At 38.5% G+C, this 72,089-nt stretch overlaps 1 protein-coding gene across 4 annotated transcripts; it reads right to left on the bottom strand.

Moving 5' to 3' along the window:
- Window positions 1–27,684: 27,684 nt before the first annotated feature.
- mecom (MDS1 and EVI1 complex locus) lies at window positions 27,685–67,413 on the bottom strand. Of its 4 annotated transcripts, none has more exons than XM_031902275.1 (16): window positions 65,971–67,413; window positions 63,054–63,188; window positions 51,148–51,250; window positions 50,579–50,795; window positions 49,788–49,935; window positions 49,294–49,447; window positions 44,594–45,956; window positions 42,930–43,017; window positions 41,173–41,199; window positions 37,169–37,335; window positions 36,385–36,462; window positions 34,557–34,726; window positions 33,730–33,874; window positions 31,605–31,832; window positions 30,375–30,576; window positions 27,685–29,420 (listed from the first exon to the last, which is right to left on the bottom strand). In XM_031902275.1, exons 3-16 carry the CDS (start codon window positions 51,194–51,196, stop codon window positions 29,286–29,288), a joined length of 3,171 nt encoding a protein of 1,056 aa, XP_031758135.1. In that variant the 5' UTR covers window positions 51,197–51,250; window positions 63,054–63,188; window positions 65,971–67,413; the 3' UTR covers window positions 27,685–29,285. The 4 variants fall into 4 exon arrangements, with proteins under 4 accessions (XP_031758135.1, XP_031758134.1, XP_031758137.1 ...); XM_031902274.1 differs by having other exon boundaries at window positions 49,294–49,450; window positions 65,971–67,412; XM_031902277.1 differs by having other exon boundaries at window positions 44,600–45,956; window positions 65,971–67,411.
- Window positions 67,414–72,089: the final 4,676 nt, after the last annotated feature.

Raw genomic sequence — 72,089 nt, 5'->3', positions numbered from 1 at the left:
CATTTCTGAGAACGTCAGGCAAATCACTGTGACTGAGTACTGTCAGCAAACTAATTTGATTAGACCTGATTTGATGTTTCAAAGAGCATTCCATTGCAGTTTGCTCCATCCATGTAATATTCTGTGACCTCTCAAATGATTAAAGTTGGACCCCTTCAACGCAGAGGAAGTCTGGGTTCACATAAACAAAAGATGGATGGATTTAAACTAAGGTATTTAGTTATGTGGAATGCAGTTAGGAGCCAGTATGTAAAAAGATCACTTAAATGAATTATCAATCAGAGGCAAAGGTAATACAGGAGGAGAGAAAAGTTACACTGGTTATAACATAAGTCATGAGCAGAGCAGTATCAAACATTTGTATCACTTTACTTATTCCCCAAATGGGTAATAGAGCAAACAATATCATATTCCATTGTTTTTAAATTAGTCAGTGTAATATTGTGTTTTTATTCTCTGTAGACTAAGGAACGATTGGCCCATGACAGCATTAGGAATAAGGACAGTTTAAAGGATAGGGATTGTGAGGGTTGTAGTTTTAGGAAGTTGGCAGTAGAGGAGGAGATACAAGGGGTTATAAGAGTCCTCTTATATCTCAAGCAGCCCCCCATGTACTGTATGAGCTAAGAGTAAAGGGGGGGGGGAACAATCACTATGAGGTTAGTACTGGTAATACTAGTTGCAGCAGCAGGAGGGTGAGAGGGACAACAAAGTTTGGGGTGTGGCTGGGATCAGAGTGAGTTATAGGGCAGAGTCAGACCTAGGAGTGACTGCACCCTCACTTTTGTTTGCAGCCTTAAGCAGCCAATGGGGGTTATCAGGAACTTATCAGTTTTTATACTATGGGGGCATATACTAACATTTGGGGGTCTCACGATTCATATTTATTTGCTCAAAAATAAGATTTTTTTGTGGGAAAAAGCTGAAATTTTTTCACCATTTATTATGTGTCAAAACTGAGACAAATTTGAAAGTAAAAATACGCTATGTAAAAGCTGTCAGAGTCATGCAGAAGTCAGTGGCCACTGTCCTTCAGTTGGCTAATCTTTCTTTGCTTTGTAGTTTTAGAAGCTTTTGGGGGCTTTCTTGATGCTTTCATTTGTGTGAAAAGCAAAAAATTTGCATTTTTCCATGTTTTTTTTTTTCATTCATGCTTTTATAAAAGGCTGTTTTAATAAATCACTTGGCAATCATGGTTTTAGAGAAAATTCTGTTTTTGTGCTTTCAAAAACCTCTAAAATCATGAAAATGAGAATGTTCCTTAATGGGCCTCCCCATGTATGGTATATTTTGTTATTACACTTTATGGCTGCTGCAAGTTCAAATGTTTGATCTTTAGTTATGTAATTTGTAATAAACAAAGGTAATAAGTGATACAGTGGAAAGGAGGCGTTGGTTTGTAGGGATAGAAGCCTGTCATTTAACTTTGCCCCTGTAATGGTGGTCATAGCAATGTTCTGCTGGGAAAATAGATCCAGTTCTTTGGGCTCTTGAGTACATGATATGCATTAGCTTCAGTTCAATTCCCTCCTTATACAGTTATCTTAAAGATGGATACAAACAGAGTGATATTACTGGCCACGGTTCTTCTTTTAAGTGCTGTGCAAACTTTGCCTACCTTACTGCAGGATCAAAAATATATTTTAAAAAGGATATTTCACTATGATTAATTTTGTCATTTATAAAATTTGTACCATAAAGCTCCTTTGACCTGCTGGGGTGTTCTTTTAACAGGAAGAAAGTAACTTCCCACATGAAAACCAGGAAATACGCTTCTGGGTGCAAATAGAAATACTACACCTCTGGGAGGCATATGTATAAAGGTGAGTAAAAAACATGTAGGAATTGGTATAAATTAATTGGTGCATTAATTAAGTTTGCTGTCCTTATGTTTAAATGAATGTAATGCATCAAGATTTGAAAATGTTAGTCTCACATTTGCCTAAATACTTACACAGCTTGTATGTAAGTATGTGTATGTTAGTATGAATGGTTTCACACAGTGTAAAATGGCTCTCCCCCCCCCCCACCATACACACATACCCAGACACTATGGACTACTTGGGCCCCCACAGAGGAAGTTGCCCCACAATTTGGGAAGTTGTGCTTTATGGTAACTGATTGCTGCTTCTATGGTTGAGTGGAGATCTTTCTTTCTCTTTGCTGTTGTTATGTGTCGGGAATGTGGAAGCTTTGCGTCGGGTAGCTACCAACCTGATTATCATTAAATGGGTGAATGAAATGATCATTCATCTCATAAATGTTTACAGTTGTGCACAGACCATTACAATGGCAGAAAGTGAATTTGTGTAACGTTTTGCACACAGGCTGGTTCTTCTCCCCCAGCCGTGGCAGCTTCCCTTCCGTGCCTTGTTGTCCACTGACCCTTATATTTCTGTTATTATGCTCTTTCATCCCCCTTGAGCTGCTGTTTTGAGTAAAGTGTTTAGCTCATTTTGATTAATTTTGCCACAAATTAGTTTGAATTGCTAAGGAGGTAACCTGAGAACAATTGCATTTCTACAGCACTTTGCAGCAGATGTCTCCTATTTACTTTTTATTTCATTGCATAATAACCGAATCTCAAGTAATTGTGTGATTTGACAGATATTTATTTTTAAGGCATGAATCATCCGCTGAACTTGCATGATGATTTTGATACCACTGTTTGGAGAGAGATGGACTTTGCTGCTGGCTTCCAAAAATATTTCTCACCGCAGATCTAAAATTAAACTCCAATTAATTGAATTTTTATTTTTTTATCCCAAGTGCCAGCTGTTGAAATGCTTCTCAGGAATTTTTCCACGTGAAATAAAAATATCAATTTTTCATCATGTTTTGTTTTCTCTATATACATACACTGTGGCAAACCACCTCCTCGCTTTACGCTTCTATAAAATGTTTCTCTGCATACAGTTAGTACAGACCTAAGCAGTCACGTCAGCCTATAAAAAGAACATTAAGTTCATAAAAGTAAACAGTTCAAATGTCCTAGCTTAATGCTATTTAATTCAGGGAAATACCTATGTACGAGACAGTTTGTGCAGTCTCACGGTACAAGCTATGGCCTGACAGAGAATTGTGCTTGCTGCAGTATGCAATAGGATCTGCGGATTCAGGCAAATACCAGGGGGTGGCTGTAAGATGACAGACAATCACTATTTAGTGGGCTGATGGGGGGCCTATTTATACTTGAAAGTCCAGGGTCTATTTTGGATTCCAGTCCAGGACTGTGCTTCTGTGCCGGGTGTTTGCCTTTTCAGCCCCTATCTGCTGCTCCCACCCTCTGTGTGACCAAACCCTTCCCTACTCATCAACACTGAGGACTTTGGGGCAGATATACTACTGCCCTGCCCCAAAATGTAAACATTTTGTGAGTAGAGTACTGAGTCACAGACACTATGGAGCTGATTTACTAATCCACGAATCCGAATCCCGAATGGGAAAAAATCGGATTGGAAACGAACATTTTGCGACTTTTTCATATTTTTTGCGATTTTTTCGTCGCCGTCAGGGTCGGACTGGGCCGCCGGGACACCGGGAAAAATCCCGGTGGGCCCCGGCCCTAGTGGGCCCCAGCGGGCCCCAGCGGCCCAGTCCGACCTTTGCCGGCGCTCCCCGCTACTGACTGTTCCTCCCCGACGCGTTCAATTTATACGCGCTCGGGGAGGACGTCAGGCGGGGGCCCTTCGGGGGGGTTAGGGGGGCCCTTGGGGGGGTTAGGGGACGCGGCTGGGGCACCTGCAGGGCCCCTGGGGCGGGAGCCCCGGTGGGCCCTGCACCCCCCAGTCAGACCCTGGTCGCCGTCATGACTTTTTCGTAAATTGTTGCGACTTTTTCGTAGCCGTTACGACTTGCTCGTATATTGTTGTGACTTTTTCGTACTGAGCGCTCGTAAACGGCGGGCAAACCTTTCAGACTTTGCATGATTTTGGAAGCCTCCCATAGGACTCAATGGCACTCTGCAGCTCCAACCTGGCCCAAGGAAAGTCTCCCATAGGGCTCAATGGCACTCTGCAGCTCCAACCTGGCCCAAGGAAAGTCTCCCATAGGGCTCAATGGCACTCTGCAGCTCCAACCTGGCCCAAGGAAAGTCTCCCATAGGGCTCAATGACACTCTGCAGCTCCAACCTGGCCCAAGGAAAGTCTCCCATAGGGCTCAATGGCACTCTGCAGCTCCAACCTGGCCCAAGGAAAGTCACGATACTGAAGCTTGAATGAATCCGAAACTTTTGTACTCGGCGCGACGGCTACGAAAAAGTCGTGACAATTCGCACAAGTCGTAATGGCTACGAAAAAGTCGCGTCAGTTTACTAAAAAGTCGTAACGGCTACGAAAAAGTCGCAACAATTTACGAAAAAAATCGCAAAATACAGATCATTAGGAAAAAAACGCATTCGGGCGCTTTTTGGACGTTCGTGGATTAGTAAATGTGCCCCTATATCTTTGTAATTTGTATTAAAGTGCACACAGTGCTTCAATATTACTGCTCAGCTATAATATCAGCAGTTCAGTTCATTTCTCACCAATAACTATCATGAAAAGATCCCATATGTCCACTCCTTAATTTCTATTCTCTATTCTTTATTGGGGCACTGGTCTCAGAAACAGGCCCACTCTGCTTACACCTTCATGCTGTTTGAGAGGGGCCCTTTTAATACAACATATTAGATCTTTTAACATTTACATTTATAAAAAAAAGTGCACAAAGTGCCTACATTTCAGCATTTTGTTAAAAAAATGAACTGCTTAAATGTTGGCACTTTGTGCACTTTTTTTTAATAAATGTAAATGTTAAAAAATCTAATATGTTGTATTTCTTGTTACTTAAAAAGGGCCCCTCTCAAACCTGTTCAAAGATTGGGTCTCTAGAACTAGTTTAAAAAATAAATTAGTTCTAGAGACCCAATCTTTGAACAGGTTAATTCAATGCGAAACCCACTTACTTTTCTGCAGCATTAAACCATGGCTGGTATGTGACACTATTATTATTAAAAAAAATGTGTTTGTCCGGGGGTCAATACCACTTTGACGCCTATGCCCACTGATGTAACTGATCCTTTTCAAACCATTTCCCCACAAGTTCAAGGGGGTGAATAGTGTAAATAAATTTGGAACCCCCTACCTAAGGGAATCTGTCTCCTTTTTTGGGGTTGAATGCTATTAAGTAAATAAATAAACTGTGCTTTTCTCCCTGAATGTGGCCCCTTAACTCCTACTTGCCAGTGGGTTAGGTGAGAGAAGACTGAACATTAATTACTAGGTACAGGGTCTTTAGGTTAATTGTTTTAACTATTACTGTGCCTCCCACATAGTTAAATGATGCTCTCAGTCTTCTGTCCATCCGGAAAACAAAGAGGAGATTATGAACAACCAATAGCAATGTTGTGCTTTATACAATACTTTTCTGAAAACAAATTGTTGTATTTGTATTGGAAAGCAGATAGTAGGCATTGCAGTTTGCTGAAAAAAAAAACAGGGGCTTGCACTCATCATTCAAAAAACAATTAGGCTTGGCTATTGTGGGGGCTATAGCTGGTCTGGGATCAGTCAGCAACATTCTATATGAATACATTACAAATTCTCAATGGTTTTAAAGTTATTTTTTAAAGGCGTTAAGCAGTATCCATCTGGTTGTTGGCATTCTTTGCACTCCTGGCCTTGACTCCTGAAACATTGTTGCAAGCCGGCTGAGAAAAGCTCATTGAAACAGCTAGGGGAGACCCGAGCTTTTCCATTGACAGACCCAGAGAACATAAAGGAATATTTTATTCATGTTATTCATGTTACATTTTTTAAAAGAAACATTGAAAAGTTTTAATGACTATATATTGGAGAGTCGCTTAGTACTGTATTTTCTTTCATTATACAAACATAACATTTGTTTTGGGGTGGAGAACCCCTTTAACAAATTATTGATGGATTTTATTTCTGATTCATTTCAGTCTTGTTATATTGGCTTCAATATTAAACAGTGTACTGTGCCTCTATCTATTTTATCCTTATTAAATATGAAGCATTATAAACAGTATGCATGCATCTGGATGTCTGCTGCATCACAAAAACATGTATAAGCTTTCAATGAAAAAGAATTAATACCAAACTATCCACAAGGAGGCGCTAACAATTTAAAGTTCAATTTATCCATAGAATAATAATTTTTTTTTTAATCCAGTTTTTATATTCTTATTTATTTACTTCCAAGTTAAGCTTTAAAATTCCTTCCACTGTAAAATAAATCTAAAGTCTTTCTCAAACAAATACAGCTGTAGCTTTTATATGCAAGGTAGGATATCTTTTATCATATTAGAGCAGTTCCTATATTATTATTTAAACCATATTTTGAAATAAGTAATTACTTGCAAAAACCATATTTTTACATTATGTTGAAATATCACAGAAAATAAAATCTCAAACTGTATTAGACTTGTTCAGTTACCTCAGTAAGAATATATTATTTAGCTTTAATAATCCATTTTAAAACATAAAAAATATCAACTTTGAAACTGTTCAAATATCCATTACAGTATGGAAACTAACTAAAGAGTGAATAGGGTTTGGGGACCCTAAAATCCTTTTGACAATATTATGGGGGTAGCCTAATGTTCAACCAGGATTCAGAAATCTCTATTGCATCTTTTTATTTTTTGTGGCTTTTCAGTTGTTTTGTAATGAAAACTGGCAATAACAATAAAATTGTAGCCTTACAGAACAATACTTATGGCCTGCAGGGGTAAGTGACCCCCCCTCTCCCTTTGAAAGCTAGATAGAGGCAGAAGACGAAGGGGAATAATTAATCAACTATAAATAATAAAGACTGCTTGCAAAGTTGCTAGGAATACAACATTCTACACATACTGAAAGTTTACTTTAATTTGAACCACCCCCTTAAGGTGGCCAAAATGGGCAGATAAAAGCTGCCATGGGCAGAGTCGGCAGCTTTTCAGCCGTGTATGGGGCCCTCAGATGTGCCTACCAGACCGATATCTGATTGAGAATCAACCAGAAGTCGATCCAGTAGGTTTAGGTATTAGTCAGGGCAAGGAGCACACCAGCCTGTTCATCCAGCCCTTGTCCCGACAGCCTGCATTCTATCAATGTGGCTCAATAGTTTGGCTCTTTTCCCAAATCATTTGATCAATCTGATTTCCTCTACCTCAGCATATGGCCACCTTGACTCTCTGTATTAGTTGCAGAAAAGATTATATTTAAACCATCTACATTTTGTTGATTATTTAAAAGATCACAATATTTCTGTTGATTTGTTTATATTACAGGGAAAAAACCTTTTCCTGTTAGTGATGTGTGTACAGAAAAGTGTCTGCACCCAGAGAGTGCAGACAAAGGGAGTGTATCCATGTGTCTATACCAGGCTGAAGCAGTGACTCTGGGTCCAAATAAAGTAGGTGCCCAGGGACTCACTAGTTCTCAGCCTGCGTATAAACCAGTGGTCCTTTGTGGCATTAGCATTAAACTATGTTGTGTAGTTATTCAGTTATAATACTGTATATGTCTCCATTAAAGTAGCAATACATGTTAAGATTCGGTCATGTGGCAGAACTGCACTCCAGCCAAACAATTAGTCACAATCAATCACACTAATAAGCCAATGTGGTCCTGAGTCAGTAGCCTTTATTGGCCTGTGTATGGCCACCTTTAGTCTAACTGAAATGCATCATAATCATAATGAAGTCTGTAGAGTGAATGAGACCCTAAGTTCAGTTATGCAAGACATTTAAGAGGTTTATATATCTGCCATAAAAAGCAGTTTAAGTTGTGATGTACCTCTAAAGCTACTCCAAAATAAATCATAAGTACATGTCGACATGTTGAGTGTAATATAACTATACAAGATGATTTTATGTTAGGACTTGTTGGTTCATGATTGGTGTGGGGTAGTGATGAGCGAATCTATCCCTTTTGGCTTCGCTGAAAAATTAGCAAAAAGGGCGAAAATCAGCAAAACATGTTTGACGCGCGTCTGGTTTTGTCTCGACCGTACCCATTTTGCTGTGACTGCACCTATTTTCGCTGGAGTTTTGTGAAACAATTCGCCAATGGCGAAATGCAGAAATTTGCTGCAAATCCACGCCTAGAAAAAATTAGCTCATCACTAGTGGGGGGCTGTGTCTACTGAACAACCCAACAACATATTTCATTGTCACTCTTTGCTACTTCTTGTTATTAACTGCCTGTAGGATGGTTTTTCATCATATACACATATATGGCAGTTGGCCTCTTTTGGGGGGAGGTTATGACTTCCTATGTATAGCAGTGGTTCCCAAACTGTGGAGCCGACCTACATTGCCCATGCATTGGATTGAACAGTTTGAAGGTTAGTTAGATTAACAGTGTTTATTTACTGTCTTGGATTTACCAGCACTTAAAATAAGATGACTGTTATGGGCCATGTTTTACATATCTGGAAAGTTCTTGTGATCTAAGAGGGGACAAACCAAATTATGGACAACAAAATGTGGGGCCCAGAAAAACATAAAGACCTCTGCCCTTTGTCTTCATTAATCTTCACCTATGCAAACAAAAGCAAGTAAAGCAAAGCAACAGAAGACAGAAAACATCATGAACATGTTACATGTTATTAAGCAGAACACCAAGACTGAACAAAAGGACAGAATGATCATTCAAAAATGATTAGCAGTGAGCACGGCAGTTCTCTGGTACATGAGAAGCCCACAAGAATACCGAGTACCCTTCAGTGGCCAGTTTGCTTATCTCACGTCCCAGAATGAGCCCTAATGGGGAGGTGAGCAAAGCCATTTGTGCAAATGGATAATTGCATTTTCCTGCTGATTACTATTCACCATGAATCACCTTTCAGTGACCTGGTCCAGGTTCATATAATTAAAACACTGATTGCCTGGCTTGCTTTCATTTTGGTAATGCAAGAGAAAGGCAGCAGATCTCATGTACATGTAGGGAGAATAAAGGGAGAAACCCAGCTGCCCAGGACTGTAATTCAAGTCTTTCCTTGATTAGGGGGTATTCCTTACACTGATATCTAATCAGGGAGAATTTACAGCAAACTCAGGCAGCATCACAAAAAGGAAAACAAATGCCATCAAACTGTGAATGCGCAGGGCTCTACCTGGAGGCATGTATTTTAGAGAGGCAAAGAACTGGAAAATGTTCTTCTCATTATGCAATGGGGTTTTTGTGTTAGGCATGTGCAACCTGAACTGAGCGAATTCCCTTTGTGCTCTGATGACCTAAGCAAATGCTGTAACTGGTATTTTTCTACCTATGTATACAATACAAATCCTGTGTGCACTTGGAAAAGAGTAGGGATGATAAATCACTGCTCCCGATGTTTATAAAAACACCGTGACGCTGAAAAATTGCCTGCATCTTGTATGATTTTTTTTTCTCCCGCTAACCTTTTAATTTTTACATAGAAAATGATTTCTGCTTGTTTTTTTGAAACCAGGGCCTACAAAGCCAGATGACCTACTGCTCAGCGTCATTGTCAACTATAAATACATGACTTAGTGATGTATAAAGAGCACTTGTGAGGTACAAGAGGCTGAATGAGCCTCCTGACATCTGACCTCTGGGGCAAAACATGGGAAAGAAGAGAAACAGCTGCTCCCCCACAGCTGGCAGATATTTTGTATCAATCTGGCAAAGCCATGGAATGGAAATCACTGGCTATTTATCTTAAATATGGGTGGCTCATATAGGAAATATTTATAGCAGCGGGACTATTGCAGATGCTGAATTCTATGCAGTGATTTGGCCATTTTCTAGGAAGGCTCAAATTATACCCTGAAATCTCATGCCACACTTTTTTTCAGAAATCCACTCTTTCCCTTAACCCCGATTGTATTTGCTTAATCTTGCCAATTATGTTACGGTGTTGGGATACCTGCCCAATAAAGAGCTTTTTTCACTGTAATATATATAGTGTACATATATATATATTTATATATTTTGTATTTATTGTTTTGATTAATTGATTATTGTACATAAACTCTCATTAGGGTTATGCTACCAAATATTTATACAGAAAACTGAACTGAAAACCACTGAAACAAAAAAACCCCCAAAAAACTGAAACACCCAAACTGTGAGGCTATGTCCCTTGGTGACCAAAGCAGAAGTAGGTTGGAGGGTATAAAGATAACCAATTAAATCAAGTTTAAAGGTAATTGCTTATTTCTTCCCTTGGATTTTTAAGAAAAGATAGCAAAGTGTCTGTCTGTAACCATGTTGTTATTCAAGGTTGAAGCAGGAAGCGGGACTGGGACCCAAAAAGTGTAAAAATCTCTTCACAAGGCCTTACTGGACTAAATTTTATTCATTTTTCATATAATATTCAAATATTTAATTCCCAAAGTCAAAAATATTTTTTCAGTCTCCAGTGATTTATTACGGATCATAGCACAGGTTCAGGCAAAATGAAGTAAGACAATGTGTGAGAAACCTAAGATCTCTCTCACACTTTCTTTTTTTTTTTCTTTTTATTATCTTTGGAAATTCAAGACTATCCACAGGATCTATAATAGGGTTACCAGTAGGGTTTGACTGATTGCAATTGAATGTACATGCAATCAGTGTAGCCCTAAACATGCATTTGTTAAAATTTTCAAGTGATCTGGTCACCTTAATATATAGATATTTATTTTGAATCAATGTGAAACATCTCCTGTTTAAAGGGTACGTTCAATTTTTTTTGTAGTTTGCTTTGTTATAATATACTACCAATAAAGACCTTTTTCTACTGCTTTCTAATTTTTACTTTTCTAAATTTATATTTTTTAATTTGTTCCCTACCCCATGTTTCCCAGTACCAGCTCTTTAAACCAGGTTGCCAACTCTTGCTGCCAATTACTTGCTGGCATTCTATATCTCTGAAGTTTTAGCCCCTACCGAGCATTCTCGCTGGAGCTGGATCTCCATACCTCAAGTCTACTAAAAATAAATTAAACATTATGATATATGATTGTTTTCCCTCCAATAAGGATAACTTATATCTTAGCTGGGATTAAGTACACAATACTGTTCTATTATTACAGAGAAAAAAGCATTTTTTAAAAAGTTTAATTATTTGATTATAATGGAGTCTATGGGGGATAGCCTTCCTGTGATTTGGAACTTTCTGGATAATGGGTTTCTAGATAATGAATCCGTACCGATATCAAATTGTAACAGTTTAGGGAGTCAGTGACCCGGCTTACTGAGCTGCTACTGGGAATTATGAGGGAGCAACTTGAGTCTAATTCATTATTTTAAAAACAATTTGTATAAATAGTAAAAAATAAAAATTGCCATTTTCAGTGTAATAGTTGAAAACGTAACGTTGCTGGAAAGTTTCCCGACCTCTTTAAAGCTAGTTCTTTGAACTGAGATGGGAAAACGAATAAATCGATCTGAAATTATGAAAAACACTCTGCCTGAGCATTTAGAATGATTGAGAATCTTGTATATGGTGCTAAGTGGGACAGGTTTTAAAAGCTCCCTCTCAGTGCTTCTTGTACTCCTTGATGTATCGTGTTTACATTAACTGTCAGGAGCAAGTTTGAGCTTTTCATCAGGATAAACACAGCGAATGAATGTTTTACAATGCAGAAGAAAAATAATCACTCTACAAAGTGTTTAAGTTAAAAGTAAACTGAAATTGAGATACTATTATAAATTCCCACCACAAAGAAACATTCTGTGGTCTTGCCTGACAATCTAGTAGTTGTAGCAAAAGCCTTTCTGAATCTGCTTTAATGACTGCTCATTAAACACTTCAACAATAAACAAGGAGATGATCTGTACATAATAAAAGTATCCCATTTATATTTCATGCCATGTTGCCAGAACCAAATAAAAATGAACTTGTGTAGATGTTTTTAATAGTAGTGTGTATGTTTAAGCTATTTTTCCTATGCAAAAATGTTAGGTTTATCTGTGGATCGGCTGGCACTTTAACAGCACTGGAAAAGCCTAAGTCAGATGTGAATACGTTAGCTTCACAGTTCCTGTAGATGTTGGTGTTTTTCCACTTACAAAAAGGGTAAACATGTTTGTTCAAAGGGAAAAATGTTAGCGCAATTGAGTGTTACTTTTTATATTTGTTTGTGATGTGAGCCTTTGAAGATCAGATAAAGTATTTTTTTAAGCGTTAACATGATCTGCTGTGATATTCCATCTCCAACAAATATGGATTGTGTGGAAGGGATGGGCATGCCAGCTGATGTGATTTTAACATTTTGGCCCATACGTGGGTACCATTTGTACACCACAAGGTATCGCACTCGGAAACCTATTGCACTTGTCAATCACTGCTGTGATGCAGTCACACTCTCAACCGACCTTTTCATTTGGACCTTTCAAAACCTCAAAAATCCATAAACGTGCTTGTGTTTGAAATAGTTTGCATTTGCAACCCATCTGAGTGCATTCTTGGCCGGTACACGAAGTAACATTATAACATTCTATTCAGAGTAGAATTGAAGTTCACAATAAAGTGCTTGAAAATGGCAGCCCTTAACTATAGTGTTTTTATAGCTCTGCTTATATATCCAGAAGAGGGTGAAAAATTCTATGTAAAGCTGCCTCCAATTTACTTTGCTTACTATAAAACCCAAGGCTTGCAAAGGACAACGGGTTTGTTTGTTTCTATTATAATGATTTCAGGGCTCTTTAATATTTATTTGGGTCCTTTATATTGGGGTCAGATAAGGTTTGGAAGTTTTGCCTGATGACAGTGGAAGCAGGATCCAGTTTAGGGCATGGAAGAAAGTTTATTTTGCCTAGTTCCCCAGCATCTTAATGGCACCTTGGGGGACAAAAGCCCCAATATCTCTTTAGTCCTCACTGGATATATAGGTTAAAAAAGTTACCCTTTTTTTCTGAGTGTTTGTGGTGCTCTATTTGATGCTTCTGCTACTTTTAGAAGAGTTATAAGGCCAAAATACTTTCCAAATGGCACTCATGTGGCTATAATCTACCCAATTGCATTGATACCGTATTGTTAGTTAGTAAAAAAAACTTAGAGCTCACAAGCTGAGGTTTAGCCATGCATTGTAAATTCATCAATCATGCTTCATCTCAAGACAAAGAGCTTTCATACAGTTTAGGAAATTAGTGAAATTGAAGATGCACTGTTTTAGGCTATAAAAATGCTGACGTTGTCTGTGCAACATACAAAACGGACGTGTAGATTTCAAGGTGTCTTACAGATTTTGTGCTCTACACTGGTAAGATAATTGCAGGGGAATGTGAAAGTATTAATAACAAACATGTCTGCCGTTGCTTGCGAGTGCAGCTAAGGACACATCTCTCTGGAAATTCATCCATGCCTTCTCTGTAAGTGTTATGTATTGAGATTTGACTTGTACGTGGTTTAACTCCAGGATTCTACAGATTGTTCCTTCATCATATACTCGCTACATATAGAAATTATCTATTTACCTTAATTGTTTGAGCCAAAGATAGTTCTGGATGCAGTGAATTTCAAGAGGCAGTTATGTTTTTAGTATTATGCAGACAGTTGTATGATAAAACAATATGCAGTTTGTCTTCATTTATTCTTTTTTTGTGGTATTTCAGTGACGTGTTGTTCATCAGGTCTATAGTTAATAACAGTCATTTCTAAAGTTATCGTGCAGTGGTTTGGATGACACCTGGAAAATAAATTCAAAAGGGTCAAAACTGAAAGATTCACAATAAAAAGTAAAAATAAGAGTCACCACATATTTGGCTGCAAACTCAGTTACTCTTGACCAAGCTAGTGCAAAATTATCACCTCCCTGACTCATATTTGATCAGCACTTATTTAAATATCAGTACTGACAGCAGACTGTTGTTATGGTCTATGTATGGGATCTCTGGATGACCCCCACCTTCGGATTTTTTGCTTGGCATTTGTATCTCATTGGCACAGCACTTGGATGTAAAACCAAGCCAGCTTTAGTCTGGCAATGAGTTGGGGAGAAAGGTTTTAGTAGCTCCTTCATGGGAGGGGATATTAGTCATTCTATGTGACAGGCAAGGTCAAGTCCATTATACAGGGGTGGGGAGATTGTTGGAAGGGGCAAAGTAAACCATCCCTTCTCTGAAGTCTAAGAGAAGTAGAAACACATTTTTTACATGTACTGTTTAATTTAATAGACGGAATATATTTTCTAAATGACACATATTTAATGCATACATCTTCAACATAGGGGCACACAGCTGTTTTGTTGAGCCAGTGCATTCCTGGTGTCAGAAACATTTAGCATTTGGAACACCAAACATTATAAGTAGCTTGTCATATTCTAATATAAAGATCAACAACAGGATAAGTTATATGCAGAACACTTTTATGGAGTCTATAGATATATTTGTGCAGAAAAGCTGAAACAATGCAATTGCTATGTCATGCTGGTACTGGAGCCAAATGTTCAGCCTTCACTTTGTAAGATGTTATAAAATGAAATCATGCTACCAGCGCCTCTAGATACTTTTCCTATGATTGTGTTGATATCAATCGTTGACTTCCACTTTTTCTTCTGGTATTATATAGAAATGTGTTTTCCCACTGCTGCCATTGGAGCCACAGCAATTCATGACTTAACTGATAACCCCAGTGAGACTAAGCATTGTCAAATAAAGATTAGCAAAGATTTTTTTTCTAAAGAATATCCAAATACTGAATTTAAAGACAAAGTAAACTCCATGATAAAAGTACAAAATTATGTATAGATATGCAGTATTTTTTCCCACAGAATTGTTTTTTGTAGACTTAGCTGCTCCCTTTATTTCCTGTCTGTATACAGCAAATCTTTTTTATGCTAGGAGATACAGTTGATTTGCAACTTGCTTTGGGTTAATCAAGGTAAGAATTTTTTATAATTAAAGTGTAAGTTAATGCAAATATGACAAAAAAAGAAGAAAAATCCACACTTTAATGTAGACATGTATTGTGGTTTAGCCAAACAGAATAATCTTTATCAGTGATATAAAGAGCAGAAGCTTAGAAAGCAGTTTATGGGTGGGCAATAAATGACCAGCTATGCATTCTGAAGAAATAAATTGTTTTTATGGGTTTTTCTCACTGGGTAAAACAAGCATATGAAACATCTGAAACTTTGCTGAAATTGAAGACTGCCAGCAACCTGGAGTGCATCAAATTTCCCAGTGCTTTTGCAGTCGATTACATAGATTCTTCCAACCCCATACCTCTGAGGCAGATTATACAAATTGACTGCTCTTCAACAGTAGACTTTAGCCCTCCTATGTAATAAAAGTCTCTACGTTTGCCCAGGTGCAATAACCCATAGCAACCAATAAGATGTTTGATTTTAAGCAGGTGACCAATAAATGCATCCTGCTGGTTGCTATAGGTTACTGCACCTGGGATAACTTAGTGACTTTTAATACATCACCCCCTAAGAGTTTCCCATTGTCTCTGCAGTTAAATACACAAAATCCTGCTTGCACATCGCATACTTTTCTAACACTATTTTTACCACTGTGGGGTAGTTTCAATCTACCCCACATGGTACTTCTGAATTATACTATACAGAAAGCTCCTTGGGTACATCCCAGACCATCCAACCCAAAATCATGCTTGCTCAGCAAGGTGAGCAGAGAAGTGTGGTTGACTATCCAGTACAATAAGATATCTGCTCTATGCAATTCATGCTCACTTTAATGTAATCAGAGACAAGCGGAGCTTGTTAGAGTCCATAGAGTACATGCTGAATAGTGCATTTATTATCATCATCATCACTTATTATGCCCTCTGTAGTGTGAGGCAGCAACAAAGAATTTTTACTTCTGTCTGTCTTTGGCCAGTTTTGTGACATCGCCCTATGTCTGTTCCAAGTTTTTAAGCTTTGCTTCAACTGCCACTCTAGTCTGACATCTCATCTGCTTCCCATCTGGTGTACAGTGCAATATTGGTGCTTGAGTCTGCTGCACACCTTAGTACATGCCCAATACACTTCCACCGCCTTAGCATTATAATGATGGACATGTCCTCTTGATGACACTGAGGCCAGAAGATTCTGAGACTTGTGGCTTGGAAGGCTGACAGCTTGGCTGCCAGCACTAAGACCCATAAAGCAGCATTGACAAGATACAGCTTTGGAATTACGTTGATTTCCAAACATTGTTCAAAGCACTATTGTTGGTTCTAGCTTTGCTGAACCTTCTTCTGATGTCATCTGCAGTGCCACCATTTTTAGTAAAACTATCTAAAAATGAAATAGTGCATTCAGGCCTAAACTCATTTGGTTACATTTATGGTTCTTGCTGGTATTTGGTGGAAAAAAAGTGTGCCCCAAGCATTTTTTTTAAATCTTCCTACAAAGGTTTAACCAGCAAAAGTAGTAGCCCTACACAGTAAAGATTAGCTAGTGGACTATGTAAAGGTGGCCATACACGAGCAGATCCGCTCGCTTGGCGATGTCGCCAAGCGAGCGGATCTTCCCCCGATATCCCCACCTACGGGTGGGCGATATCGGGGAGCATTTAGGTTAAAAAAAAAATAATCCGATCGTTTGGCCCTGGGGCCAAACGATCGGATTATGTGGGCGGCAATGGGGCAGTCGGATCGGGGACCGCATCAACGAGCCGATGCGGTCCCCAATCCGACCAGATTTTCTAACCTGCCCGATCGAGATCTGGCCAATTTCAGGCCAGATCTCGGTCGGCCAGGCCGCTCTGCTCTCCCCATACACGGGCCGATTAGCTGCTGAATCGGTCCAAGGGACCGATATCGGCAGCTATAGTCGGCCCGTGTATGGCCACCTTAAGTCCTAGTTGAACAATAAGGCAAGGTGGACAATCAAATGTAAGTACATAAGTAGGATCTTTGAGGAGCACTGCTTAAGTGCATTTCACTGTATTAATGCAGTAAAATTGTGCTTATATAAGTTCCATTGCTGTTACATAAGTCTTAAATACATTTAACTGAACAGGTTTTTTGAGGTTTTACCTTGTTTGAATTGTTTAGGTTTCATTTGATTTTACCCATTTAAAGGGCCACTAAACCTTGATTTGTTTCATATGAAGTTGCCTACTGGATATATTAAGAGATGAAGTCAAATTATGTAATTGCTTATTGCCCAAAGTTTCTGTAAAAATATTACCGCCTCAAAGAGTAGTTTAAGGGTAAGGACCCACAGAACCTTTGAGTCTCCCATGTTAGATCTCACGGCAACTAACCGCTCCAAAATGGCTTTCCACTGGCAACAATAAGGGGCACATTTACTAACCCACGAACGGGCCGAATGCGTCCGATTGCTTCCATTTTGCGATTTTTTCGGCGTCTTTACGATTTTTGCGTAAAAACACGAGTTTTTCTGCGTCTTTACGATTTTTGCATAAAAACGCGAGTTTTCCGGCGTCTTTACGATTTTTGCGTAAAAACGCGACTTTTTCGTAGCCATTACGAAAGTTGCGCAAAGTCGCGATTTTTTCGTAGCGTTAAAACTTGCGCGAAACGTCGCGCCTTTTAAGTTTTAACGCTACGAAAAAGGCGCGACTTTGCGCGCAAGTGTTAACGCTACGGAAAAATCGCGACTTTGCGCAACTTTCGTAAAGACGCCGAAAACCTCGCGTTTTTACGCAAAAATCATAAAGACGCCGAAAAACTCGCGTTTTTACGCAAAAATCGTAAAGACGCCGAAAAAATCGCAAAAAATACGAAAAAGTCGCAAAATGTTCGTTTCCAATCGGAATTTTTCCAATTCGGATTCGAAATCGTGTCTTAGTAAATCAGCCCCTAGGAGTCACCAGTGGAAAGCCCTTCGCATCGCTTCGGCTTTCCTAAGTCGTGCAAACACGGAAGTCTTGGAAGTCTAGACATTCAGGACAAAAATGGGCCACAGCCTATGCAAGCACACGTACACCTTTACTAAATACTACTCTGCAAGAATATTTGAGGGTATAGTGGTCCTTTAAATTTTAAATTGCACAAAAATACCGGCACAACAGGACTTATTTAAGTGGGATAAACCCTGCTGATTTTTAATAAATAAATAAATCCTGTTGTGCCGGTATTTTTGTGCAATTTGTAACGTGGTGAAGAGTGTCGAAATCTCTCCAAATACTGTGCACCAGGCGGAACAGAGTGGAAGGGCCAGGGTGTGCTGGTGAATTGGCCTTTAAATTTTATAACAGTCCCTCTAAAAGACATTTATTAGCCAAGGTGATTTTATCTTAATTCTAAAGGAAATCCATCTAAGATCACAAGCTGAAAATGTTGGCATTAAAGTAGCTCCACCGACAAACCAATCAAAAACCCATTGCTCAAATTCACACTTCTATACATTTATACTCCTCCGAAAGCCAACCCAAATATACTCCACCCTTCTTTCTCTTCTGTTTGTCTGCTCCCTCCCTGGCTGTATGTTTGGCTGCTGCTTACACTTCCCATTAGGTAACTTACTTGGCCACATTTAATCCCTCCCCCAGTATTTGTGATGTACCTGTCCACTCTATCCCCCCTCTCCTATACATTACTCACAAACTGGTGCTGTGGGACTGATATTGACAATGGCTCAGACAGCTGGGTGTCATTGCTTACATCAAAGGCATTTACAAGGACAGAAGGCAAAACTCTACTAAACCTGTTCAAGGAAGGGGCCACATGCTCGCTTAATATCAGATGCCATAAGGCAGCTTTTGCATACCCCAGCTCTCTTCTTAATACATTAGGTTTTAACACTCCACTTAAAGGGCGGCTTGGGTTTTTCTTACAATAAATGTTCTCTATTGATCTTATATCCACAAAAAAAGCCAGTGTAATCACTAAGGGAACATTTTATAAAATCCCATTAGCTTTGTGGTTTTTCAATTTTTATTCTACAAGTTTAACCCTAATCCAGCTTAGCTGCAGAACACATTTCTCTTTTACACCCTTCCAAAAGGTGCAAATATCCGCCAAAGAAAACGGATTCAAAAAAAGCAAACATAAAAAAAAAAGTAAGATGATCGTTAAAATGTTTTAAAACATACTGAAATATTCAGCTGGTGATATAACTATAGGGCAGCATATTCATACCTGTGGTTTATTTCTTTTCAAAATGATGGAAATTACACACACAAAAAAAAAATGTATTGTGCTGCAACATGCAGCCAAATAAAACTATAATAGCTAAATTTATACCTTTTTTTCAGAAATATCCATAAGTAGATACTTGTCAGCCCCCCTTCCAGTTAGACACTAATTGGGTCGAGGTATGCACCATAATAGGATCATTAAGGCAAACAGTCCCTCATAAAGACTGTCATGTTTTTTTGGCCAGATAAAGGGGTTCTTGTTCTCTCACTCCTTTCCTCCCTTTAAAAGCTTCTTTGCTAAATATGTGAAGAACGTACATGCAGGTTTTTAAACAGCTTGACTTTTTATTTGTTTGGAAACTTGCAACGTGGATTTCTTTTTTATTTAACGTATTCAGCTTATTACTGTGTGAAAAGTTGCTTCACAATTGCTTAACTAAAGGTAATTTTCCATTGGGGAATTGATTTATTTATTTTGTGGGGACTTTTAAAAAGTCCCAGTTTTGACTGATACAGAGCACAGAAGCTCATTTATCAAATTTGTTGAGCAGTAATATTGTAATAAGCCTGGCCCTGCACTGTCTCATTGAAGTACGGCCCCAGAAGAAAGGGGCTTGAAAGCTGTTTGCCCTGCAGGCAGTCTATGATTGCAGACCCTTTCTATTTTTCATACTATAAAAGCTACCTGGCTTATTGCTTGCCAACTTTTAATTAAGTGCTATACTCCCAGAGAAATAAGGAAAAAAAAAAGCGTTGAGCGTTGTTTTTACAAGGATTCATTTGATGCACCCCAAATGATTTGCACAGGAATTTCACTTAAACATCCCCACTTTAGCAATGTAATATTGTGCCAGCTGTCCATAAAAAGTCATGGATTAGGTGCCAGTGTGGATTTGGTTGGGTATGAATAAAACCGGTTTGAGAATTTGTGGCAATTTTCACTTCTTAAAAAATTTAAGGGTGTTGGTTGGCAGAAAATAACTAGAAATTATAGCTAAACTAAAATGACAATACTCAGGCCAATTCAAAGTTAGTTCTACCACGGCTGTTTCATGTGGTACTTACATTATTTGTGGCTTTAAAGGGCAATGTTACCATAGCTATAAATAGGGTTTATATTTTAGTTAAATAGCTTTTTTTTAAACAGTAAGGGGATAGGGTATTGTGTGCAGCAAGCATTCTTTCTCTGCATTTGAGTTTGGTAAGTGATTACTGCCTGTTAAGAGGTAAATTTGAAACCTATCCCTATCTAGTAATAATAATAAAACCTAAATTGGTCACATGTAAATGTTACTATTCCTGTTTGGGGAATTCTCAGTAGCAACATAGCAGCTCCCAGGCATATGTAGAATGGCAGATATTGAATGCCCCAATAAAGACTAATTCCACATATAATAGGGTAGTTCCCCTTTAAATACCAAACTATCAGTATATTGAAGAGAAATAATATCCAGTGTCCTGTTTAAGTACTAAGTAGTCTTTATTATTTTACACCTTCCCTTAATATAAGTCCAATATAGTTAGCTTGCGTAGAAAATGTGTGCTGCCAATTCCTTTACCACTTACCTACCTTGAAGCAATCGCCTTTTACAGCACTGCAACCAGCACAACCGGATACAGCATGTCTTATAGCATATTGTTTATTTGGAATTGCCCAGAAAAGCCAAATAACTGCTGATGGAACACAGGAGTTTGTGCAAGCAGGAAGCCTCAGAGCATGACGTGAAACTGTTGGCTGTCTGGGATCTAACCAGAGAATGATCCCAGAGAATGATCCCAGACTCTCCCCAATGGGTGGGAAGTTAGAGCAATAAGTATAAGTACCCATGCCAGCACTAAATGTCCAGCCTTATATTGGGAGCGACCAGTAGCCAAGAGGGACCAAGTGCAGTTGGTGTGGAGACCAGCTAGGGGACCAGAAGAGAGCAACAGTACTCCACTTTGGGATGCTGGAAAGCTTCTAGGAGCCATAGGTAGGGCTGCACTGAATATACTAAAGTAACCCACCCTGTGAGAGCAATTTCGAAGTGTGCCGCCATCAAAGCATGCTCTGCTTGTATGTATCTGTTATCTTCAGCATTTTTGTGCTATGATGTGAGCTGGTGTAAGGCCACTCAGAGTCAGTGATTATCCTGTCTGCCCATATTTAGCAGAAAAGCAGACATGAATCCCAAAACTAATCATAAATCCCAAAAGACACAAGACACAAAGGGGTTGATTCACTAAAGGTCGATAACGCTTATCGCATGCTTTTTTGTGTTAAATATTCGCATTAATCTGTGCGAATATTAACACCTACTTGGGGCAGGCGGTACTTAAAGAAAATTGTGGCTCGTGAACTTTTGGCAACACAACATGGAGTTTGCAGTGGGATTTTTTTAAGTCTGTGTTGGCCCTAGAGTGATGCAGCCTCCAGTTTTCAGGGAAATGGTCATTTTCAGAAAAGTAGTTGTCCGAAAGTAATGGTTACGTGCGTAAAATCGTGCACTAATATAGAACGCGGAGAAATATATCGCTCGGAGCGCATGCAGTGGGAATTAACGCAAGAAAAATGCTCATCGCGAGTTAAATAACGCAAAGAACATTGGCGTCTTAATTATGACGCATATCCTAAAGTCACAAAAAATAAGAAGCGATACAATTTTTAACGCATGCTATAAATTGCGCTCATTTTAACGCACTTTGGTGAATCAACCCCAAACTCTAAAAAAAAAACAATACACTGAAGAAATGGCACATACCTTGCAGCTTACCTACAGCTAGATAAAAAGTGATTTTGATAAAAGTCAAGGGGGTTACATTTCAGTTCAATCCATTAGTGGATTAATTAGCCTTAGGCTAAAAAAAAGTGAGTTTCAGTGACAAGTCCTTCATCTTTTCATAACAAGCGAATACTCATTTCAACAACGGAGCGATTCTATTTCCCAAAACCAGTGCGTCATATTCCCTGGCAGTGACTTCCCGCCCAAAGGGTTTTCCTTTCAGCAATTCCAATAGTTTTGAATGGCAATGCTTTCTTTGTATCATCACTCGAAAAAGGGTCTCAGAGCGATTCGGAGAGATTTGCAATTCAAGTTTTGTCAGTTCAGGTACTGGGGATTCATATTGTTCTTTATTTAGAGACAAAATGAACGACTTACAGCTGGAACTCTCTTTTGAAAAATCAGAGCGACTAATCTCTTCGTGAGACAATAGCCTAAGTGGTGTATCCACCACAAGTCAGTAGTCGGTCTCACTCTCTAACACCAGACAAAATTGTGTTTTTTAGGTATTTTCTTTTCTTAAAGGACATGTAAGGCCTACATTTGCCTACAATGTATATCAGTTGGGCATGTCTCCCCCACCCAAATGGCATTATGTGTACTGCATATATCCCCTCTGTTTGCCAGCACCATCACATTTTCCTAAAGCAAATAGCAGATTTCACCCCGTGGCCATTTTTCCTCTGATACATAATCAGTTACATTTAAATCTGCGAGCAGCATACACACACACAGACCCTCATTCAGCATACATTTCATCAAGAATACAGGCTCACACAGGCAGAAGTGTCTTTGATAAAAGTGCTGCTTTGTTTGAGCTGAGCTCAGGAGAGGAGGTTAGAAGGAAAAAATTGAAGCAGACAGCTAGAGCAGAGTTTCTATGGGAACCAGCAATGCCATCTCTTCATTGGCTGCTAGACTGGGGGTCGTGTTTAGTAATCTGAGCTTAGAACAACTGAGCATGCCCACAAGCCAGGAATCAAAGCAAATTCCCTAGGGGAGGGGCGAGTGGGTTACAGGAGGAGAAGGAAAGTGATTAAAGAGATGTTGCAGCCTTACTATTAACCTCTGGACAACCAGAGTGGCAGGTATTGAAAGATTTCAAAGAGGCTGTTCACTGATTACATTTTTGTGTGGGGGGTTTACATGCCTTTAATATTTGCAGAATTAGCTAAATGCTCCTTACACAAATAGTGGGAGGCACTAAAGTCAAGCCTTTGTATAAACCTTAGTTTTGCTGTCATTGAAATGTAGCTGATACATAGCACTATATATGTGAAGCAGGTAGGTGGTTCTTCACGGTGAGGGCAGCTTTGCCTTTATGACTTTAGCTTCAACTAATATATTATTTTCCTAATTATTGTAAATATATATATATAGAGGTTTGAAGTGGTCGGCACTCACGATAAATTGAAACATCGATGCCTGGGTGCAGTCCTCACAAGTGTAGATACAAGTATGGAAATTGGCTGCTCCACACAGGACTTACGGTGGAACAAAAACAAAACACTGACGTTTCGGCTACTCCTGTAGCCCTTCTCAAAGTTAGCTAACAGGTAATAAAACCTAACTTAAATACATGGTGTGGTTGGAAAACATAAGTAGTGACATAAGAGCAAGTCATAACAGTTACGTGATCAACAAATAGTGCAAATAGGAAAAGATAATAAACATAACATAAAAGACCTAAAGATAAAACAAATAATCAGTTATATTCATGTTCATGTTCTCTCAATAGTGCCCTTAAGTCTCCCCATATTTCACCTGATCAGAAGATCTGAAGCCACACAGGAAGAAAAAAAACGCTGAGCTGTGTAAAGAAAGTTCCCATAATGCCTCGCTCCTGCACAGACACCGAGACCAAACTGAACATGCTCAGTGTGTAAGACTATGAGTCAGGTTCCTGCTGATTGGCTCAGATCCACATTCCTAAGGGGGGGGAGTGAGTTCTTAGCATTCTTGAGGGAGGGGGGAGCAGGAGAGAGCAGAAAACAGAAAGCTGCGTGTCTCTGGCACAGGAATTACAGACACAAGAAATCTTTTTTCAGAGAAGTCAGTGCAGCGTTTCTGTGAGTGCTTATGGCTGTATTTATATACACCTTTCTGTTAAAGCTTACTTAGTTTTTACCTTTCTTTCTCCTTTAAATTTTGTTGGGTGATGAAAATTCTAAGCCTGCGTTAAACCTTGGAAAAAAGTGGGTGGTCTATGCAAAAGCAACAATAACATGGTGGCAGGATAGCAGTTCTTGTCTGACTACAAATCAGCAGTCCCAACAACTGCAGACTGGCCAGACCCATTAAAAATGTTATTTGTATGTAATGAAATGACATTTGTCAAATCAAAGATTGGTTTTCATAGCACTCACAGCACTTATGGGCTTATTTATCAGTTTTCGAGTTTGTGAATTTTAGTTTGTTTTGAATAAACTCGCATATCAAATGTTCGCTTATTTATTAACGTGGTAAAAAACTTAAATATCTCGAATTTTCAAACCCGTATAAAACTCAAATTAAAATTGAAAACTCGAAGATCTCGAACTGAAAATATGACTTGACTTTGCCTAGGACAACTCCTATTGACTTCTGTAAAAACTCTCAAGCATTTAGATGGCAAAGTTTTACATTTGAGTTTTCTGTTTTTTTGCATTTAATAAATACCAGATACTTAAGTATTTGAACCATAATTCAAATTGTGCAAGTTTTAGCGCTAAAAAACTTAAATCGTGAAAAACCACGTTCTAATGTTTAGAAATCTGCAGAAGAAGATTTATTTGAAATATAATTTTTATAAATAATATTTTTAATGAATCTGGCTTGTAAGGGGGTTCCGTTTTGTACCTCACATTTATTACCTTGGATCATCATTTGACCCTGTGCACTCTTTTGCCTCTTTACAGTTTCCTGTTGTAATGGATGTGTATAGAATATTATCGCTAAGGTTACTATAGCATAAGCCCCAAAAGGTCATGGTACCTATCTAACTGTTTATAAGCTTTCTCTCCACTTGCCTCCCCCCACCATGCCCATATACACTACACCTGCTACGAAGCATTACTGCACTTTGGAACAGAGTTCATTTGGAAGATTTGTCCAAACACCATTCCCTCCACAAAAAAATCTGTGAAATAAATATAAACTTTGCATTACCGATAAAGTAAAAACTGTCACTTTCTGTTCTCCTGAGCTATAAAATCACCTGACATAAAAAAGGAGCATTTACTTTTAAGGTGCAGTGGGCAAATGATCATGTTTTTTTCCCACAATGAAGAGTTTTTTCCCAGAATTCTGGCATCATTGCTGAGACTGTGCACAATGCTGCAAGTGAATACTATTGTATGTGCATTTTCATGACAGGTAGAAGTTGCAGCCAGCTTTTTCAGAGGGGATTGTGTGCGCACTAAAAACAGTATTAGCACATGATTTGCTGGCAAAAAATCTGAAGCATCTATTGACACAACTAGCTATGAGGTTTCCCAGTATTAATATGTCAGGAGATCCAGGATGGACGCATTGGTCCTCACTGCAACTATGTGTAAGGAGCATTTGGCCACCTGTACCTTTAATGAATTGCACCAATATGCCTTAAGACACTGTGTAAATTGTATTTTTGCCTGGGGGGGCTGATAACTGCATTGGGTGTCCTCTATTGTCTGTAACTTGGTGTTATCACTATTGCAAATAATCCAGCAGGTACTATCTCAGCTTTGCAACACATTCGGTTACTGCCCCCAGGCTTGGCCCTGAATCACTCGGGTAAATGGGTAATTACATAAATGACAAAGGCACAGAGAAAAGAGCAACCACAATGCTTTAAGGATGGCTCTTTCAAATGGTTCCCTGCAGAACGGTTTAAAGCAGAAGGAATCCAGGGAAAGAAACCAGTATGACTCCTAATATTTCCATTTTAGCCTAATGGGGTTTTTACAAAAAGGACATTTTAGTAGCAATACTGGGTTTCCTTCCCAGGATTCCCTTTGTTTTCCATACAAATGAGGAGAGTTTTTTCTCACTCCAAATGCTTTTCTCGTGCAGAGCTCTGTACACCATCTGCCAAGTGATTGAGCATTGTTCATTACAGCGCTGCTTTTGGTAACTTACTGGAAAAGTTTAAATCAGTTACAGAAGATTTGCATGCTGCCATAATAAACAAGCCCTATGGTTCATGTAGTTATTGACCATAAAACCAATTTTAGTCTTTTAATGTTTTTTTTCCTCATACAGGAATGCTGTTCGTGAATTTGTTTAGCAGCTAGCACAGGTCCATCTGTAGTCCAATAAGGCAAACTTATCTTAGTGATTGGTACAGTGAGGCTGTGATTGTAACTACTGAGTAGAGTCCAGTGAGATTAGAATGGGCCCAGAGGGAAAGGGAAGGGAAAGAATGCACTACAGGGATTGTAAATTCAAGGAAATACACTAAGGGGATGTATATCACGGGGGGGTGTCTGGGTGTAGCTATGCGGCTATGGTCAGTTGGGACATGGCCAAAATTCTGCAGCAGGTTGTACTAAAAGGGTTAAAGCTGAAGCTGCATAACATCCATTATTATATTTGGTTGCAGAAATAACTCACAAAGAATAAATGATCACAAAAACTGCCCTTAAAGGACAAGGAAAGGCAAAATCTATTAAGCACACTATTAAATAGTACTACTATTGCTGTGTAAAAACACTATATTTCTGGCTTGCCTAATGAAAGATTTGCAGAGATACACATACTAGAACCTACATACTTGTTTCAGTGAATGGCGCCGCCATCTTGTCCAGCATGTCTGTATGGGCTATTGCTGAAAAGCACAAGCCCTCCCCCTCCGATCCCCGCACCTGCCACAAACCCCTCCCTTCATATGTTTGCCTGACACTTGCATTTGCCTTCTGCCACAACCAACCCCCCCCCCCCCCCGCACTTGCCGGGTCTGCATGTCACAAAGTTTTGCAGAGTTTAGAGTTTAGAATTGCCCCCCCCTGCTCCCCGCACCTGCCACAAACCTCCCCTGCTCCCCGCACCTGCCACAAACCCCCTGCAGCTTGAGATTAACTCTTTATTAGCCTTTCCTTCTCCTTTCGAATCGAATATATATATTGAATAAAAACCATGGGTATAGGCAAAGTCAGTTCAGGGACTGCATCAACGAGCCAATGTGGTCCCCTATCAAACTAAATTTTTTAACCTGTCCGATCGATATCTGACCGATGTTTGCACTTTTGAAAAATGGATTGCAGGATTCTGTTGGAGGAGTGCTATTATCTGCTGAGTGCTCATAAACCTATGAAGACGCAGTGGGTAATTTGTGCTATTTCCCCAGCAGTGAGTTGCATTCAAAAACCTCTTTCTATGTACTTCTATATAGTAGCTCTCAGCGGTCATTGGCACTGCCTTTGTTGTGATTGAGCACTGCTGACACACTTCGCACTTCCAACCTGGACCTACTGTCACCTGTCAACATGAATAGTTAAACCACACTTGCAACTAAAGATGCAGATGTCATGCGCATGCTGAACACTGGAACTGATGCCAGACAGACTGTAAAAATATTCAGCGCAACTGTGCCTGATTAGGCAAGCGCACTTACTGTTTTGACAAAACGGATGCAAATGTACCAGACGCAAGAGTTAGACGCAGTACAATTGTGTTCAAGTCAATGTCAATTAAATGATTTTTATATTACAGCTCTTCAGCAATGCGCCCCCCCCCCCCCAACACAGGCGGCCAGGACCCCTGAGGTGGTGCTGCTCTGGTTAGTTTGTTTTTTAATGAAACCATCTTACTCTACATTGTTAACAGGATCTCAGACCACCATGTTGTATATATTCTTTTTATTGGCTCCCAATTCAAACTCCACTGGTTTGTTCAGTTCTGCCCATATCCATAGATTTGTCTAACTTCTAATACATATATATTAAACTGTAAAAACAAATAAAGATTGTCCTTCAACATTGTAGTTCTTTATTTTCATGTACTTGCTCCTCCCAAAATAATGTATTTAAATGCATAACAATTACAGTTATACAAAGCAATCAAAGAAAGTACCTCATGTTGCCAATTATTTAGAAATGAGATTACCAAAAAAAATTATTTGGTCCCTCAATGGAAGTTAAAAAATAAGTGAATACACTTTCATCTTATAAACAGGTTCGGAACGCAACATTTTACAAATAAACATAACATCACACGAGCTTGCAGACGAACAGCATAAAGTATTGGGTACAGATTTAATTAGAAGAATCATGCCTTCATGAAAGAAATAATAGCAATTTGTACAGGAGAACAAATGATTATATTACAAAACAACAAAAATCAGTACTTTTATGAGGTGTTTATAACCTGCCAACTGTCCCCAGGTTACACAGTGACAAAAACAGAGGTTGGTTCCCTAGCAGGAAATGGGGATAGGATGGCGCACTGAGCATTGTCAGTGTGGTGGGCAATTAAGTCCAGATTGAATTAGGAATGCTGGCAGGTATGGTGCGTCTTCACTGGTTTGATTATACCATGTAGCACATGTGCCAGAGGGCAGAAGTTGCAACAAAGTTGCAAAATGTAACTTGTGCCTTATGCAAAGCACACCACAGAAAGCTATGGTCACAGAAAAGGAATGTTAAGGAATGGGAAATACAATAATGATAAGAATGATTATTTGCCAACAATCTGGGCAATCACTGAGTGCGTATTACAATTACAAGTGGAGAAATGAAATAGTGCTGTAATAAATTCAACAAATACAACAACAACAAAAAGAAATAAATACAAGAGAACAAAAAATTACAAAGGACAAATCCCCCAAAAAAGAAAAAGTCAAAACACTGACATGATTGTCTAAAATTATAACATCAACACACTGATTTGGCAAACATTGAACTGTAAGACATATTAGTGGTATCAGTGATTCCAATGGCCCTTTAAAGACTTCACCTCTGGCTGAGCACTGGACATTGCAAGACTCACAATATACACATAATTCCTTCTGGGCTTCACAAGGCAAGTCAGACATCATTAAGGAAAGAACAAATGATTCCCTGTTTCACTTCTACATTGAGTGATAATGTACGTGTGTAAATAACTACGTCTGTCTTCAAAGTGTTTCAGTACACAAAGCTGTGTTATAGAAATCGTCTATGTTGAAGCAACTGGTAAATTACTGTGTACAAAAAAAATTGTATTCTAATTTTTTTTTTTTTTAATTTGAGTGCTTTATGTCGGTTTAACACAATTTTACCCGGAAGACTACTTGCCCACCAAAGTCAATAGTTTTTTTGTTTTTTTTTTTAATTTATTTTTGCTCTTTGTTGCTCCAGAAATCAGCAGCTGCCTTTGCTGTGCAAAACAAAAAAAAAATACAATGACAATAAATAGTTTCTGTTTCAAAATTATTCCATTTAAGGTCACAAGCCTTTTCCATGTGACCCTGCAGGGTAATAAGGCATCCTGCTCCGCAGTCTTTTTTTTTTCTTCTTTAAATAGTCATTTACGAAAGAGACATGCTACTTGCTGGACTTTGTCCTGTTTGGTGGCATGTGATAAATGTCATACGTGACTCACGGAGTGGAGTGCAGTGGATTCGGCAGCTGCTCTGGCTAAGTTGTGCCACATGCTGGAGGAAGTATGAGTAGTAGGATGGAGGGATTCCTGATCAGACAGAGACAGCATCATTGCATATGCCTGCAAACAAACAGAAACAAAGTAGTGCCATTAGGTGGTTCTTGCAGCAGACTATTCATTTGTTTTATTTCAGAATCATTTTAAACTTTTTCTTTTGCATATATTCTCCAAATAAATCTAAAAACGGAGCTGCCATTAGAAATGAACACATTGACACTAAGGGACTGATTTACTAAGGCGTCCGAATGCGTTTTTTTCGTAATGATTGGTATTTTGCGTTTTTTTTCGTAGTGTTACGACTTGCGCAAATTGTCACAAATTTTTCGTAGCCTTCGCGCCCAGTACGAAAGTTTCGGATTCATTCAAGCTTCAGTATCGTGACTTTTCTTGGGCCAGGTTGGAGCTGCAGAGTGCCATTGAGTCCTATGGGAGGCTTCCAAAATCATGCTAAGTCTGAAAGTTTTGCCCGCAGTTTACGAGCGCTCAATACGAAAAAGTCACGACAAGATACGAGCAAATCGTAACGGCTACGAAAAAGTCGCGACAATTCGCACAAGTCGTCATGGTTACGAAAAAGTCGCAACAATTTCCGAAAAAGTCGAAACAGCAACGAAAAAATCGCAAAAAATACGTCAAAAAATGTTCTTTTTCCAATCAGAATTTTTCCCATTCGGATTCGGATTCGTGGGTTAGTAAATCAGCCCCTAAAGGTGTAATTTTTAGACCATGGATAACAGTTGAGAACATCTAGCTGTCATTGCCATCCTTGACTGGGTAGTTGTAAGAAACAAATAGTTGCACCCTAACCAGTAATCTATGTTAAATGCTTATTATTTTTTCACTGTTGTACTTTGATACATTGTGATTACCAGTGGGTTGATGGTTAGTACTGCTGACATACAGCCCTTTGGCGGAGCTTATTTTGAGCAAGGCAATGTGCAGAGACTGTAGGCTAACCCTGTGTCTGCTAGGGTGCTCTCTGGGTACAATTTCATTCCATGATGCACTTAATACCTGTGATTTAGATTTTCTGTACAATGGATGCTTTAGGTCATCTGTCAGATGAGAAGCAGTGAAAGCAGAGAGTTCCCCATCATTAAACTGTCCGTCATCCATTTTCCGCATTTTGAGACTGTCTGTGAAGTGCCTTATATGATCCAATGCAGAGAGACTTGTCTTGAAATCTTCTTCTTCATCATCATCGTCATCATCATACCTAAAAAAAATACCACGGAATAGATACATTTATACATTATTCTATTTATTTAATGCAATTTAGAGTAGTTATAACTTGTGCATTAATGAATTCATCTGCTAGTAATCATTATCTGCTAGTAATTCAATTGCGTGTTTACAAATGCATCAAATATAAGCATCAATGAAGAGACTCAATACATTGTTTTTGCTAGTCTTGATAATATGTTCTACTAACATTTTAATTATTTAATAAGACATTTTGGTCCTTATTAGGACTTTTATCAAGGATATACCACCTTTATTGGTCAGTATTTGCAGGTAACATGAGCACTGAATTTGTATTTCTTCTATTACACAGAGCTGGGGCACTTTGTAAATACTTGTTAATAGTAATGGCATTCATCAGTACTTAATAACATTATAAAAGGGGTAGTAAAGCTTATATACTGAACATAAAGTACATTTTGTTTACTCTTAACACCTATTTTCACCAAACCCTTTGCATTAACTCCCAGAATGCAGACCACATAGTATACCATAGAAACATAAAAACAGGTTGCAGCCATAGGTATTATATAACCAAATAGCAGCAGCTTTACTTGCATGAGCAGTAAATGACTTCATTACAGTATTAGTATAGGACTAGTTAAATTGCTACAGCAGAAGCACCTTCCCGTTCAACCCATTTAATAATAAGTTGCTGCTTTACCATTTAGGTAAAGTAGTGCTGTCCAGCTTTCTCCATATTGTGGATCAATCATCTACTATACTAGAAAGATGCAGATATAAAAAATCTCTTGGGTAACCACATCCAGTACTCCATTTGGATATCCCTGATGTGCAAGGATATCTAGCTGTCCTTCTAGATATTGCTGAACTAGAATTTGCAGTAATCCTTGCTAGTAAATGCTAAGGGTTCGGGATCAACAACATCTCAACAGAAGCAGGCTGGAAAACTATTGGTAAACTAAGCACAGCTTAGGCAAGCTGGTTATTTACCTACCAACTTACGTATCCACACATGCACATGCAAAATAAGGGACTGACCTGCTGGGTGAAACTTTGCAGTTCACTTCAGATTTACTTCCTTCTTCATATTCATCAGCAGAACATTTTTCAAGCATGGCACTTGCATTGGGTTCCTTCATCACTTTTACAGCAATGTCACTTTCTTCATCATCTTCATCAAGGATTGCTTCATCTTCTATTTCATCATCATCCAATAAGTCTGAATTCTGACCAGTGAGCATAATTTTGTCGTGGTTGCCATTTATTCTAAAGAGAACCAAATAAAAACATAATTATTGTCTATAGATATATCTAAAGTTGCCTTTTTTCTGCAGCTTGGAATTTGGAATTATCATTGATATTAGTTTAAACAGGACTGTGATCTTGGCCAATAATGCTGCTAAGTTCGTAATCATTCTATGGTGCAAGGCTGATATATGATATACAAGAAGTATAGGATATGACTGCATTACATTTTCTCTATAGCAATTATTTCATCTAAAAAACTGCCTTATAGCAACTCCATATGTAATATATCAATTTGCAACAACAATGTTTTTCTTGCATTATTTTTTAATTGAGCTGTGGTTTATGATTCTGTGGAGTAAACTAAGGAACAAAAGAGCTTTTAAACAGCCTTTTCTTCTCAGGAAATAATCCATGGACTAAATAATGTGTAACTCCATTAGGAATGATTCAGTAATTCTCCCAGTCATGTATCACACTTCCCAGACAATGGCCTTTCTTGGAAGATTAAGAGTCGACTATTTTGGGCCCATTCCTTCTTACGGTATATCTCCTCCCTATTAGACCCTCCCCATCAGGAAACATAGAAAGTCAACACCATTAAAAAGGGGCAAAGTAAAAAGTCAGGAAATGATTTATTTAAAGCAGAAAAGCTGAACAAGCAATGAATCCAACAGGGTCTAGTAGAAAGGAAAACAGGATAATTACTAGTGAGCTCAAATCACAGAGTAACTAGTTCTATATTTTATCATCATATATTTGGACCACCAGCGCAAACTAAAAACATTCGAAAACATGACAGCTCTGCCAAAGAAGACTACTAGTCATACGGCACTCAGTTTGTCAAAAATCAACATTACATGGAGTCGACCCAAAGAAAGGAAAGCTTTATGATTAAGTAAACAGATTTGTTAATTATGCTTCCAAGTTCGGTAATTTGCCAAGGATAAAATATCCATCAAATGCAGTCAGAATGCAGAATTTTAGAAAGGAAACGTCCTATGACCTAGCGACCTAGTCTCTTTATTGACTTCCTGTTTAGAGACATGTTGTGGCCAGATGTTGAAATGAAGTCACAAAAGAAAATAAAACATGAACTTAACGAAATATATGTGGAAGCTTAATCACCTCGCACCAATCAGGGATTTCTGATGACTTTTATCGCATCTTTGTATAACATTATACAAATGAAATCTGTTACTAGATGTCTCTGGATGGTCCACTGCTTAACATATTTTCAGCTCTTGACTTAATATAGGGGGTAATTATTCAATCGTCTGCCTATTGTCAGAGCCAAAAAATTATTTCATGACAACTTGCTGGAGGCCATTTTCCATAAAAAGGTTTTTTTTTTTCTTTTTTTAAACAGCCACCTCCCAAGTTTGGTACACATGGGAAAATAAAGTCAAACCGTTTTGATTGGTCAACATCTGTCTTTTACCAATTGGAAGTTACTTAATGCCGAAAACATTCTGATTTGATTTTAACTTGGTTACTTGGTTTAACTTTGTACAAACAAGCTAAAATTGGAATATTCTTAGAATTTAGTAACTTCTGATCTGAAATGTTTGGAAATCCAAATGGAGCAATGACTGCAATGGTGGTGTGTCTGATCATGGGCTGAAGTGAACGATAGACTGCTTGCCTAATCTGATTGCTCAAGTAACTTCTAAATAATCAGGTCAAGGTCTGTACTGACAGTTCTGGCTACTAGTGTCACCAGGTCAAAATGTCATAACTATGTGTATGCATGTACTCAGCTTAAGACTAGTTCTTTCCTTGTGATGTGAAATACTTTTCTTACATTAGATAACAAATAGCCAGATCTGTTGATTAAAGGTGAAGAGGAGATGCAGAACAAAACATGCTGCCAAATGTTGTAAATATAAAAGTACATAACATTATTATCTTACTATACCTTTCATCGGAATTTAAAGGGGACTGCTTATTGTGGCCGCTGTTCCCTATAAAATTTCGTATTTCATTAAAGTAAGAATCCTCTTTGTCATCTAAGATTGCACCTGTGCCTTCTATTTCTGAATGGGGAGAAGATGCAGCAGTACCTAGAAGGAAAGAATAAGCTGTGAGTGTTTTCGTATTCCTGTGAAATGCATGTGCAGATATGGCTGATGCTTTCTAACCACACACAAGTTTGGGAAATGGACCATTAGCAAAAAAAGGTGTCCAAGGTCAATACTAAAGAAAGATGAAATCCATGTGTCCCTTTAAGCTTTCCATTGTCTGAAAGGAGGCCCCTTATTCCGCCAGCCAAACTATTACAATAAATGCAGAAACAACCCAATTCCAAAGCCGGACATAAACTGGGAATAATGATTTTTATCCGGCTGTGTTTTATCCTGGGAGAAATCTTTCCCACACACCTGTACAAAACTGCTTGAAGACTGTTAAACGCTTTATTTATATAAGTCCCCTATATGTATATAAGTCACAGCACATACTAGCAGACGAATATTCACTGCAATGTAAGTAATCTTTATTGTCAAGGATGGTCTTTGGGAAAAAAAAGTTTCTAGGCTGATCATTTGACTACAAATCAGCCAGTAGTACATGAAAAGAAATTGTTCGATCCATGAATCCACATTTGTATCACTTTTGACTGCTAATTATAGTATAGACTACAGTACTGATTTAGAAACATATCAACGCATCTTGTTTTTAAACATAAAATCTCTTTGGAATTCAACTCTAACAAATGATCACAAATGCAGTTTCACTTCAGCTCACCAGATAAGTTTCCATTCTCATGCTTTTTTAAATGCCTGTCCAAGTTGGTTTGTTGGCCAAAACATCTGTCGCACAGGTGACATTTAAATGGTTTTTCCTTGTTGTGGATGTTGCGGACGTGCCTTTGCAAGTTTGAAGATATACTAAAGGAACGATCACAGTATTTGCATCTGGAAATCAGAAAGGCAATTTAGCTTAGAGACTTTAGCCAATGCAATCACACCTTATATCAGCCAGTTATGTAGTTTGCAAGAGCTTGACATCTCTGTTGGAAACCATATCCAAGATATGTGCAACTAATAATGGACAGTGGTAATGGTGAAGATGGCATTAGATGAGTGTAACATGACATATACATAAAGTGATTTTATGACACCAAAAGGGCAAGCAGTTGGAGTAATTTTTGTCTTCAGCCGATTCAATATGATTTTTGGTCAATAACACAGTTTAGCGCCAGAATCAGACCTTAAGTCCTGCTCAGTAAATCTAGGCCTGATTTTTAAAGAATGGGCATATTTGCAACTGGGCAGTAACCCATGGTAACCAATCAAATGTTTATTATACATGCTTACCCTGCAGTTGACCCATCACCGATTGGTTGCTATGAGTTACTGGAGTTACTGCCCATGTGCAAATCTGGCCAGTCTTTATAAATGAGCCCAAGTATTTAGCACTTGAAAAAAGCCTTCAAAGCAGCAGACTGCTTAGAACTCTTCCACTCAGCACAGCAAGGCATCCTTTGCCACAAACAGTGTTCTATTCACAATGCAAGCATTCAAACACTGAGTATGGCAATCAAGTGTTACTAAGGTTGGACACTGAATGTGCTGCTGATAACTAGGTTTCTTTGTGTGTTTGTTAGAAATAAACATCAATAATGTATGATTACCTGGCAACCCCTTCGTACATATCCTGGCTAAATTCTGTTTTAATGGCAAACTTTGTTGTCGGAAAGCGAGCCAGCCATATTCTCTGAGTTATGGCCTTGTACTTACACTGCCAAAGGTGGTTTGCATTTTAGAGGTAGAATGAATAACATCTGTTCAACAAACTATTCCATGGACCTAAAGAATCCGAAATATATAGCAAACTTGTAGCACATCTTTCCCTAACGATTTCCCACCCAGTTTCCTGATGCCAACTCATCTATAAAATATCTTCCCAATAAATTTATTTACTTCCCAGAAATCATTTAATCAATCATTTTTTTCCCTACAACGAAGAATCAAGATGAATGGGGACATTGTACTGCTCACAGACAAAGGAGCCTACATTCTGAGACCTTAACGGAAGCAAAATATATGGATATGTCTGTACTGTTCTTCAGCTTTCCCTTCTCTACACTATTTTAAGCTGGAGCACATAAGACACTAATAACAATGTATATAATGAAGTATAATTGCTAACACATGCCCTTAGAAATAAGGGTGGCAGCTACCACAATATTTGTTCAGTGCTTGCCCTAGCACAACATTTTGTACAAGAAACATTTGCCTTTACTTTTCCTTTATGTGTGGCAGTGTTTAAAACCATGACTCTAATGCAGTAGGCTAGGATGTACCATTCCTACTGTTAACTTATTACTTTTACTAACTTACTAACTTTTATAGTTCATTACAGATTCATTTCTACTAATGCAGCAAACAATGAGTTTACTCAATTAACGCAAGTATGCTTTTAGTGAATTGTGCGTTAAGTCGCAAAAAATAAGACGCAATAAAATATTTAACGCATGCTATAAATAGCGCTCATTTTAACACACCTTAGTGAATCAACCCTAGAATGTTTTACAATTTAAAATTTTCATTGGAAATGCAATTCTTCATACCGATAAGGCTGCTCTCCAGTGTGAGTCCGTAGATGCCGAGTAAGGTTTGCAGATCTTGGAAAAATCTTCCCACAGTACCTAAAATAAAACATATTAATACTTTCAATAAGATTTTTCACTTTACTTTCTTAGTTTCTTTTATTAACACTTGTATAACAATAGTTTGTTATTGCTTTTGCAATTGTAAGTGTTATACAATGTAAATGTCAAGAATAAAGGTTCACTTTCTGTAGGTTTTGGACATCAACTTCAATTTCAGTTTTTACTGAACAGATTTATTCCCTGGTGCTTCTCAATGATTGTTTCATAAGTAACAGCTAGTGGAATTCCTCTCAAATTCCTTTAGTAGTAGAAAGGCAAGTATTAATTTGAAAGCATACCCCCCCCCCAACTCCAACTTGTGAAAAGCCACAAGAAATGCGATATTAAGAACTATTTAGACTCCCACTGGATCATGTCCAGTTTTGTGTCTAATTTGGTTGTATAGTTAAGAAGGGCTCTAACTAAAAATGGCTTAAACCTTTAAATTAAACCTTTTAACTAGAGGAGCTATTTTTTGGGATAAATTTGTGGTAAAGTAGGGTAATAGCTTGAGGATGCCTTAATCAAGCCTCAAATGACTTTCCATGCAGCAGTTAGTTAAGAGCAATGCAAACTCCCCTTTCCAACTTTCCAATCTAAATAGGATGTCTTCCAAATAACCTTAGTAAAACTCATAATCTGATGGCACTATATATATATATATATTAATACATGATGATACTGTCATTAAAATACCAAATACCTGCAGGTATAGCGCTCTTTTCCCTTCCGAAGAAGATTCTCAGGTAGGGCACTTGAAGAGGGTCGGAAATTAAACATAGAAGGAACAGACTGTATAAGTTCATTGGCTTCTGGTTTAAGGGCATTGAAACTCTCCAGTTTTTCCGCCATGTTTTCTATTGCTGACATCTGAAATTAAGGACAAAAAGATAGTGGGTTAATTATCCAGTTCTAAGTTAAGTTTTAGGAGTTGCTACAGAAGCCTACAGTGAAGCAATATATTAACTATATCACTCTGTCCTTATTTACAAGAAAAGTTGTTAATCTCAGGAGAGGTTGTGTTCTTTGTGCAGACAATGAGGCCTCAAGAGACTGTATGGCACATTGGAAGATGTGCATACCACCTTTATATGGAATTCAGCTTAATTCTCATGGCTTGTAAAATGCCAACTGGTAATGCCAGTCCATAGGAAATTGTAGAAATTATGGAAAATTATGGAATAAAAGTTGTTAAACACAAATATTAGATATTAGTTCTATTAAATTTGTATCAGCGGAATAGATACCATCCAAAGTTACCCAGTTTTAGATCTTTAATCATCTTAACTACAGAAGCCTTTGTTCACCCATAGTGCTACAAAGCCTCATTAATAAGCATACTCATTTAATCAGTTTGTAAAGATAATAACGCACTTGATTTTATTTGCTTGTATGTAATTGCATTTACATTATATGTCTGCTTATTCTCAGTAAGTCATATATCATCTTTTATTGCCACATTGCAGCTGTTCTTGTGCTCATTTTCCCTCCACACAGGTGGTCGGCTGAATAAACAATGTATCCCATGTGCATTAATGGGATTCATACAATACTACATGGATCTTACCAAAAATGTTGCATCACAGAGACAGTGCTTAGTGGAGCTATTAGAAATAAAATAACATTTGCCCGAGTGCAGCAACCAATAGCAGCAAAATGTTATTCTTATAGACGGCAGTAGACTGAACAAATCCAAATCACAATTGGTTTCTATGGGATACTGCACTGGAGCAAATTTGCCTTTTGTCAGCAATGAAGACACTATAAATGAAATGCAAGCAATCCAACAAAACCAGACCAACATTTGTCCAACTGCAAAAAAGGTAAAACTCAAAGCTGAAGTTTAAAACTCAGGGTTGATATTAGGATAGAGAAAGCAAGGTATTTGCCTAAATATCAAGCCTCAGAAGAGATTCCTTTATTGGAAATTGTTTACACTTAGTTAAAGTGCACATTTTGTTCTTTTAAATACCTGTCCTACCTGCTTTCAAAGAGTTGAACTGATCGGATGTCCTTTCATGTAGCTATATATCAAGTTAGGAACCCTTCTTCCCTGTACTGCCTGGGTCCCCCATATTTTGTATCTTTGGCTCTGCCAGCGCTTGGGTTTTATAAGCACACACAGTCTTTGTAATTGACTATTCCCTTATGGTTGAGTGCTTGGTTTTTCCCTAACCTACAGCCTTGCCCTCCTGTTCCCTGCTCAGAGTTTGTAATAGTAGATACAAATTGCTGTGTACAGGATAACATTCCCAATTTGCTGTGTGTCTTTCAAACATACAGAAGGCGAAAAAAAATCTCATCGGCTAGTCGAGATGCATTCACTTGTCATGCTCCAAATAGGAACGGCTGAGGATGTATTCAGGGCTGCAGGGGCTCACATGGGTTTGATTCATAATCATTCTGCTGCTAAAACATTCTCTACAGATGCTTGTGGACAGCACATTTGTCAACATGAAGGATCTTGACACATACTGATCACAGGGCAGACAGCTTTGTAATGTTACCGCTGATCTCATAGCAGGTAATTCCGTCCCTGCAGAGCAATGTCATTATCCACCCATGCGACTGCGGAATTAACATTTTTTTGCCTCAATTTTTTATTTATTAAAAAATCAATTTTTTATCAAGTGCAATCCCAGTTCAGCAGCTTTTAATCTAGTAGGACTGTTCCTGGTAAGAAATCATATCGATATTTGGGTAACTATAGAGGGAATATGTTTCATGAATGAAAAATGACCTTTGGCATTGCGGCTGATTAGCAGCAACAGAAATGTGCAAAGGTTACGATAGCACCAATTATAGTGAGGAATAATAAGTACCTTGGTAAAGATAATAAATATCTTTTATTTATATCCATTTAATATTCTGGTCAGTAGCTATTAAATCACTTGACATTTTTCTGCTGTGAGAGATTTTACAATCACAGCCCATTTACATGTAAAACGGCACACAAAGCCCATTACTGTAATATCTGCTCATGGCTGGGAGCCATGTTCGCAAAGGAATTTCTACTCAATCACTAATATTAGATGTACAATTTCAAAAGTACATTACATAGCCTTTGTAGGGCATGCACTGAATTCATATTATCTTTCAATTAGGTAAATGGGTGATTAATAACAGGGACACCACTTGTTAATATTTACTGTTGTATACTAAAATTAAATCGGGTGTTTAATGAAAAGCTTAAAGAAAATGAGGGTGTTCTGTTGCAGGATATGCATCAGTGTATTTTCACTCATAGCCTTTGAAATAGAAAGAATCATAAATAAAAATCATTGTGTTTTTATTCCAAGATACCAAATATACATTCTAATTTAATTAAATTATAAATTATATATTCACTCCAAAGATACCCTGGATAATTAAGGTACATGGGACGTAGGAGTTTTGCCAACTGGATTTTTCCCCATCTGTGTAGTTGACAAAGTTTGAGGTTGTCCCCTACCACCATGACAAATGCATGACAACACAAGCACTGGCACTTTTCACTTGACTTTGGCTTGAAAACATGAGCATACCAGTGTGGACAAAACACCTAAGAATCATCCCATGTTCTTTACCCTAAACGTATTTTCATTCATTTACAATAGAAAAAAAGCCAGCAGGTACCAAATTGCTTCTGTTTACTAATGCAACCAAACCTGATCCTTTATTACAGAAAGAACGCTTATTCTTCTATGTGCAACAATCAGAGATAGATTGTTAAAGAACTCTGATCTTATCTCTGATCCATCTTAAAATTTAGTTGACTTTTCTGGTTCCTATTAATGTAATACATGCTTGCACCACTGCAAGGCACCCAGGTTATTATCTTTATACGGAAAGTGCAGTAACACATATTATGCTGGGACTATCTCTCCCACTAGTCTATCTATCGATCTGTCTTTCAGCCTATGTGTATATCTATCATATTAGGGAGAAGTGTTCTTGTGGCTTTTGAATTTTTATATGAATATTTTCTTTTCTTAAGAATAATTTATGGCTAAAATTGGAATTGATATGTTTTGGAAACTGTGCAGTTCAGGAGAAAGGTCAACTACTTGTTACCAATGATTAATTGCTCTTCTGATGATACGATAAGTACAAAAATGCTCACAATTATTATTTGACCATTGCCTAAAATAGCTTTAGTAGAAATAAGTGAGTAAACCTCTGTGAAAGCAAACAAGCAAAAAAAGAAAATATTTTTTCTTTGCTTAAAATATATCCTTTAGATATTGTTATATGATTTCACATGGAGCATTTCCTTCTCTGCTACTGCATGTTAGAAATGAGCCAATTTGGGTCAAAGTATCTGGCCAGTCTGTTGAAGCAGAGCAAGACACAAGGCAGTTAAATCCATCCCAGCTGCTTGAAGCACTATAATTCTCTTGTCTGTGAGGAGAGGACAAGAACAGCTTTTCAAAATGGGGTGGGGAGGAATTACAGGTATTGGCACTTTAATTACCAGTAATGTATTAAAGAGGAAACTCAGGATAAATAGTAAAAACAAATCGGCATAATAATAGAAAATGTAATTCTGATCAGCTGAACAGACTTCCTAGTGAGTTGGGTTTTAGAAGAAGCATGGTATATAACAAAGGTTAAATATTGCGTTTTTTGTAACATCATTGTGCAATGATAATTATAAAATACATGTTTCAAGAATAAACATTAGGACATGACATGTAATAATAAATGTATAATTCTTTATAATCTTACCCAAGTTCGCTGGTCTGGCAGAGGGAACTGGAAAAAAATAAAATATAACATTATACATTACATTTATTTTTATCATACTAACTAATATTTTTAGTGACAAGATTAATGCAACACCAGAACTCCAGGTTAGACCATACGGTCCAAAAACCTAGTTTTGACCTTGGTGGATAGTTAATCAATCAGGGGACTCTGGTTACCGTACCTGTCCCTAACAACACCAGTTGTTCAGCACGGTTAAATGCAAAGATATCCATACATGAGGCTGGCTACAGCCTATGTGCCCAGTTATATCTATATCTGTGTGGCAGATTCCAATGAGATTTGTTTACTTTGACACCATCCCAATGGGCGGTGTAATGCAAGCATCCATATATTATCCTTAATTTAATATAAATTATTTTTCCTACACACTCAATGCTTGGTTCAATATAACAGTTACCTTGTCTTTGGAATATTTAAAAGATGGGCTTGAGGACTATGGGTCTACTGACAAGTAACGCTTCCATGATATCCTCTCATTTTAAATGAGTGCATTGTTGGATGTAGACCAAATCCACTCTTTAAGCTGTCCTTGCAATCGTGTCAGACTATTAAGGTAATACATTTCTTCTGGCAAAATAAACAGGTTGATGCATTTACCCTTTTGTGGAAGAAAGCATCATTGTTTAGAAAAATGATCTGTTCTGCAGATGTCATTATACTAATTGGAGTAAAGCTGTAAGTCAGCCCTGGTTTTATTCATGAGCTAATTGGCTATGTCAGCTTCATCCATAGGCATCATTTGTTGGTGGGTCCTTGCTGATTCAGGAAACTCACAATTAAAAACGTATTTGACAGTATAACAGAGCAATGTCCAAACTTCAGCCTTTCTAGTTCTTCTAAAACTAGAACTTCCAGGCTGGTACAAAGCCATACTTCTAGCAAGGACAGGCAGAACCTGTGCTAATCAGCTTCACCTTGACTGCTCATTTCCCATAACACACCTTTTTTAAATAACTATCCATAAGCAACTATATTTGCCAATTATTTGGCAAGCAACATGGATAAAAGTTCATCATAAGCATAAGCTTTCTTACTAATTATGTAGTGGAACACACACATATGCACAACTTGGGGTAAATAGACTTGTGAAAACAGTGGTCCACAAGGCCAAATATGTAAATTCAACAATTAAGCATGCGTATATTAACGTGTTATACAAAGAATTGTACTGTGCCCTTGGGAAGTCTACATACAGCCAAAAGCCTGCAGTAAGCCCTGCGATAAAATAGTACATTGACCTAGACTTGGGACCTAGACCTGGGTATCAGAATAAATTCATACATGATGCCATTAAAAACAACATCATTTTCCATATATATATATGTAGAAAGCAAAAAGAAAATGCCGCACTCACAGGACTTAGTGTTGAAAAAATAAACTTGAACCTAACGTTTCGGCTGCTACCACAGCCTTTCTCTTGAGAAAGGCTGTGGTAGCAGCCGAAACGTTAGGTTGACGTTGTAATAAATAAGTTTATTTTTTCAACACTAAGTCCTGTGAGTGCGGCATTTTTTTTTTGCTTTCTATAATATTCTTACAATACTGCACCCAGGCCATCTTATACTGTATTAGACGAGAGTGCCTGTTGCTTTGGACTTTTATATATATATATATATGTATATATGTCCTTATTGGACAAAAAATGTAGAATCAAACCAGTTTAAAGAATCCAAGCTAGTTTTTATGTTGTTCTTGTTCGTTTGTTCTATACATACCTGCGGGTGAAATAAGAACCCTGGAGACGGCCTTAAATATTTTTCCTTTAGCAATTCCAGAGGATCCAATTGTTTTCTTTTTTCTACCCTGCAAGCAAAAGTATTTAGATTATCAAAAATGGGAGAGAATTTAACCATTTCAGTAATGAAACCACAGAGTTCTAAGAACACAGCATACACAAATATTATATAGTACACAGTACACAACATTGCATGTTAATTGTAAAATGTGATTGATCGTTTTTATGGACAAGCACAATGTAAAAACAAAAAACTTGTGAAACCACGTAGGCTTCTAATCTGAAAAAGATGGGAGAAAGGAAAAACCTGCAGATTGAAAAAAAACCCACTGCATTCTGTGCTTTTAGTTTTATGTTGGTCAGCACCTTCACTAAGCTTAACTTATCCAACACTGACACAGAATAAAATACAGCATTGTGATAAATCCCTGGAAACTGATGTCAATTACACTGTCAAGACATAGTAATTGGGCCCATAACATTAGAACCTAACTACAAAAAAGTGTTCATTCTGGTGAATTTGTTTCAAATGTTCCAAAATCACATTTCTCTGCTATTAAACAAAGCCCAACACTTAGGGGCTGATTTACTAAGACACGAATTCGAATCCGAATTGGAAAAATTCCGATTGGAAAACGAACATTTTGCGACTTCCATTCCGAAAGTTGCGCAAAATCTGGCGATTTTTTTTCGTACCGTTAAAACTTGCGCGAAAAGTTGCGCCTTTTTCGTAGCGTTACAACTTGCGCGAAAAGTCACGCCTTTTTTCGTAGCGTTAACTTAAAAGGCGCGACGTTTCGCGCAAGTTTTAACTCTATGAAAAAATCGCGATTTTGCACAACTTTTGGAATGGCTACGAAAAACTCGCGTTTTTTCGCGCAAATCGTATTGGTAACGAAAAAGTCGCAACAATTTTCCGAAAAAATCGCAAAATACTGATCATTACGAAAAAAACGCAATCGGACGCATTCGCCCCGTTCGTGGGTTAGTAAATGTGCCCCTTACAGTAGTCTAATTCTGTTCTTATTCTTTAAAAAAAATCATTTAAAAAGTAACAAAACTAAATGTAATAAGTAAATAAAACAGAGCTGGAGCATTAAAAAGTATTCTTTGTAATGATATCATATTCACTTAATTTGCTTTGTCCCATAAAGTACCCTCCTTTATATATGTCATGGGTAAAAAATTATTGTGCAGAAATTGGTTAGAAGCTCTAACAATCATAGCCACTGCTTTCTGGCTTATAAGGTGAGCATCATGTTCTACTGCTACAGATATGGGATCTAGTGTCCAAAATTCTTGGGACCTGGGGCTTTCCAGATAAGTTTTATCACCATTCCTTAAAACTGCTAAAATATTGAAATAAAGAAAAGAATAGAATTATTTATCCATTGGCCTAGATTTATGCTGATTAGTTAACATCATGTACACCATACTTCCTTATTAGTACAATGTACTTATTAGAAAAAACAAATTAGTCAACAATGAAGAGAGCCTTATTACTAGTTATGAGTTTCTGGATAAAAGGTCCCAAGTAGGCATTGCATGTGGGGGTACTCAGCGAGTATTAATTTGTATTAATTAGGTGGCTGTACAACATGTCATAAAATCAATGTTTGCAGCTTCAAGGTCCACAAAGCTTACCGGTACCTGTAAATAGGATCCATGAAGAATGGTGCAGGTCTTGGATGTTGTAAGCAGTGATCAGATGTCTTTGGAAGCTCTGGGTCAATGTCTTTTTTCTCACCAAAGATATGATTTTTTCTGGCTTCTGTCTGTTTTGTGGTAGAGGCTCGACTTCTGCTGCTTATGCTTAAATCCAAAGGCTGATCATGGTTTGAAGATGTAGGAGCACCAGATTTTGAGGGGGCATTTGGGCTAGCCTTTTCCTCTTTCCGTTTGGTAGTAAGATCAAAGGGAGATTCAGCTGTCCCCTTTTGCACTTTCTTAGTTTCTTTTGGAGATTCTGGTTCCACTTTTAAAGTTACTGGTCTTACATCTCTGTCAGGGAATGTATACATTGACTGAGAGAAAGCAGGGAAAAATGGAAGGGGAAACATAGAAGGGTAAGGTAATGAAGTGCCTTTTTTATCTGGCAACCCTACCAGTCCTGTTGAACCAAAGTACTTCTCAGCAATGGAAGCAATAGCTTTAATAGAGTCGTTCACTGCCCCTGTGACGGCAGTCTGTTCCTCTAAGCATGGTGAAAAAACAGAATGATTATTGTATTCCCTTTTACTATTTAGTGCAGCTAGGCTTTGTAAAGGGCTAATTTTGCCTTTAAATAGTTTCCCATTTTCTTTTAGTTTTTCTTTATCACTTTCAATGTCGCTTTCAAGGTCAGAACCAGAGGTTGTCTCCAAGTCACTCCCACTCGGAGTACTGACATCATCAAGGTCACTACTCTCTGAATGGTCGCTTACCTTTTCATGAGGCCTCTGGTTCACATTACTGTCTGATATGAACTCCAGAGCCTTATTTCCATCTATAGATGGGTGCTTACTTAGTGCTTTTAAAATGTCCTGTGTAGCTGGTAATACCTGAGGCTGGTTAACATGGGGACTCTGACTCTTTCTGCTCTGTTCAACACTTGGAAGCCCTTTCACCGGAGAAGCAGCAGGTATCAAAGGGGGTCTGTGGTAAAGACTTGATGGAAACAGACCAGGAAAACTGAAAGGAAATCCAGGAGCTGTTGGGAATGTAAGACCAGCAGTATGCCGACTAGCACCAAAATAGTCCGCAAGCCCAGCATTTGCATGGTTTATACCAATCATAGAAGCTTTGTCCATGGCTGGGGTTCCAGGAAGAGAAATGCCTTGCCCAAACAATCCTCCTGCAGCAAAATGATTTTTCCCCTCGCAAAACCTCCTGTGCTTATTAAGTGATGATGTGGTGCTGAACATTTGGCCACAGTCTTTGCATTTGATCTGAGTCCTGCAGTCAGCGTGCATGCGCTTATGCCGACAGAGATTGGAAAACTGAGTATATGACTTATGGCAGACTTCACCTATGAATAAATAAAAAAACATGCAAAATGTGAATTCATATAATTTTATAATTGTGGTAAGTTTCAAAAAGATGAAAAATATTGGAAAACTTTGCTTTCAAGATGTTTCTGCAACAGTGTCAGGCTTCATTTTGCATTATGGTATTGATTAAAAACATTTTTGTTTGTTCAAACCTTTATCATCAATCCAACTCCCGGCCACTAGCCCCTTAACCCAACTTTCCTTCAATTCTTTGCCATTTTACACCCAAAGGCAAGATGATTAAGCAATGGGTTTGGAAAATCAGTACAATTCTATACTGAAGAAAGCACAATAACTGTATAATAATATACAAACAGTAAAGTGCAAGCATTTTGCCACATTTACATTTCCGGTACCTATCAAGGTATCAACAAGGGTGCATTAGACATTGAAATGTCCTCCTCATTCACACATCAAAGCCCCACAACAATAAACACTGAGCATTCCAAGACATTTTCAACAATCATTTTGCTAAGGATTAAGACAGGCTGGACACATTTACAATAGCTCTATTTTAAGCTTGTGAAGGAAACCAAATTGAATGTATCTCATCCTGCATTGTTGGTTCCCATGAACTGTAATCACGTCTCCTGACTTCCACTCACATCAGCCCTATTGCTAACCTTCCTGCACTTGTGAAGCCCTTGTCCTTGAGAATCCAGAACACTTGCTCTCACCTCTTGAATGTTTGCTCTGGCATCAAGCTACATTAAAAATAAACAGAACATTCACAACCAGCACTAATAGTGCCCGCATACAATATTTATCTTTGCTGCATTTCAACCTAACAAACAATCAGCACAGCTGCAACTCGATGCTCTCAGTTACACTGCATACACACTGACTGTTGACAGTAATCAATATGAACCAGTTGTGATATCAAAAGACATATCTCAGGAGCCTCCAACTTATGGCCCAGCCATACACAACAGGGGTGTAACTACAAAACAAGCAGACCCCCTGGTTGCGGAGGGGGCCAGTAAGGTTCTATTTAAAGGCAATTTCCATACATAGGTCAACTTACCAATGTGGGGCCCTATACCAAATTTGCTGTGGGGCCCAGTAACATCTAGTTACACCACTGATACACTGATACTTTGAGGTTTTACAAGTCTGGGTATAAAAAAATTGCTTCTAAGCTGCATATTCTTTGCTTTACTAAAAATAACAGGAAGATGTAACTGTGTTAATGGACAAGACTATTTCTGGGGTATCTGGGTGCTTTATTTCTGCAACAGTGGGAGCTCTAAACATCCCTAAATATGCAGTGCTGTTAAACCCCATGCACTAACAAGAGAGTAACTGCTTTAATGTTTCTTAAGTGTAGGTCTGCCAGAGCTGAATAGTTTTCTGGATGAACACCCTTAACTTAATATCTAGCTTTAAGTAAAACAGACTAATAGCTTCCATACCAAGCAACAATACAGTGCAGGCTTCTTTTACAGCATGCTTAGGCGGGACAGATTGCCTTGGACTCTTCTCTGACCACTTAACATCTTTGGTATCTTATTCATCTACGCAAAATCCCAAAGGACCCGGGTGCACTGGCCTATTAATATTCGTTGTGCCTCCGGAGTAATTTCTGGGAACTCAGGAATAAGACAGCAGTCAGAATTGCATATTTTCTGCTTATTAAACACATTAAGCAGGGCACTGAATATACTGGCCAATTACAGCATGTGGTTTCTATTTGGGGGAGCCTGACGGTTTTGCACAGGCTATGAGTAATTACCTTTGTGTTGGTGAGCCTTCACTCAAGTTTGAAGGAGAAGAATGTAATAAGAGACAGTTGCCATAAACAGAGTTTTGTGCTACAGCCTGTGTGTGGGCTTCTGCTGTAAAACAGATAGCACCTCTACATGAAAAACACTGCGTCATTTCTAAATCCCTCCGTTTTTGTAATTGGGAGTCTGTTACTTGAAATTGTTTGGATATTATCTTCCTACTGCAATATGTTAAAAGAATATATTTGACAAGGAGCTGCTCCTTCTGTAAAGGCTTAAACGTTCTTTCAAGGGAATACATAATGGAAATGTTAAATGGTAGGTATGTCCATTAATTAGCCTTATCATCGGCTCTATCTGGGAAGACTTTGGAATGCAGATATGAACATATTTCTCCTTTGGAATCTTTCTTTTCCAGGTTACACCCATGTCCAAACCCAAGGTGCCTTCATTAACCACTGGGATGGATTTATGATCTCAAAAAACTCTTTGATACAATGAATAAAAGAAGCATGTGTTGAATTCAACTAGCGTTAAATACTGTAATGTTTACTCCACCCAGAAACAGACTATGGCTACTAAGCGCTGGGATTTGTCAAAATATCCGGCATGGTTAACAACTAAAACTGTTACTAAACAGGTGCACGTTTGCTCCAGAGCAATAGCCCGTAGAAAGGTAGAGGAAGATGAAACATAAGTAGGAAGCTATGTAGAAGTAGGACACCAAGTTAATTATAAGTCTGCTAAGCTGAATTATGTGCAATATTATTATTGCATGTTATCTCCTTCTAGCACCTCTTAACAATAACACCATCTAAGTAACAGCCATAATTGCAATCACATCAGTTCTCATATGGGATATTAGACAGGACTATATTAAGAAAGAAAGCATCAGCGACAGGACTATCTTGACGACTATATCTAGAGATGCAACACTATAGTGTTAACAGCGCAGTGTACTACATATTTATTTAAATGTAGACCCCGGAGGCCTAGGTTACTGCTATCCTTGCCTTGTTGCCATTATTACATTTATTAGTGCATAGCACTTATGATTAAATCTAGTACTGTATAATAAATACACAGGCATGGTTTGTGTACACAGTGTGACCAGTACCTCTTTCATTATTCTTAGTTAGGTGGCAACTGGCTAAAAAGATCTTGGGGACCAACACTCCAGATTCCAAATGCTGCTTTTTTGTTTTTTTCACTGAAACCACACACCAGTTAGGCTGGACTGGACACTAAAGCCAAAACCCAATATATTAGCAATGTTATTACTTAACCAAAAGGCTAGTGACAGTTTGCTAAGATATATATATAAACAAGGCAACACACATTACCGGCTGTTGCATTTGGCAGCCAGGACTTCCCTTCTCAACTATCTAAGGAATGAAATCACTTTTTCAACTTTTTATTTTGTCAAGGCCCAAAGGCAGTTCCTACAGGATGTTCCCTGGAAGAATCCCATCCTCTCTTTACTCTTTGTTATTTCTTGTACTGAATTCCACCGTGGAATAAAAAAGAAATATGACATTCCTCACAAATGAATAATTGCAAGTGCATAGGTTTTAGACACAAGATGACTTACATACAAAGGGCTTGACACTGCTGTGGATGTGCTTGTGTTGTTTGAGACCTGATGATGTAGCAAAGGTTTTTCCGCACTCAGAGCAAGCATGTGCACGGGCTCCAACATGCTGGGACCTAATGTGCCTTTGGAGGTTGCTAGGATCCGTGAAAACCTGCTAGGAAATTAGAAGACATTAGTCAATATATTTCTAGGCAGGATATCATCTGATATACAGTAATCATCTTTGCTAAGGAAATTGATATATTGTGATAATATAACAGTATAGTGACCTAGGCTATACCTCCCACTCCTTTCTCTTTTGATCTGGTTGGTCATCCATGGGCAATCTTTACAGTTCATCGTAATTTTTTCATCTACCTGTGAAACTACCCCTTTAAATGACAACAAGATGGCTGAACTAGCAGAAATATATACGTTTTCCTATTAATGCCAACATTCATTGTTGCTAGGAAGATAACAACACGAAATAACCAAACACAAATTCACATTACCTTGGAACAGTTCTCGCATTCATAGTGCTTTCCCGTATCATGTGACATCTGATGACGAATAAGGTTGGACTTCCAGTTAAAAGCCTTGGGACACTGATCACATTTGTACTCTCTCTCCTCTGTATGGGACAGCAAGTGCTTTTCCAGGCTAGAAATAAATATTTAAAAAACGGAATGTATTTCCAAGCATTGATGAAAATCATTTTTCATGCTACATAAATATGTAATTGTACTAAACCGACTGAAATATACCAAACTAAATGTATTGAATTTACCAGTAAAGGATCCAGTGGTATAGGGCTGTATGAAGGGCAGCATAACATTTATTGGTTAGGCCTTTTTCTGTGATTGTCTCTAATTTAAAGATCTTGCTACAAGTTGGACAACAAGACTCTGAGCATGTTGCAGAATTAGCAGAAAAAGTTTTAATGTTTAAATGAGTGGATCAGATTGTTTAGATGTGGTACATCTGGGAAAGCTGAATTTACAAACACTGCTCCTCTGTATGATTCTTTTCTAAATGTATGGAAACTATAACAAGAACATTGGAAAATAGGTATAGGATAGTGTCCTCTTCCTCTAGTAACATTAGACTTCCATTTTTCTACTGTCCAACAAAGTAGCAAAGATTCTGCTTAGGGCTAGATTTATGTGTTCTCTGACATAATGGGAGTGTGTAACAAAGCCCAGTTAATCAGAATAATGATATATTTATATATTGCTAGGTACATTAATATATGGCAAAAAAGAGCAAAGAAGGAGTATCCCAAAACCAAAGCACCCATTCTAACCTTTGCATGTCTGGAAAGACTTGATCACATTCTTTGCACTCATGGGTGTGCTGCATCTCTCCGAGGTCACTGTCATCATTTAGGCTTGCAGGAAAGCTGTTCTCCACTAGTGAAAAGGCTGAGTGGGGTGTACCACAGGGGTATTTCTGGTGATCACTCAGCTCTGTTTTGGATTCAAACAGTTGATCACACTCTTCACAGCGATACTGGCGTTCCTCTACAAGAAGCATCACCCCCCAAAGAAACAAAACCAAAATACGTAGTCATTAAGGATATACAGTTCTGTCCATAGGTGACATGGATGTCCAACCCAGCAGTTTAGCACCATAAGGACTGCAGTCTGGACATCTATGTCAAAAGCAATAGACATACACATTCATAGCTAAGTCTACACCATAACTGAGAAAGACTTGTTCTATTCCATTTGCACTAGGAATTTCAATACCACCCTTTGTCTGTTATAAAAATAAAACACCCAGAATTCACAGTCTATTTACCAAGCAGGATTTCTTTTGGAGAGACAGGGACTGGACATTTTTCAGGACCCAAAGGATTACAGAGTTGCTTACCATGGATATCTGGAGCCATTCTTGCATAGGTATAATCTTCACTCTTCATGAACAAAAGGAGTTCTTCTCCTGGCTCAATATCAGCTACAGCTCTGTAAAATATCTGTAAAAACAAGCACATTGTTCTAAACTCTACCACACCAAAAGCCATAGCAATCCACTTAAACACTTTGTCAATTACAAATGTTCATATTTATCTTTCATATCAACAAACTTCACTGCAAACGGATTTGGCTGCCTCACTTTGTACAATGACTATGACTTCCATTTTATCCACTTTCGACAAGCGAGCAAACGTTATGTTTAATCTGTCCATGTGGCCAAAGTTTATATACATACTGCAAAACATGCTGGTACTTTATAAATGATGTAAAAGTAATTGTAATGTTGCTAAAAATAATAACTATTTCTTATATGCACAAGTATCATGTATGATAAAGATATTTCCTGGAAATAACCTACACATTATTGACAGTGCAAAGTCAAAGTGTACATGCACTTTTTAGTATTCTGCACTATTTCAGTGCTATTTCTAAGGATTCCTGTAGGTGGCTCTAAAACCCAATTATATTTTAAATGAAATTCCTTTACACGAGACAGATACATTCTTTCCTTTATAGCTTAAAAAAATTGCCATGTGTCATATGCAAACAATTTATTTTAAACTAAAATCGAAATGTAGTAGTGAGAACTTGCACGTCATACTGTGTAAAAAAAAGTAAATTTCTTTATTACTTTCACTTTTTACCCTAGTTGTTACATTGGAATATTCTGGCCATGTGAAATGAATTACAACAAATCAGATGTGTCGTAAAATAATGGCAATTATGTGGCATTATATCTATATATCTATATATATATTTATATATAATATCTTGCCTTACATATACCGGAACATACTTATATACACCGGAACCTGTTCTTTCTAATTGCTTTTTTAGGGATTGTTAGAGTGTAAAATAATGTGTAAGGATAAATACACAGTTATATAAATATGCCATTTATTTTACAGCATTTTACAAATCATTTTACACATATTAATAAATAGGCCACAAAATGTATACATTTGGAACTCTAATAGAAGATCAGATACAGCATCTCATATAAACAATCACTATTGCACATGTTGCATTTAATTCAAATCTATCAGTAACAGGCACATAGTCAGCCCCATATACAGCAACACTTGCATCAAGAGGCAGATAAAAAAGACCTCAGTCTGCTGTCATATTACACTGTAGGGCCATACACACATTGCACATTGAATAGATTGTATAAAAAGACTTTATATATATATATATATATATATATATATATATATATATATATATATATATATATACAGCATCTGAATGACATTTTGGCAGTATTGGTCTATATTATGCGACTGAAGAAATATTAGCAGTATATTTCCATCCCATGCTCTAATGATTTTATACAATGTGCTGCATCTTCACTAATTGCTCCTAATGTCACGACAAACCAATAGCGTTTCCCTTTTTCCTTATCTACAGTATCATGTAAGGATATGTATAATAAATGGCTCTCTGTGGGCTTTACTGTAAATACCAAAGCAAGTACAGATGCTTAGTGCATTATGCACACATTAGAGACAATCAGCTCTGCCCCATGTTAAACAAACAAGCGTATGAATTTCAGCTCGAATGGAGTGAATGTTACTGTAGAATGGTCACCGTGGAATCTTACTTCCCTTTAGGAACAATGAACTTCTCTCAACACTTAACATCACCTCTTTTGGCAGCTTTCACAGGTTCAGCTTATTGGCTTCCTTTCCAGCAGCATGTTGACATTTGAATTGTGACATATTAGAACTTTGCATTGACTTCTCGGAAACCCGACAGGTCGAGAAGACAATACTCCCCAAGACAGTTACATTATGAAATACTCCTTTTTCACTCTGATTGTAAACATGACTGTCTCAAGTACTTTTACACAACTATTAAAGGAATACGTTTGCTGAAAAGTTTGACGCGGGTTATTTCAATAAACAGAAGGCTTTTTACTTTACATAGTCTAGAACAATATACAATGCTCGAGACCTGGGGTTATTGGAATAAAGCTTTTTTTGTAATTTAGATCTCCATACCTCTGATAAAAAATAATTTAAATATTAAAAAAAAACCCTATAGCATTGTACCACCAATAAGGATTAATTATATCTTATACAAGCTACTGTTTTATTGTTACAGGATACAGATTTTGAATAATTTGTTTAAAGGAATACTGTCATGGAAAACATGGTTTTTTTTTCAAAACACATCAGATAATTGAGTTTCTCCAGCAGAATCCTGCATTGAAATCCATGTTTCAAAAGCGAAAACAGATTTTTTTTATATTTAATTTTGAAATTTCATATGGGGCTATCCATATTCTTCATTTCCCAGGGTGCCACAGCCATGTGACCGGTGCTCTCATAAACTTCAGTCACACTTTACTGCATCGCTGCAAGTTGCAGTGATATCACCCCCCTCCCAGCAGCAATATAGCAGCTCCCAGTAAATATCAGAATAACACTCAATACCGTAGTAAGAAATCCAAGTGCGGCTTGGGACTCCTCCAGTTACATGGAGTAGGAGAAACAATAGCGTATCTAAAAGCAATTGTAATGTGTAGCGCCAGGGTCGGACTGGGGGGTGAAGGGCCCACCGGGGCTCCTGTCCCAGGGGCCCTGCAGGTGCTCCCAGCCAGGCGCGTCCCCTAACCCCACTTGCAGGGCCCCTCTAACCCCCCTCGCAGGGCCCCCCACCCGACGTCCTCCTCCAAGCGCGTAAATTTGACGCGTCGGAGGAGGAGCGGTCGGGAGGGGGAGCTCCGGCAAGGGTCGGGTCGGTCCGACCCTGTGTAGCGCTGGCTTATTCTGAAAGCTCAGACACAATGCACTGAGATGGTGCCAATATTACAACTAAAAAATATTATATTCCTTGGTTTAAGAAGAAAATTTTAAATGGTAGAGTGAATTATTTGCTATGTAAACAGTGTAATTTAGAAATAAAAAGTACATCAAAAATTCATGATAGAATTCCCTTAGAATACAGTCCATGGGAGATTACCCCCCTGTAATTCAGAGATTTCTGCATAACAGGCTTCCAAATAATGGATCCTATACCTGTACAACAAATGTATAACATTGTATGAACAAATGTATAAACACAAGGGCACATTTATTAACCATGACCATGTTTTTTTTATTATCAGCTATAGCTAAGCTAACACAACTACAGTTCGCAGGCTAGTTGTGGGAAAGTATCTGCAGATACACTGAGCAGTGACAGCAAAAGTATCCCAAAGCTATAATAAAGAGGGGTTTGTGTAAGAAAAAAAATAATATAATGCCTTTGGAAATACAGGTTTGCAATGACAAAATGTAAAATAATAAGAAATGAAAATCTTTGAGAACATGCGTTCATTTAATGGTAACCTTATTGGGGCCTACAGGTATGCCTTTGCTCTGTTGGTGAAGGGTTGCCATATGTAATGTTCTTCATATTATTCTGTGAATAATTCTTTTATTAGAAACCAGCACATTTCAGTTATAAGCAGATGATTATGAATTGCATAGTAATTTATATAAAGTCTAGATTAAATTGTATTAAGTTGTGGAGGATTTCAGTGTATAGGTATTGAACCTGTTATCCAGAATGCTCATTGGTATTTTCCAGATAAGGTAAATTCTGGTAATTTGTATCTATAAGTAAGGCTACTAAAAAGATCATTTTAAACATTAACTAAAGCCAATAGGACAGTTTTGCCTCCCATTAGATTTCATTATATCTTAGTTGGGATAAACTGCATGGTATTGCTTCGTTATTACAGATAAAAAGGAGATACATTTTAAAATGTAAAATATTTTATTAAAATGCAGTTTTGGGGTATTCTGGATAGAGGGTTTCCACATAATGTATCCCATACCTGTAATTTGATTACTTTTAGGTTTGCCTAGGACTACCTTAAGGGACAATCCACTTTAAATTATCCTGTTCTCAATTTAAGAACAATATGAACTGTACTTTCTAAATTACTAATTTTTAGCTAAGCATTTAAATAAATCCTTAACATTTGTCAATTGACCTCTGATAATAGGGCCTAGAGTGCCTGGGGTACACTGTGCTGAAATGGATATAGAGCATGGTATAATGTGGGTTTGTGGTTTCAAAATTGTTGGGAGTGGTTGAAACCCAGAAGGAAAGTTTAGCTCACTTAAAAAAATGAAATGACACTCAAAATGCAGTATAATGGTATTCATGTCACTGAGCAAACATAGCAGCACAGCACATGTTAAAGCAGTAAAAATCTATATAATATGTCAAGGGGGATAAAAAATAGAAATTTTAAATCTCCAGACATGACTATGTGTTCACAAGGTGAACTGGTATCTTTTGACTTGGGCAAATAAGTCCTCTATGTTAGATCTGTGTTCTTGCACAGCACCACTAACTATATGGTAGTGCTTCTCATAGGGTAGGTTTGAAACACCATTCAAGTAGAGCTCTATAGGCACAGAAAGATGGACTAGCCTAAGACTAGACACAAAACTCAACAAAAACGGAAGACGGACCCTGATTTTACTTGTCTGGAAAGCTTGTCTATAGAAAATTAGATCAAACTAAAAATATATGTCATTAAATACTGCAGTACTTAATGTGTATTATAGTATAAACCTCAGAATAATTAAAACTGTTATACAAAGAATAATTGCACTTAGCTGCCCCTTGACAGATAGCATGTTGAACAATCAGCCTTCCAGCCATGAGTGAATATGAGATGTGTGTGTACATAAATATATATATATAATTTTATGCCCCCCACAATCATGTCAATAGTGGAACACTGGCATCTTGTATAAGAGCTATAACTCATGGGAGTTGTGCCTCCCAAAAACTGGAAACCACGATTTAGATATCCCTGATACTGTCCTTAAATGTTGTAAATGTAGCTGTGAACATTGCAACAAGCTCATTCAGTAAGGAGAAGATTTAGTGTGCTTTTAATTGACACTTCCATTTCAAGTAAGTAAGGCACTGCCAGACATAAATGAACTTCTGTTCTGCGTGTGCCCAGCAAGGAGAGGCCACCGACCAAAGAGCAAAAGTATTTAAAAAGCATCAGAACATGAGTGCTGAGCTTCATGGATCATAAATTATGTTAACATAAATGCATTTTATACAGCCAGCCCCTGCCTGGTTACGCAAGGCATTATTTATTATTCAGTGATGGTAAAATAACCTACTCACTGCCAATGGGAACTCCAGCAGACATATCTGTCACTGACTGGCAGCAGGAAACTACAACTTCACATTTCGCATTTCGATTTTGATTGCTTTCCAAAATACACTATCTGAAATTTACTGTCTAAATAATTTTAGCTTTGACCTATCTAATATAATTGCATGCATGCCCACAGATGAAATGAGAAAGAAAATCATTAATTACACCCCACTCCAGAAGTGCCAAACGATTCACTATGGAATGGCTGGAGCAGGCCCTGAAGTTCACAGTGCTAAATCTTCACTAATTCCTCACACACGGGTCATTTCATTTCGGATTAATATGCTTCATTTGGCAATTCTAGAAATTAGAGAAGTGTGAATTATGAATGACCTTTGCCACATAAAGGAAGCTGTAATAACTGCACCGATAGAGAGGGAAAAAATGCTCCGTTCCCTGTGGCACTTACAGCTCTTCATGCGGCCGCCAGCATTTTGCTTTGAAGAGAAATGTTGATTTTTTGCATGCTTGAGCGAAAAGTATGGTGCACTCCTTCCACAATACGGGTTTATTTATGAACCATTAAATACGCAAGGCTAGGAGTGCACAGTAAAATAGACTGAGAGGGACAAACTGCAGTTGTTATAAAGCCTTTATTATGTTATTAACTTTGGCAAGGCAAACATGAAATTGTACGTCTGTCAGACAAAAACTTCAGTTTAAATACTTTTATAAAGATATATGCTACCTACATTTGTCACTTGTGTATTTAAAAACATAAAGGGGAACTGCAGCCAAAATGCTGACTGCTCCTTTACAAATTTATGCATAGAAAGACAGATAGATAGATAGATACAGATAGATAGATAGATAGATAGATAGATAGATAGATAGATAGATAGATAGATAGATAGATAGATAGATAGATAGATAGAGATAGATGATAGATAGATGATAGATAGATAGATAGATAGATAGATAGATAGATAGATAGATAGATAGATAGATAGATAGATAGATAGATGATAGATAGATAGATAGAAGAAGAAGATGATAGATAGATAGATAGATAGATAGATAGATAGATAGAGATAGATAGATAGATAGATAGATAGATAGATAGATAGATAGCTGATAGATAGATAGATAGATACAGATGATAGATGATAGATAGATAGATAAATAAATAGATAGATAGAAGAGGTTAGATAGATAGATAAATAGAAGATGATAGATAGATAGATAGATAGATAGGTAATCCCCACAATGCCTTGCACACATCGGCTTCTTTTCATATTTGTATGCGCAAGGTATTGTGGGAATTAGAGTCTTTGCTGATGATGGGGGCTGACTCCTACAAAAAAAATTTATGGTACATGTACCAGTATGGGATCCCTTATCTGGAATCCAGAAAGATCCGAATTATGGAAAGCCCATCTCCCATAGGCTCCATTATAAGCAAATAATTTTTAAAAAGTATTTCCTTTTTCTCTTTAATTATAAAATAGTAGCTTGTACTTGATCCCAACTAACATATAATTAAACCTTATTGCAGACAAAACAATCTTATTGGGTTTATTCAATATTTAAATGATTTTTAACAAACTTAAGTTATGGAGATCCAAATCACAGAAAGATCCCTTGTCTGGAAAACCCCAGGTCCCTAGCATTCTGGATAACAGGTCCCATACCTGTCCTGAGAACCAGCAGTCCCAGTTATAGCAAACAGATACTGCTTTCAATGGCAATTGCATTTGCAAACAACGTTAAAATTTATTTAAAATTCATATTGAAATCTATATTGGAGAGATACTTAACTTATTTGGGTTTACAACTTCTTTAAGCTACCACAGCAAAAAAAAAAAAGACTATTCCAGCCCAGCAAGATGAATACAGTGCCTAAATAATATCAGGATGGATACTTGAATAACTGATTTGGGGAAATAAAACAATTCATCAACCTCCCATTGATAACGAAATAAAAAAACATAAATAAATCTATTTCCCTAGCCTCTTAAAAACACATATCTAGATGGGGGTTTTCTTTTATTATGTTGCATTTAATTGTTGCATTTAATATCACTTTCCATCTAGATAATATCTCCTAGCCCTGCTGGGAATGTAGGCAACTGTTAAGCCACCATAATTATATCCCATTTACAGACAGATCTCTCCCCCTCTGTCAGTGAGAGTGTATTGCTGTGCAGTATGAGCCTGGGCTGACCAGCACTGAAAGGTTTATGTCTTCAGTTGCTATAAATGTAGCTCCTAATAAAGATTTCTGTAAAATAATCATGCCTATGGATATGTGTTAGATATTTCCCCAAAACATCTGCACCCAGGCGCTGCTCAGAAACAACATTTAAAACATTTTATAAGATTCTTTTTATCTTTATACAGTAACAATTACTTATTAGGCCTTTTGTTTTGCCTTCTTCAAGCTTTTTCACTGTTACATCTATCATTATAATCTGGTTTAAAAGAACTGTCGGAATGCTCAGAAATTAGATGAGCTGCAATAATAGCATATATTAATGAACAAACTGTGAGTTGAGGTTTACCAACTGTTCTTGCAAGCAGCAGACAGGACTAAAACTAATAACCCAACGTCACTACAGGCAGAGGACTAACCAATTTTAACTTTACCAAAAAAAAGATTCTAAAAGTATCAAAATTTTCAAAACAGAATACAAAACATATATTTTGTGGTTGAGTCTGCCATATTGCTAAGCAATGCATTTGCCAAGAGAAAACCGGACATGATTTAACCTAAACTGGAAGTGATGGAGCCTCACAAAACCAACCAGCAAGGCTGTGCTGCTTGTGGTTACAGCAACGTCATAGCTGTTTCCCGGCCCAAACAGTTCTCAAAATTTCCCAAACATTAGACAAATTTCAAAACAAACTGTTTTACCTATATGCTGCTGGAAAACGATATGGCAACAGAACAGTACAGCAATCACATGCAATATGCTGCTACTATATATCATGAATACATTTATGCTTTTCATATAATATGCTGCCTGCTCTCTCTCTCTCTATATATATATATATATATCCTGGATACATTTATGCATGACATGTAATATGCTGCCTGGGATATATATAATGGCTAAGTTTATCCTTTACATGTAATATGTAGTATGCTGCCTGCTACATAGCATGGTGATATTTTTGCTTTACATGACTTTTGCTGCCTGCTATATAATAGTTAATTTATGGTGTACATTTAATATGCTGCCTCCTATATATAATAGTTACTTTTATGCTTTACATAGTATATGCTGCCTGCTATATATAACGGTTACTTTTATGCTTTACATATAATATGTTGCTTGCTATTTATAATGGTTATATTTCTGCTTTACATATAATATGCTGCCTGCTATATATTAAGGTTACATTTCTACTTTACACAAAATATTCTGCCTGCTATATAAAAAGGCTACATTTATGCTTTACATATAATATTCTGCCTGCTATATATTATGGTTACATTTATGCTTTACATGTAATATGCTGCCGGCTTTATATAAAGGCTACATTTATGCTTTACATACAATATGTTGCCTGCAATATATTATAGTTACATGTATTCTTTACATGTAATATGCTGTCGGCTATATATAAAGGCTACATTTATGCTTTACATTTAATATATAAAAGTTATATTTATTGTATGTTTTATATATTGAAAACAGAAATAGCACAGCAGTGCACTGTAGGTTCCACAGGTCAGAGCCACTTGCTAACAAGAGAGGCGTGGCATAAACTGGTAAATGCCCAATGATAATTCAATTATGCATTAAATAACCTATTTCCTGCACATTACAGGATTTGGCTAAAAAGGGGCCAAACTTTTTAGGGGGCAACCAGGTCAACCATATTCTGCTTGGTGTTTCCAACACCTCCTGTGCCCTAAATTATCTCACCCCTGTTCCCAATTTTAAATAAGGTTTCAAAAAAACTCACTTTAAGAAGAGATGCTTCGAAATATATCTGAAACATGCTGCACACAACTGCATATTGATTTTCGCATGTACCCTTTACTAAAGTTGTTATAGGTAACCCTGTAATTCACACTCAAACTGAATTTAGACGGGCCATTCATTCGCATTCTTTTGCACATTTAATTAAGACTCAGTCTAGGAGACTGAATAACTGCTCAAAATCCAGCAAAAAATGTTACTGGGGTGCCTGAATGTGTGGAGTGTTCTATGTACCTAACACATCAGTGCAAACAATGTTTCAGTATAACAGCACCGAAGGGACAATAATTCTATTCAAAATAATGAGTTGCTGGCCCCAGTGACAGAAGGAGGTTTAGATTTTACTTGTCACATACCTAAAGATGTGAGTGTTATATGATCAAATCTGAGCAAGTCAATGGGTGGTTTCACAGTTACAATCTAATGGAAATATGGCACAACCTTCTTTTCACTAATGAAAATGGTAATACCATAATAGCTAGTTAGTTAGATAGATGATAACTAGGTAAGTCAATCTCTGTGTATTTATTTATATGGATGTATGTTGAATATTCCAGTTTACACATGATAATATGCTTGACCATTAATTATTGGGCCTGTCTTAGGTAATGAGAAATTATACCCACAGAATGTTGTATGCCTTATGTGTTTAATTAGTAACATGCCACGCATTTAATGGCACCCCTCTGCTTTACACTCATTTAATGAGGACCTTAGATAACTAAATTGGTGGTTCTATTAATAAGGAAAATGCCCAGAAGGGCCACTGAATCAGTTCACATGAACCATGTGAATTTGTTCTGAATAGAAATGTGAGTTAAAACTGCCTTAAAAAAGGGGGGGCAGTTACAAAAAATGTAATTATCAGAGTGGATAAACTATCAGAGTGGATAAACTGTAAAGAGTTTAATGCTCTGGTGTTAGAACAGCTTTATCCAGATTGTGGTTACAATTTACAAGCAGATTTGGCAAGGACACCGGGTCGAAGACAAATTATTTCTGCTCATTTAGATTCTTAAGTCACCCAAAAACGTAGAAGGATGAAATCTCCCTTGGGGTATATAGATATATATTTTCTTAAAGTCAAACCTTTCACTACTTAAATACCAAAACCTCTGTGCAATTTAACTGAACAAAACACTGAGACAAAACCAGTTCTGTGTCAGTTACTGCTAAAAATCAGCAATAAGCATTCGAACCAAAAATTACAAACATCCTTAATATATAATGTTAACTACATCTTGCCTAATTGTTTAGCTTGATATATTAGTGTGTGCACAGTTAGGGACTTACAGTTGGCGTTTGCACAGCATAAATGGGAAAAAAGTACCGTGCAACAAAATAAACTATAAAAGCTGTCAGTTCGGTTTAGAGGTTATTCATGAAGCCTCTGTCCAGATTTTCTCTACTCAAAACAAGATTTTCTCTTCTGAAAGACAGAATTCTATTTATTGAGTGCTGGCTAATCTCACACCTGTCCTGAGCTTCAGCACTGTTCATCCAGTCTTTGCACTGCCTGCCAATCTAGCCATAGTAATATCTGTTGTGTCCATGTGGAGAACAACAATGGCCTTGGGGTTCCACAGGTGAACGAGTTGGGGGGTCAACAATAACTGCTGATCAAGTGTCTGTATTTGTGCAACAGTGCAAAACTGGCCCCAGCACAGTGGAGGGGTTTATAATTTAGAGTACTGCTGTTGCTTCAGTTGGCAGATCTCAGCACTCACAAAAAAGAGAATTTAACAGACCTGGAGTATCTCTTAAGAGAGCCCTTTCATCCTTCCCCTAAGAACAGTTTTCTCATAGCTGCATGGGCCAAGCCCTCTTAACCTTCCCATTCCTGGAGGAGGATATAGAAGGGTTTCTTAAAAAATAATAAAGGAGTCAGACGGTATAGACATTGCCCCTACATAGAACCAAAACCCTTGGGAATTCATTAGCAATATATTGTATATTCAGTGTTATTAAACTGAATATATAATTATGAAGTGAATATATCATTAAATTACGAAGACACAAAACACTAACATTTTGATATTGTGGAGATCAGAGATGCTCATATAAATATATGCCTTTTCATACCCAATGCAAAAAATACAGTTTTACTTAAATTTTAAATACACATTTCTAAAAGCAGAAATTATAATCTGTGCTTTTATGTAGGTTTCTAGAAGACCAGTGAAACTGATCGGCAGTTAGATTTACACATCATCAGTCTGTTTCCATTCAGTAGGTAAAACCTGCCTAAACATAAAATAAATTGTACATTTTCCATTCTTTTTAATGGGCAAAAGAAAGTCTTGCTTAAAATGAAAAAAATACAATATATGCATAAAACTATTTGATCTAGAAGGGATATTTTAACTTAAACTGGCCCATATGGAATGGCTGAACTTTAATGCAACATTACAAACTGTAGAGCTATGTCACTACCCATTTGACATTTTATATAGGTGACTTTATAGTGATATAAGGAAGCATACATGATTTGTGCTTGTTTATACACATAACAAACAGTGACCAAGTCAAATGTGAATTGAAAGTTTTATCATGTGCTAACCAGTACAATCTGCTCTTCAATATAACATACAAAAGGAAACAATGGCTCTTATCTAGGAGGCAGTATATATTTATATATGTATATCTATAAAATAAATGGTTGCAGTTTGTTCTCATAACCATGTAACTTACCTGGTCATTTAGCTGGCAGGCGACTAGATTCGCTTGATTGCAGTACCCGGCAAACTTTATAAATTTTAGCCAATTGCCCACATCTGGCTGGCTGGCATCAATGCAGAATTTTACATTCCCATGCTCATCCAGGACCTACAGGGAAAGCACATTTGTATTCAGTTTGTGTGCAGTGTAATTACTGCTAATTGTATCAATGCCAGGGTGCAGCAAGTTTTTCCTATTTGCCCCAGCTATCTACATTGTGCTGCCAGGCACCTGAGGGTGAAGTTAAAAGGAGCATTTGCAGGATGAGGAATGAAATCTAATCCCATAGTTTATTCCTATGGTCTCCATGTGACAGACATCTGCTTGGGGTGGACGGCTGCTGGCATTTTATTGTGTGTAGGAATGGAAGAGCAGGCGACCTGAGGCCCTATGAACAGAGCAGAAACACCAGTATAAAGCGAGGGCCCAACATTGTAAATACACGGTAAATCTCTGTTCCGGCAGCCCTTTCACACGCTATAAACTACTGGCAATAACAAGATTCCCAGGCTCCTTTCCATATCCAGCACATATACCCTATGGTTCAGTGTTCGTCCTAGGCCGGGGATGGGAGGGTTAAACAATCTCCTTACTTTGATCAGCGCTAGCATTCCATATTTACAATCCTGAGCTTTTATTGCGCCCAGCGATCAGCCGCGAAATTTAGTACCCGCTTATCTACTGCAGCAATTAAGTCGGAGTATTATTGCCCCCTAACGCGCTACCAGCTTCTCTGCCCTTTATTGCTCAGCTGGGTGGCAAACGGTACACATATAAACAATAAACACAAAGTTTAATCGTTATGGGAAAATCACAACGGATCCGCCTCCGCTTTACCAGCACGGATAAAAAATGTTTTCTTTTAATAACCCAGAGGATTCTATCGAACTGTATTTTACAATTTACAGTTTACTAAAAAATATATTTATATATCGATCCATGCGCGCAATATAGCGCCAGGGACCATGTACTAACTGCTGGCAAGAAAAGCGCCGCTCTTGCACTGACCCGTTAGTAATGGGAGCTCATTAACTAACCAATAAGTTGAAAAGGACAAGGCAGAATTGACCAGGGGCAGGAGACGAACTGCACCTCCCAGTTACAGAATCCATACAGGTACCACCTTGGACCTATGACCTTCCTTCTCTCGTTTAACTAGAGCTCGAAGTATTACCCGACAGTTTAAAGTTATGAGCTGCTGTTACACCAAAAACATGGAATCAACGATTAAGCCCTTTTTGATTGCTATTTCGCCGATTTTCTCAAATGTAAAGATATAAAAAGATGTTCTATTTAAAGATATCTTAGAGCAAAAAAATGCCACGTTGTTTGCAAATAAATGTTTATATTTGTTTCAGAGTATTCGCCCAACTCTGTCTTTACATTTTCTCTTTTTCAGAGGAAAAGTAACAAATGTCTCAGATCTCCCACTAAAATAATAGATTCGTTCTGTGGTTTTGCAACCCAGAAATCGTTCTCTTATCCCAGCCCAACAGTCGCAGGTGATTTCCGTAGACAAAACTCTGCCATATATGTCGCTCACTTAAGTTTATACAATGTGCTTGATTTATTCAAACTAAAAGACCGGTGTGGGAGAGAGCGGAATTATAAACATAATTGGAATAAATATGATTCGTTTGTTTTTCTCCCCTATTTTCGTATATTTCTAGGCACATGCATGGGAATGATCATGTAGTTCTGCCTTATGCATTTTGCGCAGACAAATTGCAGTATTTCACATTCAGTAGTTAATGCAATAATAGAAAAGCGCAAAAATATTACAACAGCAAAAATAACAAACGAGTAGAATACTGCCACTTATGGCTGGGCATTGGCATCCGGATCCTTATTTCAGTAACGAATAAAACAAAATTCCCAGGATTAAGGTTAGTACGAATGAGACAACCAGAGTGGGACGACATATTTTATATGCCATTTAATCGTTTGAGCAGACTATGCAGACTGTTTGACTATAATTACAGTCGGTATATAAGAGAATATATATATAAGTTATACAGTAAACGGATTCGGTACCCTGTGTAACTGTACATTATTTAATGGAAATCAAAATATAAAAATATATCGGATTTATCAGACCACATTTATCCGGGTTAGAAACAGGCAAATAGAAGGGCCCCAGGGTGACTGCATCCCTAAAGATTCCAACCTTATATGATCGCCCTCCTGTGGAATTATCTCCCGTGACACCTAAGTAATACATTGGCATAGAAACGCTTAGGTTGGTACTGGTTGAAGGTGCAGGCAGTTTTGTTTACCATATGTCATAACCTGGAGCAGGTGGGCACCCAAAGGGTATTGGCCTGATACACCATCCCACCCAGGTACGGTACAATAACAAGTGCCATACACTGGCACGCCGGGCAGATAAACACAGATCCCCAAGGGGTGCCAGGGATACACACACAGACACCCAAGCGGTGCCAGGGAGGCACACATACAGACCCCCAAGGGGTGCCAGGGAGGCAAACACAGACACCCAAGCGATGCCAAGGAGGCACACAGACAACCAAGAGGTGCCAGGGAGGCACACAGACATCCAAGAGGTGCCATGGAGGCACACAGACACCCAAGAGGTGCCAGGGAGGCACACAGACACCCAAGATGTTCCAGGGAGACACACATACAGACACCCAAGAGGTGCCAGGGAGACACACACACAGACACCCAAGAGGTGCCAGGGAGGCACACACACAGACACCCAAGCGGTGCCAGGGAGACACACAGACACCCAAGCAGCGCCTGAGGGAGGGAGGGATAAAGCAGCAGCAGCAGGGAAAGTCCAAGTGTAACCACAAGCCCCCGGGAGCCAAGAGCTGAGCACACACATGGCTGCCAAGTAACTTGCCAGCAGCGCACACGGCGCACTTACCTGATCAGATCGAGTTCAGGGAAACTTAGTCCGACTGGGATTGCGGTTAATGAACCAGTCCGGATTCCAGATTTCTGTCCCAAGGCCCTAGTGGCTGCACACAACTGTTCCCAGTATGAGACGCCCGGACAGCCAGCAATCTCCACAGCTCATCGGGAGAAACTGAAAGTTTCTACAAACTGATTCTCTTTCCTTCCCACCGTTCTTATCAGTCAGCTGGGTGACACCTCAGCGCTCAGCTGCCTCTGGAGGGAGATGCCCTACTGTTTGGTACCGGGGCAGGGTTAGGGGCCAAAGGGCCACTGCTACTCCTCCCTGTCCAGTGTGTCTGACCTTGGCTGGCTGCGTGCTGTTCCTTTCTGGCCCAAGAAGTCAAACCGTCCCGTTTATCCCCGGGTATTTGACCTCCTCTCGCCCTGTCTGTGCCTGGGTTAGAGACAAGGTGCAGCCCCTGAGTCCGAGTCCCGACTGCCTAGCCCACGCTTTCGCCTGTAATACCAGCTTGTCCTGCCTATGAGTCTCGCTTCAGGTTTGCTGTCCCAGATCTGCCCCGGGATGTCAGACTGCTAATCCCCCCGAATGTCCGGGGCTGTCAGACCGCCAATCCTTTCTTCTGGGTTGGGGTGACAGCTTTGCAAATGAATGCAACTGATCCAGGAGTAGGTGTCAGACTTGCAGCTCTCAGGGTTTGTCCAGCGAAGTTTGGCTGCTGACCACTGGGTCTGTCACGGCTTGTCCCAATGCAAGTGCCGGTATGTTAGGCTTGCAGTCCCGGTATGTTAGGCTTGCAGTCCCGGTATGTTAGGCTTGCAGTCCCGGTATGTTAGGCTTGCAGTCCCGGTATGTTAGGCTACCAGTCCCGGTATGTTAGGCTTGCAGTCCCGGTATGTTAGGCTACCAGTCCAGGTATGTGAGACTTGCAGAGCCTGTGGTGTCCCGGCATGTCAGGCTGACAGGGTGCCAGTCACTAGATCCCGGTAGGTTGGGGAGTCGGTGCCAGGACAGGACATTGGCTGCTCAGAACTGTGCCTGTGCCTTGGGGGAGCTTTCCCCAGTGTCAGTAACCCGGGACTGGATAATGGGCTGCGGATCCGGGCTGCTCTCCTGTTTATGGCATTAATCCTGCCTGCAACCTCAACTTGGGCTCAATTCCTCCCGGGACCGTCCCTTTCCCAAGTCTTCAAAACAAACTGTGCAGGTCCTTGTGTCATGAAGTGTCTCTTTAAAGAGCATCAGATCGGCCATGCAGAAAGAGGAGGATCGGGGCTCAGGGCTATCTCCCTCTCTCTCCCTCTCTGGAAGGACACGGGCTCCTCTCTCAGGACAGTTTTAAAGTGACAGCAGCCTCTGGCAGACGAGGTCACTAAAAGGTCGTTGGTGAGCCCTATAGGACAGACTGATTATAGATGCACCATCCCCTTAAACATGTCCATTCCATCCATGCAATCTGCAGCCAATAGGGAGATGTGGGGTGGGTGGATGTCTTTCTTTCAGGAAAACCTCATCTCCTTACCTCTGATTTACTCAGCTTGTACTTGCTGCAGCCTCCCAAGCCCTGAGCTGCCCTGCACCCAAACTTTCCCATACACTTGCCCTGCTGCCACTCACTCTCCCCTCACTTCTTAAATACACTAGTACAAGTAGTAGCATTTTTACCTTTAATGTTATTATTCATATTATATCATTTTAATGAATACAGATTCAGATATTGGTGCACTTTGCTCCCCATACACATTCCCACACATGCACCATAGGCACACTGCTGGGGAAAGGGGATCATTCGCTTTTACTTTGGTAGATCACTGGAATTCATAATAGAAGAGCTAATACGTATAATATATGTATTATTAGCTTTCAGCCTGCTACACAGTAAGGGAAATGATTGAATCCGTGACTCAGATCAGGCAGTCAGACTGCTATTGACAGACGTGGAGGAATGAATGGAAAGATGAATGTTTCGGGGGCAATTCCCTTTATTATGAATTAAGGGAAACAAGTATCACTTTGCCCTGTGTCGGGGGGAGGGAGGATCAAACGGTTCCCCAGTAAACTTATCAGATGCAGGGGATATTATGCTTGGCACCTTTCTTATTATCACGTTGGCAACATCGCATACTTTTCATTTTTTTCCCTCTTCATAAAGTGCAAGTGTCGGGCTGCGCATAAAGTGCTATTTATTTAAGAGGAGGGGGCAGCGCACATGACAGGCGATAGTGATGAATAGGTCTCAGCAGACTGTTATCTGTGACATTGAACTGCTGCTCCAGATAATGGCCATTGTTCTGCGGAACGGCCCAGCACTGCTAGGTAGGACAGGAAAAATCCTTTGTAAATAACCTTAAAACTGCCCAGAGATTCCCAGAGACTTGGGTGCTTGAGAACCTCAGAGAGGTCCCGGTTTGCCGGCCATTGGTTTCCTGCCTTGCCCTGACTCGCTCATTGTTACACGGCGCTGCTATTTTTTTGATTTAGCCATAAATTGGGCCAGTTGTGACTCGGAGCTGCGCTGAGTTCTTCCTGTCAGGATGAGGGGTTTGTTTTATGGTACATTGTGTGTGTGGATTAAATAGAAGGAGTCTGGGAAACTGATTGCCCGATTCCATAGCTCTCTGATCACCGATTCCGATAGGCGAAACAAACCCCCCTTTGGTATCAATAGCAGAGGCCCTGGAGAAAGTGGTATCCCATGGCGGGGCAGGGTCCCTCTCCCTCACACACACGGGCCGCTATGGGAGTCTGATAGTGACTGCTTGCTGCTGTTAGTGCAGAGTCATTCCGTACTCCGCCAGTAGGTGCCGCTGCTTCATGGATTAAACATATAAATTTGGGTTTTGGCGCGTCGATGATATTCCTAATTCCTGCAATATAATATGATAAATCAGTCTATAGTAACCCTTCGCACGCTGCGTCATTCAGGGAGACTTTGCATGAACGTTTCTGGGTTATTTTAGTCTCTATTGCGGCACAGCGCTGACATAAAATGCCCTATGCTATGCAAGGGTTAAAGCCCCCACTTCCTTATCCCTGGCCCCGGGTTGCTTGTCCATCACTAGATATCATTTTCTTTGTTGCTTCGGATGCCCCGAATGAACCGAAAGGGATCCCAATGCCCTATGCCCGGAGGAGAAAAGGAAAAGGAAGGAGCTTTTAGGAACCTTGGAGCCAGTTAATGAGGCCCAGCCCCGGTGATAATTTCACTTCATCCTATGGGAATATGAAGGGTCACTGTCCATCACAATCCCCCTCTCCCCCAGCAAATTCTCACACAGCTACTGCTGCTCACGTATCGGGTTCCCGAGGAGTTTGTTTTAAAGCTGATTGTATATAGAAGATGATGGAATGTGCAATGTATTTATATTGTAGGTGATGATGAATACGTGTGTGACACAAGGGTGCATAAAAAAGCTCCATAAGGTCATTTCAGCACCAAGGGATGTGACACTTCACCCCTTATAATGGTGACTTTTGCCACCACTTAGAGCACTCCTTCTAATTTACCTTTTCTGCTGAGGATAGGAAGCACTGGAGCTGCTGTGAATAAACCATGGCTTTATGCTCTGTCTTCTTAGTAATACAAGCACAAGAACATATACAATACATACAGAAGGGCAGCCTTGTGGGGTATTCAAAGGGTACAGGCATAGGGGTCTTTTCTGAGGCCCTTAAATCAATATTTATTGTTGGTAACTAATAGTGGGATGTCCAATTTATACAGGGCTTAAACCAATGTAAGAAAGACTTCCAAAACTTACGGAAGGCTACAGGCTTTGCAGCTATAATATGGTACAGGTATGGGACCTGCTTTGTAAAATGCTAGGGACCTGGGGTTTTCCGGATTGGGGGTCTTTCCATTATTTGGATCTCTGTACCCTAAAAATCAGTTAAACAATTAAACCTGTTATTTTACCTCCAGTACGGATTAATTATATCTTAGTTGGGTTCAAGTACAAGGAAGAAATCATTTTTTAAAAATTTGGAGTGTATGGGAGATTGCTTAACCCACTTGATCTCATTGACAGTGCACAGTAGCTGATAATGACAATGATGCATTTGTTTTTGTCAGTGCGACTTATTATAAAAAAAAGCTGCATAGTGATTACTGACTGGTTGGTACAAGTTACTTACCTTACATACCTCTGTTAGAAACCGAATTTCATATAGGGATGGGTACCCAAAGGAATCAGTTGGAGACCCAGAATGCAGGTATGAGTATGGTCTAAAAAACTATAACTGTGGGGTTCAGTTGTGCATAGGTGGCTTGAGATGGATGCATGACCTCTGTGTGATACCTGCATGTGCCTTAGGGACACTATCAGGGATAGAATTCCCCCGGGTCACCCAGCCAAAAATATTTCTGGGCCCTTGGCTGTTTGACTCACATAATTTGTTAATAGGGTAAAACAAAAAGTGGGCTGACAGATACATCAAAACAACATATTTATAGTGTCACTGGCATATACTGAACTGCACTGGTCCAGGTAAGAGTCCATTTAGCAAGGCTAATGCAACCCTGCACACATGCATCCTGCTTGAAAATTGGCCAGATAAACAAAAGTCCATCATTGGTGACCACCATGATTACTTATCTCATCCACTGAGAGGTTACAGGATGTCATCTTGTTCTGATAAATATCAAGGTACTGTCATTTTTCTTTAGTGCAGGGACCAAGCTGTGGTTGGACAGCCACAAAGTTCAGAACACAGAAGTGATTAGCTGTTCAGGTCAGAAACCCGTGAATGTCTCTGGTCTTATATTAGAGATAGCAGTGTCATGGTTAAGATGCAAGTATTCCAGCTGATGTTCCAACTGTTGTACACCGGACCACAAAGAGAACTTTCAATCCCCATGGTAGATACTGATATGATATGCACAAATAGTCCATGATGACGGAATAGCAAAAATCTTTGAATTTTTTTGTTATTTACTACAAAGTTGAATACAAATGGACTCAAGTTTGTTTGATAGCCTCATTGATGCTTGGGAATTGCCTTCATATTTATGGCTTCCATTCCCACTAAATTAATTCTAAACTTTCAGGGCTCTACATGTATGTGCCTCTCTGCTTCTTTGGAACCACAGTTGCTACCTATGCTATACATAAATATCTAGACTGAGATTCAAAATGGACCCTGGATCTTTGAGTATTAGGAGGCCCCAAGCAGCCCCACACAAGCCCACAAATAGTAACTGTCTATGGCATTTTACAGAAGCCACTGGCATTTTCCAGCATCTACGGATTGCCAGTCCAGGCCCGATGCTAGTATTTTAATATTCCAGATACAGGAAAAACTTTGAGATCTATGTTTTTGTGCTGGAGTCATAGAATTGATTTGGCCACAGCTCCAAGGCATAGCTATTGCTTACATGCATCCCTAAAAGCAACTACAGTGACTTAAAAGGGAAATATAGCCTATTAATATGTAGAGTTTACTTTCACATTATTTTCCTGTACGTGTTCTGTAAAACAAATGGCCTTAGGTTATTCTGCACAAAGAGTGCTATTTATCTGCATATTTGCATTTATTAATAGGCATGGAAGCTGCCATTGTGAAAGCTGCCACTTGGCTCATAGCCCTCACTAATCCGTCATCATCTGCAGCTAGAACTGACAGTTTGTAGAAATCAGATTTGCCTGGACAAAACATATTAATCTATTGACTGTGTGCAGAATCTTGCTATGTATGGGTAGTGTTAGTGATGTTGGTAATGTCATCAAGGAAGTGACCCATCCAATCCCTTGGCTATCCATGGGATACTGCAATATATAGTTATAAAAACAACAATAAACAAAAGACCAAAAGAAACTCAGGATATGTAATAGTTATTACATAATAATGTAATATGGCCTTTGTACAGAACTTCATTCATGGAATCCTATATAGCTTTCTCAGTTACTGAGTACTGAGAGTAGCAATTAACACGATCCCTGTCCGTTCCATGTTTTCAAGCTCTCGATTGACTTTTAGGCCAGCACGGAGGTGCAATATTATACACATATACACATTATATACACTGTGGGGCTGATTTACTTACCCACGAACGGGTCGAATGGAGTCCGATTGCGTTTTTTTCGTAATGATCGGTACTTTGCGATTTTTTCGTATGTTTTGCGATTTTT

The sequence above is a fragment of the Xenopus tropicalis genome, chromosome 5, assembly GCF_000004195.4.
Source record: "Xenopus tropicalis strain Nigerian chromosome 5, UCB_Xtro_10.0, whole genome shotgun sequence".
NCBI lineage: Eukaryota > Metazoa > Chordata > Amphibia > Anura > Pipidae > Xenopus > Xenopus tropicalis.
This window is presented reverse-complemented; position numbering and strand designations above follow the sequence as displayed.

What these genes read in the sequence shown, in the direction of transcription:
- mecom (XM_031902274.1), bottom strand. Translation starts at nt 51,196, where the DNA reads ATGAAGAGTGAAGATTATACCTATGCAAGAATGGCTCCAGATATCCAT. An exon ending in AATGCGAGAACTGTTCCAAG is followed by an intron (nt 49,451 to 49,787) that starts GTAATGTGAATT and finishes CTAATTTCCTAG; the next exon opens with CAGGTTTTCACGGATCCTAG. An exon ending in GGTTCTTATTTCACCCGCAG is followed by an intron (nt 41,200 to 42,929) that starts GTATGTATAGAA and finishes ATTTTTTTCCAG; the next exon opens with TTCCCTCTGCCAGACCAGCG.